This window comes from Staurois parvus, unplaced genomic scaffold (assembly GCF_062004578.1).
Source record: "Staurois parvus isolate SC_StPar_1 unplaced genomic scaffold, SC_StPar_1.0 ptg000226l, whole genome shotgun sequence".
Classification (NCBI taxonomy): domain Eukaryota; kingdom Metazoa; phylum Chordata; class Amphibia; order Anura; family Ranidae; genus Staurois; species Staurois parvus.
In genome coordinates, this window is record NW_028318022.1 from 4,755,370 (window position 1) to 4,827,458 (window position 72,089).

A 72,089-nucleotide genomic window follows, 5' to 3' on the forward strand; every position below is an offset into this window, starting at 1 on the left:
GGGGGCCCCATGAGTTGTCAGTCCACCCCTGGTATGCACCAACTAGGTGACATTTGACACCACATTCCTTGTAATCGTTCAAAAAATGAAAATGAGTTACAGATCATTAGGATGAAATTCTGCATATGGGTTGTACAGAATCCATCAGGTGATTGTATTTTATGTTCTTTTCTTAATCACTGTTTCAACCTTATCAAAAACCTTGCATGTTCAGGAATAAGGCATTACCTCCCTGCCATCCACTGTGCCTCCGCACTCATTCACCAGACCCAGGCACTGCCACATGGGTGTTCCAAGCCCCATGAAAATACCAATTTAAGAAAGATGCAACTTAGATAGGATTTTAGGGGTATTGAAGTTGAAGGAAGTATTGTAAATTTAAGGGGTAAGAGACTGTGGTTGAGTTGAACAAGAATGTCATGCTGTCTATGTGCCTGTATGTCAAGTTGCTTCTATGGTATGTCAGTTAAAGTGACCATTTCCATTATCCAAGAAATTATACATGCCAGCATAAACATATTAATAAACATTTTTCAGCTGTTTCAGATACACTCCTCCTGTGCAGAAAAAGTAGACTCAACAGTGATTTAACTGATAAGCAGATTTCAAGTTTTTATCAAAGGTCAGCAGCTGAGCCCTTATCTCCATCTCTGGAGTACTTTGCTTGATTAATCAGGCAAAGGGTAATGCCTCTCTAGCTAGCCCATAGTACTTTGTAATGTATTATACTCATTTGTAGAACAAAGATTGTATCTGTGTCTATATATAGTAGACAGCATGCACTATGAAGCTAATTCACCAAGGGAGTTGAGAATGTTCACATAATACATTTGGTTAATATTCCTTCAATTATCTAATCACTTGAAAAGCAAATCCCTGTTTACTTATTATATCTGCATATAACTGAATAATTTAAGTGAATATTCACACAATTGTGTGAACATTCTCAACTCCTTTAGTAAATCAGCTTTGTGTGTGTGTGTAGATAGATATAAATAAAAAAAAATTGTAGTTTACTAATTAATACCCATCACAAAAACAATTTTTTAACTAAATTGTGACAACTTGTCACATATTTGATAGGAGACTGAAAGTTGACCAGTTTTTTATCTTCAACCCAAGCACCACTGGAAGTGTGACAAGGGGCTGGAGGAACACAAGTGATAGTAGATGTTGATGACAAAACCTTGGGTTGGAGCTGGTACAATCAGAATTCAAGATCAGGTCGGGGGCCATCCAGGTCAGCATCAGGAATCATATACAGGACACAATCAGGGCACAGGATACAGCTGAAGACCAGTCAGTACTGACACTGTGTTAAAGAAGCCGCCTGGCACAAATGTCAATTCTGGCTGTACATGCACGTATATGCACATGCTATGATAAATGTGCACAACCGCTGTTTTTCCAGAAGTATGCATAAGCACATTTCTCCACACCAGCTGGCTAATGAATTCTCTGATACAACTACTTAACATTATTTTGTATTTTGTATCTGGACTGTTCTGCTAGAACTGACTGCAAAAGCTACTGCAGTGTGAGGAAATCTTAGAGTTTTAAATGCTTATGCACAAAAGTAAGGTCAGAATCATGTTGCCTCTATTAAGATCAGAAATGTATTTTAAAACGTGTATTGATTTTTGTACTGTTGTTTAATATGTGTCTTGGTTTGCTATTTATATAGAAAGTGTTTTTGCATAGAAATGTTTAATACAGGGTTCACATGAGTTTACACAGGTTTCCCAGAGCATTATGGGATTGATTTACTAAAAAATCCAGTCCAAAATCTGGTGCAGCTCTGCATAAAAACCAGCTTCCAGTTCTTTGATTTTTTTTTGCCAAAGCTTAATTGAAAAAGCTGAAGTTAGAACCGGATTGGTTACCATAGACAGCTTCACCAGATTTTGCACTCTCCAGTTTTAGTAAATCAAATGCTTTAAAAGCATAATGTGTTTATGAATAAAGCTGGCCATAGATGTTTTGAATATCTGCCAGCTCAGCAGAGACTGCCCAGGATTCGAACCACCTATGGGCAGTTGATTGTACCCAATTTAATTGTGGTACAACTTGGGTACAACCAGCCTCTCAGAATTTTTATGTGACTATTGCCAGCGGCTATAGCTGTTAGCAATAATCACTGTGTTCTCCCAGCAAGGACAGATCCCTGCGTATTCTCGCTGGGAAAACACAATAGCTCTGCAGGAGGGATTCCCCCATCAACACTGACTGTGTTGATAGGGGAATCAAACAATTTTCTTTCCTGAAATATATGGTTGCAAGAATGAAAATCGCATCATCTATGACCTGGCCAAGAGAGCATACATTAACCGCCTCCCGCCTGCCATATAAAGTAATGACGGGCACAAGGCGGTTCTCTCATTCTGGAAGGAAGTCATATGACATCCTCCCACTCTAACCGCGCATGCATGGCTCCGGGAGCACACAGCACAGCAATCAGTGGTGCGCTGTGTCCCTCGGACACAGCGGATCACCGATCAACGGAAAGAGCCAAAGATGTCGGTTCGGTCATGTAATCAGCTGTGTCCAATCACAGCTGATCGCATGTAAATAGGGAAATGCTTGTTATCAGCATTTCTCTCCTCACGAGATGTCACGCTGACAGCTCATGAGGAGAGGAGAGCAGGTAATCAGCATTCCTCGGAGGGGACATGTACACTGATCATCAGGGCAATGATGATCAGTGTGCCCTGATGATCAGTGTAGCCCCAGCAGTGCCACCTGTCAGTTTCCATCAATGCCAGCTGTCAGTGCTCGACAATGCCACCTGCCAGTACCCATCAGTGCCACATCAATGCCACATATTATTGCCTACCAGTGCACATCAATGCCACATATCAGTGCCCATCTGAGCTGCATTTCATTGCCACCTATCAATGCCAGTCAGTGCCACCTATCAGTGTTGCCAAATAGTGCCACCTATCAGTGCCAGTCAGTGCCGCCTATCAGTGCCAGTCAGTGCCACATATCAGTGCGCACCAGTGCCGCCTATCAGTGCCAGTCAGTGCCACCTATCAATGCCAGTCAGTGACGCCTATCAGTGCCAGTTAGTGCCACCTATCACTGCCTTTCAGTGTCCATCAGTGATGCCTGTCAATGCCCATCAGTGCCACCTACTAGTGCCTCCTCATTAGTGCTGCCCATCAGTATCACCTATCAGTGCCCATCAGTACAGCCTATCAGTGCCCATCACTGCAGCCTCATTAGCGCACATCAGTGAAGGAGAAAAATCACTTATTTACAAAATTTTATAACAAAAACTAAGAAAAAACTTTTTTTTCAAAATTTTCTGTGGTTTTTGGTTTGTTTAGCAAAAAATGAAAAACCCAGAGGTGATTAAATACCACCAAAAGAAGGCTCTATCTGTCTCAAAAAAATGTAAAAAATTTCATATGGGTACAGTGTTTCATGACCGCGCAATTGTTATTCAAAGTGCGACACAGCTGAAAGCTGAAACCTGGCCTGGGCTGATGTTTCTTTCTGCTTTTTTTTTCTCATCTCCCACATCTCTTCTAACATTCTGCTAAAACATTGTAATAGTACTGCTTGGACCTTGAAGAAGGGACATACCCTGAAAGATTGTCCTTAAAATTGTTTGTTAGTGCAAATAAAAAAAAGTATCACGGATGTTACTCAATTGTTTCTGTCGCAAATGCACTAATACGGCTACAATCACCTCAAGCGAAACCATTTAAAAAAAGTGTGTTAAATGGGTAGTGAAGTTTGAAAAAAAAAAACTTTTTAGCTGCACGTTAAGAGCGTAATGTGCTAGTGTGCTCTGCATAATAGCATATTATGAAAGACTTACCCTAAAACAAAGCCTTCCAAATCTTTAACATGCTCATATTTTAATCTTCAATGGTCAACATGTTTTGCATTTAGCTTCTTCAGGACTGTACATTTGAGAAGACAGAGAATTAGTACTGTAGAAAACATAATATACATAAATTTTTGATCAATAAATTATATTTCCACATGTAATAAAAAACAATGAAGAAAACTGTGGTGGTTTATGTAAGGATTTATTCTACGTGTAAAGGGTGGTGTCCCTTTCCCTTAGATGAAATATTACAGTTCCTCCAGCCGTCAAAATACGGCAAATATTTAGTAAACCAATAATTTGGACACCTTGATAATTTGATCACCACTTATTATTAGACCTTGAATTCTTTTAGCCAGTATGATTTCGTACCATACACACAAAATTTGCCTTATAATAGATAAATATAAAAATTTATTTATGTACAAAAATTATATATATATTAACACAAAACGCAAAAGACTGGTGATGAATGAATACTGGTACACAAAATCAAAGATATACCCTACCAATATCATACATAATATAATGTTTCTAAATAATGAAATCAATATAACAATTTTCTAGATGATGATGATGATTATTAAAAATTAAATTTAGTAATAACTAATAATTTAGAGTATCTCAGAGGTTATTTTCTCACAAAACGTGGCCATAGGATTGGAAGAAGATATTCTCTGATAAATTATACTCTAATTACTAATATTTAATAATTTATGAAATATGAAAAATTTGTAATATGACACCAACAATATCTAACAGTAATACGGGATCTCTCTATATATATAAACACCCAATACAGCTGTTCTCACTCTAAGGTAATTTTTGTTACTCTACACACAGAGAAAATATACAATACAAAATTAAATGGACAGTCTCACCACACCCAGATCTAGGAATATGACACCTCCCAGTGGATCCAGCTGGCAATGGAACGCCTTCAGAATGATGACCACAGGGGGAAGTGAGATATAGTTAAATAGTGTAGGAGAATGTAGGAAGTTAGAAGTACAGAGATTTAGAAATTTAGTAAAGTTTTAGAAGTTTGAAAGGATGGAAGAGTTGATAGACAGCAGAGATGGATTTCAGCTTCTTCAGATATCTTCAGTCCGTTTTCAGTCAGGTTCTTCAGTCAGTTGTTCCTTTTTCAATGAGGTTTTCTTCTTTAAATGAGGTGTATGGGTTTTTATACCATCTAAACTATTGTTCTAAGATACCTTCCTACCAGGCTTTTTTGATTGGCTGGTTGAGAAATGTATGTACATAAGCTATTTCTCACCTGTCCGCCAGATGGCAGTCATGTACCATAGAACAATTTGAGTATTGATGATGACTCACACCTCAGGTGGAACTCAGGGTGATTTTAGGTATTAAATATACGTCTCATCCAGATATATCTATTTGATTTCACCTATAATGTCCTAGATAAGAACTATGGAAGATATATGTATATTCAGTTATTCATCTTCCTGAGATACAAAAATGTGTGAAAGCATTTGTTTCCTGGTAAGATATACAACTGCTGCTAATTCACAATATATCTTACTTTTTCTCATCTCAATACTCAATTTAGTGATATACAATCCCCATTCTGCTGAATATTTTGTGGTGTGTGAAACATATTCTTTATAACATCCATTGATACCATGCTTTTTGGTAATATCTCTGTGGGTAGATATATCCAATCTTAGCCTTATATGTCCTGAATTTAACCTTTTTGTTTTAGAACCAAACATTCCCATGGGTAGGAAAGACCCTCTGTTTACCTGGCTATTGTGTTGGAGTCAGAGTAAACAGCCATTTATACTTTCAACCTTAGTGGATAATAGTATATTGTGATAGTTCGAGAGGTTTGTTGGTTCATCACCCTCTGCAAGGTTCTGGGCAAACTTTCAACCAGTTGATTTTCCGTCTCATTATTGTTCATGTGTTATGACTTAATATTTGAAGGTCGAAGTCCTATTTGGCTGTCTATTTAACTTTTGTAGACGTCTTCCACTCAACCCCAATATATAAACAGTATTTGTTGACATCCCACACTTTAGCTATTTTCACAGTCTCCAATTTAAACCTTACAATTGTCCGGTCTTAAACTACCTGTTGACAGTCAAACAGTCTATTGTCTTGGAAAAAGCTCACTTCACCCATTATTTACATTTCTTAACTGGAGGGTCCTTTGAATTTTCAACCAAGACAAGTTAACCCTTAACGGGCAGCTAGACTGGGTTGTTGTTGAAATAACGTCATGTTTTTGATACATAATTTCAAAAGTCACTACAAAACTCACATAGGTTGGGTGAATTGCCGATGGATCCAGATAAAATGTTACACGCAAACATAGGGAAACCACAGGAGACTCCCAATCACTGAGGAGGCAGATGTCAATACTGGGGCCCAACAACAACACTATAGAGATATAAATGATAAACCAAAGGTTTTTCAGCATATATTACTCTTGAAAAGCCAAGTATTTCATTCATATTGTGAATGCTGTGCACCTGGAGACAATTTATGAGAGAGGAAATTACTTATAATGATTACCCTTATACCTTCTACTCCCAGTTCCCCACATAATTGGGTGAATGACTTTTGTTCTAACTGGATGCTCCCAAATGCTGGCATAATCAGCATCCCCAGAAGTTGGTGCTTTGTGCCCAGATAATGTAGTTGTTAATTCCTTATAAACCAACGTATCTCTCAATTAATGGATAATCCCATCTACTGTATGTCTGATATGTGCCTAATTTTATTATAATGTTTGAATAAAATACATACATTATTATTACACTTTATGTGTGGTCTCATATGGTGCCTATAAAGTCCACTTCATACCCTCTAAAATATTTTTGGAAGGGTTTTTTGGTTCTACATGCTAAATCTGGATGTGGCACATTAAAAGATTTTATGGTTTATTTAAATAATAACATGCTATTATATTTTTACTCCTCCAATATAGAATGAGTTTTGAAATTCTAGAGAAATGCTTAAATAATGCATTACAGTTAACTAAACCCATTAGAATTTAGTCAACTAAAATGTACTGGAGATTTTAGTTGACTAAGATACGATTAAAAGTAAAACAATTCAGATAACTAAAATATGACTATACCTAAAATGGCATTTTAGTCAAAAGACTATGACTCAAACTAAATAGAAATTTGAAGTGAAAATTAAAGTGTCACTAAACCCACAACAGTAAAATCAGTCTGTATATGCAGTAAAACATACTTGTTATACTCACTGTGAAACCTAAGGGATTATTCCTCAGCATTGTGTAAAAAAGGCTGTTTGATCCTGACTTCTCTGCTTCTCTTTTTCTCCTACTGTCCCTAAGCCATCTGCACATGCAGTTTGTTGTGTAGTGCTAGAGAGTATTTTTTTCTTTGGGAGGGTACATGTGATCAGCACAGGGCCAATCAGCACTGTCTAGACAGAGGGTCAGAGGTTATGCAGCCTCATAGGACAGTCAAAGCAGAATGAAAACTCCTCCTACCAGCTTTAACCAGTGCTTGGCCAGACACTGATAGAAGTCACAAGACTGCTATATACTGCTGATGAAAAAAGGTATTTAGCCGTTTATATTTGCAAATATAATTGCATTTCCATGTTGTGTGTACTGTGCGAGACCAGATATAGTGAATGTAGAGTCATGGGTTTAGTAACACTTTAATACTGGTAACTTGCTAGATGCCACTTTTGCATATTGCATATAATACCACTGTTTCATAGAGTAAGTCAATGAAGTGCATAGTACAACCTAACCAAGGGCTAAGCACTTGAAATTCAGAACAGCTAACTGTGTGAAAGGCAAAATGTGATATTTTGGCAAACAGATATAAAATTGCTAATTACTGTGTGTGCTATTTCAGCTTTAAGTGTGCTACTACCCCAAATTTGAGCACCTTTGAAAAAAGTATACACTGAACTACCTTGGCATTGGGAACACCTGTTAAAAACTGGAAGACAGGCAGGGGTTTATTTATTAAGCTGGAGAGTGCAAAATCAGGCTCACTTCTGCATAGAAACCAATCAGTTGTCAGGTTTTATTTCTGGAGCTTAATTGAACAAGCTGAGGTTAGAAGCTGATTGGTTTCTATGCGGAAGTGAGACCCAGTAAGTCTTGTGATTTGTGGTTCAATGTTGCCTAATAATCTTTCAGTTCTAAAGGATTTTGTTTCTTTGCAGAGGAAGCCTGTATATTCCCATGCATTACATACTGTATATACAGTACAATCAGGTAGAAAGTAATTTTATGAAAGTGTTTTTACTGTAATTACATTTCTGATCTTAATAGGTAAGAACATAACCAACATTTATGTATTTCTGAAGGACACTATACTTGTCATATTGGGCATGGAGCTATTTCTTGCAGGACCTTGCAGCAGCTGATGTTTTCCACATTCTTTTCTGATCCTCTGTGCATTCTATATTCATACCACTTGTTCCTGAGTTGTAATGATGTCAAGTGACATCAATGAACAGTGACCCTGTACAAAAGGTTTATTTTATAATGACTAGCTGGATTATCTGGATCTTGGTGCTATGATGAAACTGTCTGTTCTCAAGCTAACATGCTGGTTTGTCCTGTATTTGCTACAAACAATGTATTCAATGTCTCTTTTACAGTTTATTTATTAACTACATTTTGTGATTTTTGTAAAATCTTTTGTTTCTTACCGCTTACTAAATTTGTAAAACTTCAGTTGCTTTTTCAAGAGCATCTAATACCATTTGACAATGTACCTACCTATGGAAATTACTATGTTTACAATGCAATTGTGATTCCAGATAACAATAAGGCTAACAAGTATATTAATTGCATCAACCTCTAAAACAAAAATATAATACATTGCACTTTGCTAGTCCCTAAAATTGGTGGCTGCGTTTGTTTTCTTTTTTATAGGCTTGTTTCCTTTTATTTTTACCAGGTGCTCCTTCCTGTAACAAAATTCCTGTCCATGATGTCACCCAAGGCTGACTGAGCCTTATTCGGATCACAGAACACATCTGCATTTTCCTCAGCTCCATAACATAGGGAAAGTGTTCTGGAATTCATAAAGGAATTCTGAGCGGAGTTGATTACTACTTAAAATATCAGCGAAGCACAGGAAGAATCCACAGGAAGTTGGGTTCAAAAGGTAATTTGTTGTACTTATCAAAGAAAACACCTTTAATTGTATATACAGTCATGGCCGAAATTGTTGGCACCCTTGATATTTTTCCTGAAAATCAAGTATTTCACACAAAAAAGGTATTGCATTAACACATGTTTTGCTATACACATGTTTATTCCCTTTGTATGTATTGGAACAAATATAAAACAGAGGCAGAAAAGCAAATATGACATAATGTCACACAAAACCCCAAAAATGGGCTGGACAAAAGTATTGGCACCCTTAACTTAATATTTGGTTGCACACCCTTTGGAAAACATAACTGAAATCAGTCGCTTCCTATAACCATCAATAAGCTTCTGACACCTCTCACCCGGAATTTTGGACCACTCTTCCTTTGCAAACAGCTCCAGGTCTCTCTTATTGGAAGGACACCTTTTCCCAACAGCAATTTTAAGATCTCTCCACAGGTGTTCAATGGGATTTAGATCTGGGCTCATTGCTGGCCACTTCAGAACTCTCCAGCGCTTCTTTGCCATCCATTTCTGAGTGCTTTTTGACGTATGTTTGGGGTCATTGTCCTGCTGGAAGACCCAGGATCTTGGACGCAAACCCAGCTTTCTGACACTGGGCCCTACAGTGCGACCCAAAATCCTTTGGTAATCCTCAGATTTCATGATGCCTTGCACACAGTCAAGGCACCCAGTGCCAGAGGCAGCAAAACAACCCCAAAACATCATTGAACCTCCACCATATTTTACCGTAGGTACTGTGTTTTGTTCTTTGTAGGCCTCATTCCGTTTTCGGTAAACAGTAGAATGATGTGCTTTACCGAAAAGCTCTATCTTGGTCTCATCTGTCCACAAGACGTTTTCCCAGAAGGCTTTTGGCTTACTCAAGTACATTTTGGCAAACTGTAGTCTTGCTTTTTTATGTCTCTGTGTCAGCAGTGGGGTCCTCCTGGGTCTCCTGCCATAGCGTTTCATTTCATTTAAATGTCGACGGATAGTTCGCGCTGACACTGATGCTCCCTGAGCCTGCAGGACAGCTTGAATGTCTTTGGAACATGTTTGGGGCTGCTTATCCACCATCCGGACTATTCTGCGTTGCAATCTTTCATCAATTTTCCTCATCCGTCCACGACCAGGGAGATTAGCTACAGTGCCATGGGTTGCAAACTTCTTGATAATGTTGCGCACTGTGGACAAAGGCAAATCTAGTTCTCTGGAGATGGACTTGTAACCTTGAGATTGTTGATATTTTGCCACAATTTTGGTTCTCAGGTCCTCAGACAGTTCTCGTCTCCTCTTTCTGTTGTCCATGCTTAGTGTGGCACAGACAGACACACAATGCAAAGGTTAAGTGAACGTCTCTCCTTTTTATCTGCTTTCAGGTGTGATTTCTATATTGCCCACACCTGTTACTTGCCCCAGGTGAGTTTACAGGAGCATCACATGCTTGTAACATTCTTATTTATCCGCAGTTGTGAAAGGGTGCCAATACTTTTGTCCAGCCCATTTTTGGAGGTTTGTGTGACATTATGTCGAATTTGCTTTCTTTCCTCCCTTTTTTTGTTTTGTCCCAATACACACAAAGGGAATAAACATGTGTATAGCAAAACATGTGTTAATGCAATACGTTTCGTGAGAAATACATGATTTCCTGGAGAAATATCAAGGGTGCCAACAATTTTGGCCATGACTGTAGGAGTTACATACACTTTGAATGAATCATTAATAAGTGCATTTCAAGAATTTTATTGATTTTACTTGTCTACAGTGCCTTCAGCACTTCAAGGGAAGGTTCCCAGTAAGGGACCACATACTGTAGAGAACATGATAGGTGCTCTAATGTATAGATTTTATATCAGATTTGATCCAACAGATCATCACATTTTACCCCTGTAGTGTTTTCAGTTTACCGGTTTAGATGTAAATTTAATGTATTGTTCAGATAGACCCTCAAGGTGTACATAGTCACAATAGGGAAATCAGAGGTGCAGAAACACATACAGCATATCTTCCATTGCACCACCAATCTAAACACAGCCCAACAACAATGGTGTCCCCTTAGCACTTCCATTGCTGACTAGATATTAATGCTCATTAAATGCTGAAAATAATAGAACAGATTATACATTTTGTTTCCTTCCAGCCAACTCCCAATAATACATTATTATTTTATTTATTTAACATAAAAGCAAAATATTTCTTTTTAATCAGAGCCACTGGAAAAATGCTTATTTTATACCTTTTTATGAATTTTTAACAAAATTGATATAACAGAAATAATTCAAATACACGAATAACCCCATTATAATTACAATATAGATTACAGTATAAGGAAAAACAAGACGGATTTTCAGTCAAACACAGAAGATAAAGTCAGTTAAAAAAAAAAAACTAAAGTGGTTCTTAAGTCACAAGGGCTTTTTCTATCTTAATGCTTTACCCCAATTATAGTGGTTCTAAAGGCTCAAGGTTTTTTACCTTCATACATTCTATGCATGAAGGCAAAAAACCTGTGTGCAGCAGCCCCCCAGCTCCCCAATACTCACCTAAGCCCCCTCTCATTGGCTGAGACAAACTGAAAGAGCAAAAGATCCACTCCAGGTGAGTGCCGAATCTGCATAACCCCTCCACAGACACGCTGTCGGGGTGCTGGCCTGATCTGTGATCACAGATGCAATGGAAAACCAGAATTGTTAGCCGCAGCAATGTGGTGGATGAAATCCTTTAATGGAATCCTTTACATGCAATTTGATAAGAACATGACAGCTCCAAGACAGGACAGAGGAACAGTAGACGCGTTTCACATGAACATGTGCTTGCTCATTGGCTGAGACAGAAGCGGGAGCCATTGGCTCCCATTGCTGTCAATCACAGCCAGTGAGCCAATGAGAAGAGAGAAGGGGTGTGGCCGAGCCACAGCTCCGTGTGTGATAGGACACATGGAGCAGTGGGTGCCCCCATAGCAAGTTGCTTGCTGTGGGGGCACCCGACAGGAGGGAGAGGCCAGGAGATGCTGCAAGGGACCCAAGAAGAGGAGGATCCAGACTGCTCTGTGCAAAACCACTGAACAAGCAGGTAAGTATAGACATGTTTGTTATTTTTTCTTTAAAAAATAAACCTTTAGAATTGCTTTAAGGTAAAACACCTTACATTAACTGTCTGCTCCCCCCTTTCTAAATACTTGACCCAGCATTGTGCCCATCTGCAGCAGCGCTGCTTTTTCTTCCTGGTCTCACAGGGCAGATTGATAGCAGTAGCAGCCATTGGCTCCCACTGCTGCCATTAAAATTTAGTGAGGAGGAAGCAAGGGTTAGACTGAGCCATGCTGAGTGTTTCTATAGATGCACACAGTATGTCTTGGGAGCAAGCCCACAGGTGTGCCCCCATAGTTAGAACACCGAGAACAGGAGGAGCCCAGAAAAGGATATTTGGAGCTGCTTTGTGCAAAATCATTGCACAGTGCAAGTAAGTATAATATGTTTATTATTTTAAAAGAAAAATGTAAGCATTTACAATCACTTTAATATGTATTTAAAAGCAAATCTAAACTTTTTACTGCCACAGATGCAGGAATGGACCCATATGTCTCCTCCCATAGCAAGCCATAGCAGACACAAAAGAGATCACACTTTATTTGATGCAGCACACATAAAGTAATCATATAGGAGGTTGCGCTGCACTTTATTATTGGATTGGATCAGTTGATGTGGGAATACATAACAGTGTCACAGCTGCAACAGGGAGCACCATATATTTGCATTTTTTAACACTGTTTGCACAGTTGGTGAGCACAGCGGAGACACTCTTTTAACAAAAGAGGAAGAGCCAAGAACGCAGATGGGGATCAAGAGGAGGTTTGGGGCCACACTGTGCAATATCAGTGCACAGGGCAGGTAAGTTTAAATCTCTTTTTCTTTTTTTTTTAGCTAAAACACTGGAGCAATCACATTAAGGGCATAATAGCTAGGGGACAAAAAATCTCTGTGGAATTGTCCTCCCTCCCTTTCTTGGTGCCTGAAAGCGACATTAAACCTTCATTTTATTTTACTAAAATAACAAACATGATATACTTACCTGCTCTGTGCAATAGTATTGCACAGAGCAGCCTGGATCCTCCTCTTGTGGGGTTCCCCCACAGCACTCCAGGCATCAACTGTTCAGCAGGTGCCCCAATGGAAAGCTACTTTTCATGGAGGCACCCATGTAGGCTCTCTCCCAAACCACCCTGTCTGCTGGCTCGATACAGAATTTGATTGACACTGCTGCTATCAATCTGCCAAGGGAGGAGGGAGACAGCAACAGAAGCCACTGCTCTTGTGCACATCGCTGGATTAGATCCAGCTTAGGTAAGTATACTGGGGGGGGGGGGGCATTTTTCTACTTAATGCATAGAATGCATTGAGGTGAAAAAAACTTAAGGCTTCAGAGCCACTTTAACCATGTGTGTATTTTGTTTAATGGTGAATCCATAGCTGGCTCCTTTGCTAAACTTATGAGGATATACTGTAATTTTTCTCATGGGATAATTGTATACAGTATTTCTATCAAATCATTTCTCAACTTTATTTCTGTGTTTTTCTGCAGTTTAATTTCCACATCTCTTTGGTGTACTTTAACTTTTAAAGTTATGCTGGAACTGGAAAAAAAAATGAGACAATAAAATTAGGTGAAGTGAAGCAACCTTTTACAAACGTTTTTATAAACAGGCCTCTACTGTTTTCTTAAAATTTTAATTGTATTATTTTATGTACTTATTTGCCATTTAGTAACAAAAAATTAAGCATCAACCAAAATGTTGTTTTTTTTATATATGTTGCAGTTTTTTCCCTCCTTTGAAGATTTACCTTTTCTTCCAGTGCTAGTGACAACAGGTACAACAGAAAATCAGTTGACAGCTATCAAATATGAAATTCCCCCTACCTCTGGGGGCCAATGTGAACTCAAGACAATTTTTTTCATAGGTTAGAGCTTGTGTCAATATTTTATTATTGTCTTTGGCCCTGTTATAAAGCATTTACTTCACCCCCCAAATCTATCCAATGGGGAAATAGACACAATTTAATTTGTAAGAGAGTCTTGGCGCTATTGCCTTCCTGTAATGTAAAATGTACCTGCGTGGGAACCCTACCCAAAAGAGTGTACCTAGTTTAAATGTTGCAGTTAGACTGTAGTGAGCATGAGCAACTGTTATAGTTCTGCTTTCAATGGATTTTCCCTATGCTCAGATTACTGTTTGCTTCTGCCTGCCTGTCGGGGAGCTTCTCTGGCAATAGAGAAAGAAGATACATTAATTAGGTGTTATGTCTTCCTGGGCAACCATCAGGAGCTTTATTGCAAGTGTTGCATGCTTGGGAAGGATAACCTTGCAAGAGCTCTCTTGCCTCCTGGGTTGCTGCCAAGAGAGGAGGCAGTTTGATTTTGAGGTCAGGGCCTTCCAGGCTTACTGTCTGGGAAGAGTTATTGCCAGAAGAGAAGCCGGGGACAGAGCCCTAACAATTCTAGTTTACCTGAATTGGAGAAGCAGGATTAAAAACTTTGCAGTTGAAGAGTGCCCTGGAGAATTGTGTAAAAGCTACTGTCGTTGAACATTGCCAGAAGTTCTGATAGATCAGGGGGTGCGTGTACTGTCTAAAAGCTGTTATACAGTCTGAAGAATACAGATTGCTAGTTAAAGGACATTTCTTCTGTATTGACTGTAAGTAGCTTTTTGGTAGCTTTTTTGGGTATCCTGTGCCTAAACCCTCTTTCCTTGAATTTGTTATGCTTAATAAACTCTGTCAAACTTCCTAAATGTCCGCCTCACAAAAAGTCAAAACTTCCACCTAGAGGTTTGAAATGCTAGCCTCCTGGAGGTCCTTTACTGCCTCTCGGGTGTTAGGGGATGCTACATATATAAAGATGGGTTGGACTCACAACTTAGGAACATAGATATTCCAACTTAATGTAGGCATGTATTTTGTCCAGAGATGGACTTTAACCACTGCCGTCCCTAGTTGCACATACACACCCTCTCTTTTTCTTCTACTCCCCATCTCGGTTCAGCTGCTGAAAAATATATAAAAAGTACTTATTAGTATGAATCATGTGACACCACTGGGGCCCTGCACTGTTACAACTTGGCTTTCTCTCTTTGCTCTCAGCCTCCAAACAGAGTGATGGAGGGGCCAATGGAAAGTGAGCATGTGCAGCTGGAGAAGACAGCAGTTAACGTAACTTTGCTTTTATGACAGTGATCTTTAAAAGGTTTCCTCTCCCAGAACCCCCCCCCCCCCCCAGTGTTATACTTAATTGTTCCTGACAATTAAGTATAATTGTGACCTTCTGCACAACTGCTATTTGCATGCATGATGGAAAAAAACAAATTAATAGCTGTGGAGAAGCCGTCAAACATTATAATGCACAATATATGGTCTTTTCATAGGTCCTCATGTTTGGTTTCTCACGGGCAAAATGCGGTTTATGACCCAAAGAAGTGTCTGCATGCATGCAAAAAATGAAATATGAAATTCTGGCATGTAAAAAAATAAATGGAAATTCTTTAATCTGCCTAGGTAATTGTACCAATCTGAGGTCCCTATCTCATATGCACTTATACATGCACACTCATACTTGGAAAAATGTGGGTATGAACCAATTAACTTACCACCATGTCTTTGGGGTGTGGAAGGAAACTGGAGAATGCAGATTAAACCTTTGCAAGCACAGAGAAAACATGAATACTCCATGCAGATAGTGTCCTGACTGTGATTCTAATTGTGGACCCCAGTGCTGCAAATCAGAAGTACCAACCACAAAGTTTTTCTAAAGTTTTGAATTAAGACAAGTTTAAAGCACTGCATTTTTTGTACTTTTTTAAAAAATCTATTTCATAGTAGTTGCAAAAATAAAAAGCAGCGTTCACTGCAATATTTATCTCCTCTCCAGGACTGTACCCCAAAGAATCACCTCTCCCAGTCTTGGCCACAGTTTGCCTTCCAGGCAGTCATCTAAGACACTTTCTGTGAACTCAGACTGTCAATGACATACCCCCTTGGGGAGTTCACTTTACTGAGCAATGCCTACACATTGAATATTACTGTGTGATTGCTAGGTAGTCCAGGATAAATCCTATGGCCATTGCTCTCTCCAAAAAAGAAAAGGAAAGACATGTGGCATCTGAAGACTACAGACTTCTTTTTAAGTTACATATCTTTTGTGGTTTTTGATCTTGATTCAATAAAACTTCAAAAAAAATTGAAACCTATATTCATTCTACATTTTGTATCCATGTATCTTTACAAGCTAGCAGATGGGATGACATAGGGCCAGAATTCTAAGACAAGGTGTCCTAAGAGAATGAACATCTTTTCTCTTCTGTGAAAAGCAAACCCTTTTCACTTAGATTTGTTTTCCTTTTTAATCAAGATATTTTTTACATCAATCAAGATTCTGTGTTAGTTGCAGAGCTATTAATGCTCATTTTTCAGCCTTCTGCCTAATCCTCAGTGTCTCTTTAGAGGCTGTGCCCAGACCCTGACATATAAATGCAGGACCTGCCTACAATGTGACCTTTAGGCACTGGGGTCTGCTTGTGGCACTTTACTGAGGTCTATTTAAAAAAAAATATTCCTTTTGAATTTCTTATCATATGTGTTGAATGTCTATCATGTGTGTAATAGTTTCTTTGTTGCCTTTAGCTGAGTGAATGTAACATTCCCTATTGTTCAATCTTAATAGAAAAATAGCCATAGGAACATTTGATATGAGAGTTAACATTCACCAATAGAGAAAAAAACTAATACCATAGGATAAGAACAGTTGATTAGCAGGGGAAACAATATGAAAGAGACCTCAGCACTGTGTACAGTTTATGGAGAATCCTGTACAAGCAGTTGAATGAATGGGTGTTCGGCTGAGCAAACCTTCAGCTGCAATCAGGGGCGGACTGACCATATGGAAACTCGGGCACTGCCCGAGGGCCCGGAGTCAGTAGGGGGCCCCATGATATGCCCCTGGTGCCTTTTTCATAGGCTTTTTTGAGTTTGGGCAAGGACACAGAGGCCCCATGATCCCCTATTGCCCGGGGGCCCCATGAGTTGTCAGTCCGCCCCTGGCTGCAATGTGAAGTGAGAAATGTACAGCACTGGGGTACAAGGCACATGAGGAGACAGAATTATGGGAATATCGTACAGATGTTAGAAGTTGAGCTTACAAGAACACAGGCATAATGGTATGTATCAGGAATATGAAGGTGCACAGGGGACCAAGGGAATGCATAAGCATAGGATACAGTCTGGGTGCTTGAGGAGTCTAAAACAGGAAGAATAGCTATTGGTACCAACAGGGGAAAAACTAGCTGCCCGCATGCACGTCAAAGGTAAGGGCCAAAGCACAGAGTCTAAGGAACTGTCTTGTTCAGAGCCCCTGAAGGTGTAGATGTGTTGCGCTGCAGACAATTCCCAAGCTGCAGTTCTCTGACTCACCTGAGCAGGCAACTACTGAGAATTAATTGCAGATAAGCAGGTAAAATTACCTAACAGTGCTAAGACGAAGGGATCGCAGGTCAGTAGGTGCTAAAGCCAAGTTGGCAGGTATGCACTTAAACACACGGACACCATGAACAAGTAGTGCACAGAGAAACAGAACCAATAGGAGTGAGTACCAATGCACAGAGACAATCAGGAATCACTAGGAGCAGGAAACAGACTAGGAATACACAGAGAGACAAGCAGACTGCAAACACAAAGTGCTGCTAATGAACGATAACCTGAAACTCCCAGGGGCTGACAGAACTGCAGAAAGGCTGCAAGCTGGCAAAGGTACACAAGGAAAGCAGAGGCACAAAGACAATGAAATGCTCAGAGGACACAACAGGTGGAAGGAGACAGGTTGCAAACAGGAACACACAGAGAATCACTGGGGACAGGCTGGAAGACATGGAAACACTGGGTTATCGGAGATCACACTGGAAGGCACTGGGAGACACTTGCAAGCAATCACTCAGAACAAAGTGGTCCAGTTACAGGAACACTAGAAATCTCAGGGTCACTAGAAAGCAGGGGCAGACTGACCATTTGGAAACTCGGGAACTGCCCAAGGGCCCGGGGTCAGTAGGGGGCCCCATGAGATGCCCCTGGTACCTTTTTCATAGGCTTTTTTGAGTTTGGGCAAGGGGGCCCCATGATCCCCTATTGCCCGGGGGCCCCATGAGTTGTCAGTCCGCCCCTGCTAGAAAGGTTTAAGAATGTTGAACACTAAAAGTCTACTTGGAAAGTCAAGGACTCTAAGAAGCATGGGAGGGTAACTTGAAATCTTTTCCACTAGAAAACACTAGGGAACACTAGGATTCTTCTCCACAAGGAATCACTGGGAAACACTAAGAATCTTCTTAGAAATATCAAGCAGGGGCGGACTGACAACTCATGGGGCCCCTAGGCAATAGGAGATCATGGGGCCCCCTGTGTCCCTGCCCACTCAAGCCGTACCCACACAAAGCCCCACCTACATATTACACTGCCCGCAATACATGCATTTGTCACAGAATTTCTCTACAGTATGTTCAAAATAAATGTTTATTACACAAAATAAAGAAAAAAAAACACATTAAAGAGAGCGCAACAATGGTACATTTCAAAATGAAGGTTTTATTGGATTTTTCCTATTCCTTCCACTGACACCAATGATAGGGCACTATTCTTCTCACTGACACCAATGATAGGGCACTATTCCTCCCACTGACACCAATGATGTGGCACTATTCTTCCCACTCACACCAATGATAGGACATTATTCCTTTCACTGACATGAATGATAAGGCATCATTCCTCCCACTGATACTAACGATGGGGCGCTATTCCTCCCATTGACACCAAAGGTGGGATGCTATTCCTCCCCCTAATACTAAAGATGCATGGTTTACTCCCACTGATGCCAGGACAATTTCTGATCCCAAAGATCACAGTCCGGCCCCCAAAAACCTGAAGGACAGTAAACTGGCCCTTTGATCTAAATTTGGGGTCACCGAACTTTCTAAACAAAGCATATTCATGTGTTAGAATGGCCCAGTCATAGTCCAGACCGAAATCCAATGGAGAATCTGTGGCCAGACCTGAAAATTGCTGTTCACAGACGCTCTCCATCCAATAACAGAGCTTGAGTGATTCTGCAAAGAAGAATGGGCAGAAAAGTCCCTCTCTAGATGTGCAAAGTTGGGAGAGACAACCCCAAAAAGACTTGCAGATGGAATTGCAGCCAAAGGGGGTCCTACAAAATACTGACTCCAGGGGGCCGAATACAAATGCCGCCACACTTTTCACAGATTTATTGGTCATAGATGTTGGAATCATTTCTCATTTTCCTTCCACTTCACAATTATGTGCCACTTTGTGTTGGTCTATCAATCCAATCCCAATAAATACACTGTAACATGACAACATGGGGGACATTTCAGGAGGGGATACATTGTAACATGACAACATGGGGGACATTTCAGTCGTGAGGAAGACTTTTTCAAGCCATTGTATGTATCACTGATATCTGTACACTGAGTGCTATTCCTTATATATAACACTGATATCTGTACACTGGGTGCCACTCAGTGTACAGATATCACTGTTTTATATAGGGAATATAGAATAGAAGACTACTATTAACCCCTTGCCTACCTGGCACTTATACCCCCTTCCTGCCCAGGCCAATTTTCAGCTTTCAGCGCTGTCTTACTTTGAATGACAAATGCGCGGTCATGCAACACTGTCCCAGTATGAAATTTTTATAATTTTTTTTAGACCGATAGAGCTGTTTTTGGTGGTATTTAATCCCCTCAGGGTTTTTATTTTTTGCTAAATTAACCAAAAAACAACAGAAAATTTTGAAAAAAGGTTTTTTCTTAGTTTCTGTTATAAAATTTTGGGCATTCATAGGCGGCACTGATGGGCACTGATGAGGACGCACTGGTAGGTGGCACTGATGGGCATTGACAGACATCACCGATGGGCACTGAAAGGCAGTACTCATATATGGCACTGATAGGCGGCACTGATAGGCAGCACAGACTGCCACTGTTAGGTGGCACTGACTAGCACTGATAGGCAGCTCAGATGGGCACTGATATGTGGCATTTATGTGCACTGGTAGGCACTGACAGGTGGCATTGACAGACACTGACAGGGGACATTAATGGACACTAACAGGTGGCACTGATGGGGTTACACTGATCATCAGGGCACTGATCAGTGCCCTGATGATCAGTGTAGATGTCCCCTCTGAGGAATGCTGATTACCAGCTCTCCTCTCCTCACCAGCTGTCAGCATGACAGCCAGTGAGGAGAGGAATGCCGATAACCGACATTTCCTTATTTACATGCGATCAGCTGTGATTGGACACAGCTGATCACATGACCGAGCTGACGTCTTTGGCTCTTTCCGCTGATCAATGATCCGCTGTGTCCCAGGGACACAGTGCACCACTGATTGTTGGAATGGGAGGATGTCATGTGATGTCCTCCCAGAACAAGAGAACTTCCGCTCGCCTGTCATTTCCTTATAAGGTGGGCAGGAGGCGGTTAAGCTGCAGTGCTGTCAGTGTCACCAGGGTCAGGGGATTACACACTGACCTGCTGCAGGATACAGGGCAGGTCAGCACAACGATGACTCCGCTCTCTTCTCTGGCCGCCCGTCCTGTGGCAGGGATGTGGGACCCGACCCTCTGAGGAAACTCCGAGGAGAGGTGTCCGAAGTGCCTGCGGCAGCGCTGCCCCGTTACACCACTTCTTTTTTTCCTCTTTTCAGCAGCGGCATAACCAAAGGATGGACTGAGCCTCTCATGGGGCCCTCTAGTGACCCCGGGCCCTCGGACAGTGCCCAAGTGCCCGAATGGTCAGTCCGCCCCTGATATTAAGTCACTTGGGGTGACCTGGCACTAGGAACACTAGCTGTTGCTCGGGCAATGTCTGGCTGGTGGATGTGGGGCTCTGTAGATGTGGGGGGTTATTGGTGTCTGGAAGACCCTTTTAAAGATAAGTGAGACCCCAGATACCACCCTCACCATACGTGAATGAGGAAGTGTTACTCATTCACAAAAAATATCTATAGAAAATAAACATACAGTGTACTATGATAGTTAGCTAGAGAACAATTTACAAGTTCACCACCATGATACACCTGCTGGCTTAATTCTGTCCTTGAAGACTGTATATGCTGTATATTACTAGGGTTTTGCCTTTATGGAGCCTGGCATAGGTTAACTCTATCTCGTGATCACTCCCATGTGAGGTAAACACCCTGAAAATATAGTGCTGCATCATACGTGAATGTGTTGTCTTATTTCACTATTTCTAGGTGGTACAGGGAGCGCAACATTCAAGCCTATAGGCATAAGAATAACATTTCATCTTTTCTTTTCAAGGTTCAGTCCACTAAATCAGCTCGCTCAAACTTTTCAGCATGAGCCCTATGTTTCCCAGATTTGCAAGGCTGCCACATGATCTTCTGTTCACATGTTCTCTAAGTTTTACCAGGTATATATTCAAATCTCAGCTGATGTCAACTTTGCATGTAAGGTCTTTCAGACAGCTCTTTGAGCTGAAGGCAGCCCCCAGTGATCACCAGCCTATTTTGCTTGGTAGTGTTTTGTTTGCTGTGTTTCCACACTTTAGACTACTTTGGAATGTCCCAGCTGTCCTAGAATTACTTCTAACCCTGTACCCTTAACTAATAATTAAGAAAACAAAAAAAAGAAAAACTTTTGACTTATATACATATATTGAACTAGTAAAGGGGCTCAGGTTACTCTAGCTTAAAAACAAGAGAATTATCATTTAATGTTTTCTAACCTCCAATTTGCCCAGCATATAAAAAATTATTAAAGGGGTGATTACACTTTGGATAAAAAAGCTTTGGGCCCACCAATATTGTAATTGGGAAAAAATCTTTGGGTGAAGAAATACAAAAGGGTTGATTTACTAAAACTAGAGGGTGCAAAATCTGGTGCAGCTCACCCACACATATTCACGTTTGCCAGGCTTTGACGCTATTCTAATTTAGTGATAAACTAAGCGCCTTCTCTTTACATGCAAAAAAAGTGATATATTCTGCCTTACACAAACAGTGTATATTCTATGCTTTAAAATATAAATAATTACTCAACCACTTAGTGTGCCAATAAAAATAAAAATAATACAAAAAATGTTAGCTGCCCCTTGGAGTGGAAAATCACTTGTGACCATATAATAAAATAAGGTATGGCGCTAAACATACATATTAGATGAGCAATATTCTAACTGTGATAGAAATATGTAAAAACCTAGTGATTTTGTTCTTGACTTTGGACTCATTAATATATAACAAAAAAAACAAAACTCCCACACCAGGTTGTAGATCAAAATCAATGGTGCATATTCTTGTGGTCCAAATAAATTGCTCCATGCAGATCCTTTGTGCTCCACCACCATAAGACAATATATTGCACTCACCAACCATCCATGACCTCTTAATTAAAAGAATGTCTAATGTGCTTTGTGTCCCCAAGAGTTTGGAACATCAGTGTATATCTTCTCAATGATCTCCCAATTTACTCCATAGACAAGGTTAGCAAGAATCAGAAGCAGAAATGTCTCATAGTATAGTAGGTTTATTAAAAAAATGAATAAAATCAACCAAATATGCACTCACATTAGTTGGTGCCCAATCCTCGGCACTAATACACTCAGCTCAAGATGCTAGCACCGCCAAAGTCGGCGTGCGTTCCATAAACCGGAAGCGGATATGATGTCACCGGAGCTGGATATGGCTGGATGCAATTCTACCTCCACATGTTTCGACTGCCAGGCATCTTCAGGAAGCTAGCTATTCTGTTTTTCTATCAGAGCCCTGAGTCCTATCTATGTGCAAGCTCTATGTTGGTTAGTGGCAGAACTTACACAGGGTTAATGATCTTCTCCACTCTTGTTTAGGCCTGCTGATTCACTACACTGCCTCTTTGGAGGAAGAGGTCACATACTCCCCCTACACATAAACACCATGGTATAAATAAAATATACTGTATACAAAAATACAATGCATTCCTTGAAGTGATTATTTGTACTTAATAATTTGTTCATGCCCTAGAACTTCGGAAACACTTTATAGGCATCTGAAAATCATCTGGAGTGCCACACTTTTTAGGTACAGGTCTTCACCAGGTGACAAAACAATAACCTTGGGATTAGCTATCTGCATTCTGTTTCTTTATGGAAATTCCATTTCTTCTGTACATACTAAATTATAAATAATAATTCTAACTAGTAACTGCATGTAAAAGTATTTCATTGTGCCCCTATAATTCAAAATATATTTCCAGCAAGATATACCTAATTTGGTCACTATAGCATTATGGTAGGTATCACCTTAACTGTTAGATTCTTTATAGATATTTAGATCAAGAAGTCATAAATGCATTTCTCTAAACCTTGAGAACAGCATAATTTATTGAGTAATAATTTAGTTTAGCATTTACTTTTGTGAGTAGCAGTCAAACACTTAAAAAATTGAATTTTACAGGATAATCAGGTGATTTAATCATAGATGTTGAAGACGAAAAATGGATTGCATAAAGGAAGCACAGTCCCTATTCACATTTTCTTATTTAGGCTGTAAAATTTGTTTACAACAATCATATTCTCAGTGTACAAGCAGATTAATCTTATCCTCCCTATTTCTAAAAAGTGGTTTGATCTTAAAGGTTTCTTGAAGTCCAAACAACTAAGTTTTATGCTAAAACTAAAGTATGCTAACTATTTACTGCATAGATGTAGATACAAATAGAAAATAATGTCTTAATATTGATGCTATAATTTGTTTCTTATGATTGTGCATTATATTTATATAAAACATACAAATCATTGGTCTAGGAAATAAGCTTTCTGCATGCTGCCAATATTTTTCTTGGTACAAAAGCACACATATGAGGTCTTATATATCAATATTTTTACAATTAGTATCACAATTGGCAAGGGGGTTTTAAAGGATAACTATACTGTTATGAAACCTAATCTTAACTGCCTACTTCACTTTCCCAATTCTAGATCAGTGGGTGACCTGGACCAGGAGTTGGGGCCTATGCTAAGAGGTGCTACAGCCCTGTTCTTAGCACATGAGTCAAGTGATACTGCACATATGTCACATTTCTCCCTAGGTCACAATGCCACCCTCATTTCCCCAAAAGCTGGTAACAAGGCAGTCAGCTCAAAGTCTCCTGTCTGTGCTAGAAAATCATGGTAGGTGACACATTTGACAAAAAACAGTCCAGTTAGAAGAAATGCAGAGAATGTTACAGTCAAATTGGGATAACACCTACTTTACATTTTTGTATGTTGCTATGGACATAGCATAACTTAACATGACAACCTGTAATTTTTAAATATTTTCAAGTGCTTCCTACTTAAAGTGTCATTAAACTCCCGTCATTGAAAACAATTAAACAAATGCTGTATTATACGCTGTTCATACTCACACAATCACTATGGGATTTGTTTTCTATATTCTGAAAAAAAAAAACTGGTTGATTCTGCTGTTCTCTTTCTCCCTTGACTGTCAGTGTCCACCCTGCAGTTGAGGATTTTGCAGAGTAGTGTTCAGCACACATCAGGGCAGGGGCGGACTGACAACTCATGGGGCCCCCAGGCAATAGGGGATCATGGGGCCCCTGTGTCCTTGCCCAAACTCAAAAAAGCCTATGAAAAAGGTACCAGGGGCATCTCATGGGGCCCCCTACTGACCCTGGGCCCTCAGGAAGTGCCCGAGTTTCCAAATGGTCAGTCCGTCCTTTTTAGGCTTTTTTGGGTGTGCTTTGAGTGTCAGAAAGGACACAGGGGCCCCATGATCCCCTATTGCCCCAGGGGCCCCATGAGTTATCAGTCCTCCCCTGGTACACATGCTCAGTTTTCAATGTATTTTCTACCCTTATCATTTTCTCTCTATCACTTCTGAGCAGCCCATGTAACTATAAAGTCACACACGTGGGCATATACACTCTGGTAAATGACAGCCCACTCTCTTCACCCTCCTCTTTCATGCCCACTAACTAGCTAAACACAATGAGGGGTGGGATATTATTATTATATTATTTCTTGATTGATAGAGGCTTCACCTCCATGTTTTTCTAAGACACAGACTGGAGAGGCGTTACACAGCCTGTGACTGGCAGAAATCTGCACACACCATGTTATGTTAAAAAATAATAAAGATTTAATTTCAAATATATATTTCTATGACAAATTAAAACAGTTTATTAATATTAATTATTTGCCCAGTAGCAGAGGACCATAAGCTACTCCTGCCACTTTTTCCCTACAGACAGGCTGGGAAATAGCTGGGTCATGTGACAGCTGTATATCAATTAGGAAAAAGGTAATTAGATTATTTTTTTTATTGAAATAATTACAGTGCCATCATCCACATACAGAAATATAAGGGGTAGTGTAAATCAAGCTGCGTGTTTAATACCCCTTTAAAGTCTTTCCACGCTATCCCCGCTTTATTATGTTTAGAAGGGTGCTGTGCAGTAATGTTTAACATAATTACTGTACTTTATGGCAGCTATTCACTATCAATTGTAAATTAGATTTGAACACTGTCTGTCCTAACAAAGGGTTAAACATTTAGAAGCTGGCCTCCTGCATTGTATGTTCAGTAAGTCCTTAGTCTGTGTGGGGACAAAGACATCTAGAAATGCTATCTGCCATGAAGTCTTCACCACAGAAACTTGTAAAAATATGTACAGTAAGTGGTGTGAATGGGAACACATAACCAACCTATAGTGGTGTTTTCTCAAATTTGACTGCAAAAGTCAAAATATACAGATAAAACCAGTGCTTAATTAGTCAATTGACACTTGATACTTGCAGACATGCAGGTGCTTATAGCAGTTTCAAACGCTCACCACACTGTTCCAACCCAGCATATATATAAGGGTCTAATAACACTTTCCCAAACAGATGTGTGGTGCCTTCTTTCTTCTCAAATATTCACCTTCAAAGCTCCAGGATAGTGTTCCGCAAAAAAAACATATAAAAAACATATAGTGTAGTATATCCAAAACACAATATAATCAATATCACTTATAATAATGTGCTCACATATACTGTATGCTCAAGTTTATACTGTGCATCACCCAGTGTTCTCCACAGTGTTGCATCCACATGCCAAAATACCCTTAATGTACTAATAATCCTTCTGAGCTTTCATCAATACATTTCAATAAATTTCACTCTTCCTCAATTCCCCCCAAACATTCTCCTAATTCTCCAATCCTCCTAAGTATTAGTCAAAAACAAAATATATATAAAAAAAATAGTTTATTCCCATTACACCAAATAAACAAACATAAAAATAAATGTGCTCACATATACAAAATGTGCTTCAGTGTGTTAAAATATATCATCACATGCACTCCCATCTCCATGCGTCAATCCTCATGGCAATATACCTTACCCAGAGTCAATGCCCACGTCATTGGACTTTGCTTTTGCTAATATCAATCTCCTGCTCCATTTCCACACATGTGAAAGTGGAGAAGGAGATGAAATGGTCATCATCCCAGAGAAATTACTTGCTTTCACAAGAGTTAGGGGAACCCACTCAATTGTACCCCATTGTTGGGATTTCATTAATTGGGAGTGGGAAACAGGGAGTAGGATGAGAGAGGTTGGAGCCTAGAGTGGAATTTCCACATGGTGCTGCTAGGCCCAGTTCTTATACTATGCACCTTCTGATGACACTCAGGATTCACCTGCTGCACCCAATGACTCAAAGTACTGTGTCAAGATGTGGATGTGACATCTGTGAAACTTGAGTATAGAAAGAGGGAGAGAAGTAAGTTGGAAGTGCAAAGTTCTTATATCAAAGGAATAACCAACTTGCATGCACATATACCCAGTACATGTGTGATGCAGCCAAATACTGTTGGCCCTGTGTTACCTGCCAGCTGGTTGGAAAGACAGGAGATGTCCAAAGGGCTCCATTATAATCATTGCCTGTAACTGAAAAATCCTTAAAGGATGGATGTGGATATCATTGGACCACAAGACATCTCAGCAGTTCATGCAAATTTACCTTGACAGTAGTGTATTCAGCCCCCGACACCAAGAGGCTCTGGCACGATCCTTTTTCACGGTGGTCAAGGTCATTGATGCTTTGTATCAAATCTTTATGAGATGTGAGTATCCTGTTATATTATGTGTATCTAGGAAAGAATCCAGGCCTTTTTCAAAGCAATCAACTGAGCTAGCCAGAACCAACTCTTGAAAGAGTCTATTTCACATTTTCACAGCTCTTACTGTGAAGAAACCGTTACATATTTGAAGCTTAAATCTCTTTTCCTCCAATTGTAAAGAGTGCCTCCTTGTCCTCTGTGATGACCTCAGGGTGAATAACTCTACACCGAGTTCACTATATGAACCACTGCTGCATTTATAGATGTTGATCATATCCCCCTTAATCTCCTCTTCTCAAGAGAGAATAAATTCATTTTCCTTTAATCTTTCCTCATAGCTGAGCTCCTCCATGCCTCTACACATGCTCCACATGAGGTCTTACTAATGATTTGTACAGGGGTAAAAAGATATCTTTCTCCCTGGAGTCTGTACCTCTATCAATACAAGAGAGGATATTGCTCACAGCTTGGCATTGCATGCCATTATTAAGCATATGATCTAACAGAAATCCCAGATCCTTCTCCACCATTGATTCCCCCAGTTGCACCCCCCCTAGTATGTATGATGCATGCATATTCTTAGCCCCCAAGTGCCTAACCTTACATTTATCAACATTAAACCTCATTTGCCACATAGTTGCTTAATTAAACAGTGCATTGAGGTCGGCTTGTAAATTGGAGACATCCTGTAAGGACGTTATTCCACTGCACAGCTTGGTGTCATCTGCAAAGACTGAAATTATATTTTTAATCCCAGACCCTATATCGTTTATAAATATATTAAAAAGTAAGGGTCCCAACACTGAACCTTGGTGTACACTACTAACAACCCTAGACCATTCAGAGTATGAATCATTAACCACTACTCTCTGAATATGATCTTTTAGTTTTCTAACTATTTACATACGGATTTTTCCAAGCCAGTAGACTTTACCTTACACATTAGCCGTGTGTGGGGAACGGTGTCAAACGCTTTTGCAAAATCCAAGTATACCACATCCACTACCACCCCTCTGACAAAGGTTTTGCTCACCTCCTCATAAAAAGAAATCAGATTTGTTGGACAACTTCTGTCTTTCATGAATCCACGCTGTCTGTTGCTTAAAATATTTTTTCCAGCAAGAACTCATCTATGTGGTCTTTTATTAAACTCTCCAGTATTTTCCCAACTATAAAAGTTATACTAACAGGTTTATAATTACTTGGTAAAGAGTTTGACCCCTTTTTAAATATAGGCACCACATTGGCCTTACATCAATCCAGTGGTGCTATGCCAGTCATTATAGAGTCCTTAAAAATTAGAAACAATGGCTTTGAAATGTTGTGCTCCTTTTACACTATATGGATTGCATGAATTTTTAAACATCATTCTGGCAAAGCAGCATCCTATGAAATGGCATGAAGAGACTTTTGGTAAGCTCGCATTCTATTCACTATTACTGGTGACAAGCGGCACTAGTGATATTGGAATGTTTGAAAATAACTTCAGGAGTCCATATTGGATTGGAGCACTTTTATTTTGCAATCATGTTACATTCTTTTTAAATAGGACCTTTTTTTTATAATAACTTCACTTCTTTTATATTTTATTTCATATTTTTCAGTATAATTTATTTGTTCATTCATTTTTCACTGTATGTTTATATGTCACTGTGGATTTCAGTATGTTTAATATTATTTAATTCCACAATTTGATATATGTGGCTATAGCCAACACTTTTTATTCATTTGGTATATATTGGAGGGAATATCCTCTTTTGTGTTTGCTTCTTACGTTGATTTATTATTGCACATTTTTGCACAGTTTTTTATTTTAAGGATTTTCAAATGACCTAGCACACCAATGGACACAAGAAAGAAAAAAAATTACATGGCATTTCTGGCAATCATGAATCGATAGGTATGGTCAAACTGTGCTGTTAGTGGGAGTGGCTTAGTATACAGATAAATAGAACCTGAGTCTAATCACTTTAAACATACAGTACACTGTATGCTACAGTCTTTGTACCCACAGGTTATGCTATACCTACTGTACCACATGTGAGAGGTTTACAGAAACATATAAACCTCAGCATAATCATGTTTGAATATATTTTTTTTTAAATTAACAAACATACTTACCTGCTCTGTGCAATGTTTTTGCACAGAGCAATGGTTTTGCACAGAGCAGTCTTGATTGTCCTCTCTCGGGTCTCCCACTGGCGCTAATGGCTTCTCCCCCTGCTGACTGCCCTCAAAGCAAGTTAAGTGCTATGAGACACAGTGTGTGGCTCAGCCTAACCCCCCCCCCATCCCTCCTTACTCGCTGTGATTGACAGCACTTGGAGCCAATGGCTCCCACTGCTGTGTCTCAGCCAATCAAGAGGGACATACCCGGGAGGGCTGCTGCTCTCATGCACATCGCTGGATTGAGCCTGGGCTCTGGTAAGTATTGGGAGGACTGAGAGGGTAGCTGCACACTGATTTTTTTTACCTTCATGTATAGAATGCATGAAGGTAAAATTCTTCAGCCTTTATAATCACTTTAAGTCTACCTTAAAGAAGAATGTTATTTAAAAAAAAGTCAGGGCTATTTAGCACCCAGCAACTGTTGAGGTAATGAATGTTTTGATTATGAGCATGTAACTTCTATTAGCAGTCCAGCAGAAAGAGTGTAGAGTCCATAAATATGTAATAAAGAACATTATAACAGTACTATTAGGTGGAGGTACAGCCCATAATATTGCAGTCAAGAGTATGTAATGGACATTGTACATTATATAATATTAATTTCTGCACCCTGTAGGCCATGTCATAATTTAACTGACCCCTACACTTTTTACACTGGACTGTACATTGCTTACTCCTGACCATTTTCACTCTGTATTCTGAACCGTACATCACATACTCCCGATTGCTGAATACTGCATGCTGTACTGCACATTGCACACTACTGATTGCTGCATTCCCAGAAGGATTATGTAACATTTGGCCCACCATTAGAATGCCAAGATTGGTCAGGAGTATCCAACATATAATCCAGTCTACAGATGTCAGGAATATGTAAAGTACGGTCCAGTTAACAAAGTGCAGTGCTCAGAAGTATTTTATATACTGTACAATCAAGAGTATAGAGATCAGCATTAATAAATGTGTAACAGGAAGCAATAAGACTTATGTAACAAACAGCACAGCATACAGAGTATGTCATTCAAAAGTATGAAATGTGCATGGTACAATACTTACTTTTGACTGCCATTTCATACATCTAACTGCTCCACTCCCAACATAGAGTGCAGAGACCAGGAACACTTTACTCACATGAAGTACTTACATTTATCACCTCATCACAGACTATCCCCGCTTCAGTCTATCCTGAACTCAGCGGCCAGACTCATCCACCTCACCAACTGCTCCGCTTCTGCCACCCCCCTCTGTCATTCCCTCCATTGGCTTCCGATTGCCCAACGCATTAAATTCAAACTACCTCACCGACCTGATACTCAAATACCACCCTACCCGTAATCTTCGCTCCTCACAAGACCTCCTACTTTCTAGCTGCCTGGTCTCCACCTCCCACGCCCGACTTCAGGACTTCTCTGGGACTTCCCCCATCCTCTGGAACTCACTACCTCAATCCATCAGACTGTCACCTTCCCTCCTCACCTTTAGGCGCACCCTGCAAACCCATCTCTTCTGGAAAGCCTACCCCACCCTGACCTAACAGCTGATCTACATTCTACACTTCTCCTACCACTCCATCCCCCTCAGCCACTTCCTCCTGTACCACTATCCCCTCCCTCCTAGATTGTAAGCTCGAAAGAGCAGGGCCCTCGAACCCCTCGTGTATTGTAATTTTACTGTATTGTCTCATGTACTGTCCCCCACTATAATGTACAGCGCTGAGCAAACCTTTTGGCACTATACAAATAATGTATAATAATATTTTAGGCACATATTTTTCATTAGCAAAAATATTAACCCTCCTTCAAACAAAAATACCCCCCCAAGAAAACCCCCTAATAACAATCTCCCCAGTACACAGTTTCCCCCAGCACAGAAAAAAAATGTACCAGATCTCAGATATAGAGTGGCAGAGACATTCTATATCTGAGGTTAGAAAACTTCCCTCGGCTCTGAGCTGCAATGCATCTGAGGTCAGTATTGACACTTTTTAGCTATCCAAAGTCCCTGCATAGCTGCAAAGTGCAGTGTATCACTGACCGTAGGCATGAAAGACCCATGGCATGTGCATCCAGTGATGGAGATGCATCCAATGAATATACTGCTGCAGAACAGAATATACTGTCAGAGCTGTTACCAATTATATTACCTTGCTCTTCCGGTCATAGACTAGTCTGATTTAAATCCTAGGAGAAATCAGATGCTAAATGTGTACATGTTTTGTTTTATAAATGAATAGGTAATACATGATAAAAGAACCCCAGAGGACTATGGCTTAGTTAAAGAAACAGCATAGCACTTTTTCTCAAATAAAGGACTTTTTCTAAAGTGTGGGTGTCTTTATTGACTATTTGACATGTTTTATGAAAAATAAATATTTTCATGGGTGGTGGCTACTAGAGATGAGCGAATAATTCAAAAATTCGATTCGGCTGATTCGCCGAATTTTCGGAATAAATTCGATTCGATGCGAATTTATTCGCTGCGAATTTAACTTATTAAAAGGGTTTCTAGGCTTCAGAGAGCCTTTATATTAGTGCAGAACACTGTACCTTTAATTTAAATGCCCTTGGAGTCTGCTGGGGAAGAGAAATAATACTGTCAGTCAGTATGACATGCAGATGAGTGCCGTCGATCTTAGAATCACCACACACTTCACTCATTTGGGCAGTCACGGGGCACGACGAAGAAGATGAAGAAGAAGAAGAAGAAGAAGAAGCAGAAGACGAAGAAGAAGAAGAAGAATGAAAAGAAGAAGAAGAAGAATGAAAAGAAGAATGAAAAGAAGAAGGAGAAGAAGAATGAAAAGAAGAAGAAGAAGAATGAAAAGAAGAAGAAGAAGAATGAAAAGAAGAATGAAAAGAAGAAGAAGAAGAATGAAAAGAAGAATGAAAAGAAGAAGAAGAATGAAAAGAAGAAGAAGAAGAATGAAAAGAAGAAGAAGAAAAAGAAGAATGAAAAGAAGAAGAAGAAGAATGAAAAGAAGAAGAAGAAGAATGAAAAGAAGAAGAAGAAGAATGAAAAGAAGAATGAAAAGAAGAATGAAAAGAAGAAGAAGAAGAATGAAAAGAAGAAGAAAAAGAATAAAAAGAAGAAGAAGAATGAAAAGAAGAATGAAAAGAAGAAGAAGAAGAATGAAAAGAAGAAGAAGAAGAATGAAAAGAAGAAGAAGAATGAAAAGAAGAAGAAGAAGAATGAAAAGAAAAATGAAAAGAAGAAGAAGAAGAATGAAAAGAAGAAGAAGAAGAATGAGAAGAAGAAGAAGAAGAATGAAAAGAAGAAGAAGAAGAAGAATGAAAAGAAGAAGAAGAAGAATGAAAAGAAGAATGAAAAGAAGAAGAAGAAGAATGAAAAGAAGAATGAAAAGAAGAAGAATGAAAAGAAGAATGAAAAGAAGAAGAAGAATGAAAAGAAGAAGAAGAAGAATGAAAAGAAGAAGAATGAAAAGAAGAATGAAAAGAAGAAGAAGAAGAAGAATGAAAAGAAGAAGAAGAAGAATGAAAAGAAGAATGAAAAGAAGAAGAAGAAGAATGAAAAGAAGAATGAAAAGAAGAAGAAGAAGAATGTAAAGAAGAAGAAGAAGAATGAAAAGAAGAATGAAAAGAAGAAGAAGAATGAAAAGAAGAATGAAAAGAAGAAGAAGAAGAATGAAAAGAAGAAGAAGAAGAAGAATGAAAAGAAGAAGAATGAAAAGAAGAAGAAGAATGAAAAGAAGAAGAAGAAGAAGAAGAGGAAGTAGGATGAGGATGAAGAAGAAGAAGAAGAAGTAGAAGAAGAAGAAGAAGAAGAAGAAGAAGTAGGATGAGGATGAAGAAGAAGAAGAAGAAGTAGGATGAGGATGAAGAAGAAGAAGAAGAAGAAGAAGAAGAAGTAGGATGAGGATGAAGAAGAAGAAGAAGAAGAAGTTGGATGAGGATGAAGAAGAAGAAGAAGAATGAGGATGAAGAAGAAGAAGAAGAAGTAGGATGAGGATGAAGAAGAAGAAGAAGAAGAAGAAGTAGGATGAGGATGAAGAAGAAGAAGAAGAAGAAGTAGGATGAGGATGAAGAAGAAGAAGAAGAAGTAGGATGAGGATGAAGAAGAAGAAGAAGAAGGATGAGGATGAAGAAGAAGAAGAAGAAGAAGAAGTAGGATGAGGATGAAGAAGAAGAAGAAGAAGAAGAAGAAGAGGTAGGATGAGGATGAAGAAGAATTCCATTCCAGCAAAAAGTGTATCTGCAGAGAGCTCCGCTATTTCTGACAGTTCTCTGACAGTTCCTTCACATTTACAGCGGTTGAAACATTGTATCTATTTGTTTCCGAATAAAAACATCTGTATCCTAAATGGAAACAAATAGATACAATGTTTCAACTGCTGTAAATGTGAAGGAACTGTCAGAGAACTGTCAGAAATAGCGGAGCTCTCTGCAGGGACACTTTTTGCCGGCGGATCGGGGAAAATTCGATTCGTGCATCCGAAGTTTGCTAATATTCGGATTCGACGCGAATCAAATTTTTCCTAATATTCGAAACTAATTCCACTTCGCCAGGTTCGATTCGCTCATCTCTAGTGGCTACCTAGGGACCCCCTTATTTTAAAGCATAGTAAACTCTGCTTGGTCACGTGTACCTACAGGGAAGCTTATAATAAAGCTTACATGTAGGGCAAATTAATATCTCCTACACGTGCACTGTTTACAAGATATTCACATGTTTTGCAGCCAGTGATGTCACCGGTTCATGTGCACTGCACTCTGAATATAGGTCACAGTGAATGTGTAGTCAATCCAGAGCTCTGTGCCGTGGCCAAGACTCTTGTTCACATGCATTGGAGTGACGTCATTGCGGCTCAGCCATTCAAATGGCAGGAGCCTGCGAACCCAAAGAAAGACCGCATAAAGATGGAAGCCCTGTCATTGGTGACAGAGCATCACCAGAGGGCTTTGTTTTACAGTTAAGTCTTTCACAATGTGCTAGGATTAAATTAATACTAGAACATTATGCCATTGACTTGCAGTAGGGATGTTTTCTCTAAATTTACTAGGCTAGGACTGTGGGGTGAGGCACTAATCCCCAGCATGCAAGGTATTCTCTCCATGTTGAGGTGGTCTGGTATTGTTCGGTTATGGTGGCACATGCTTGCTGCCACTCCCTTTCCTGGCCAGCTAGGCAGCATGCCTTGAGTGTCTGCTATGGATATCGGGGGGTCTAGTATGGATAAAAAAGAGGAACCCAGACAAAATGCAAAAAAAGTGCTTGAATTAACCCCAAAATCCACACCAGACGCTTATCCATGAATGCAGCCTAGCTGACTAGGAAATGGAAGGGCAAAAAAGTGACAACCCCCCTATCTTGAAATATACCAGGTCACATACTCACGGCACTTTTCAGGGTACCTTTTCGAGAAGAGGTGGTGAAGCCTCTCCATGGGCAAGGCACCTTGTCCCCATGCAGATGAGTACAAGGACCTCATCCCTACATCCCCGACTAAGTGGATGTGGAGATCTGCAGGGGAAAACTTATTAGAATCTGCAATTGCCCTTTAAAATAAAGGGACCCCCAGATATTCACCTCTTCAGGTGAATGAATAGTGGGTACATAGTGCCTCTTGTTACTCATTCACAAAAAAGGTTGAATAAGTTTTAAACATAGAGAAATCATAGTAAAATACCCCCATGTAAATCCAACGTCAATTACATTGTCCATTGATTTGATGACTTGTGACACGACGATTTTCTGCCACCGGACTCCCATCAGAAATTACGGCTCCTCAACTGTCTGCAGAGTGTCAATAAACTGGCATGTCATACTGACAGGAAAGGTGACATTCTGCAGTTAACATGGTATTAATAAGTTCATGGTGTGGCTTTTTGTACCGTTCATCATGATTGATGTTGGATTTACCTAACTGGATAATGTGATTGATATTGGATTAAATATGCTGGAACCTTTTCTTAAACACGGGTGCTTTGCTTTCTTTTTTGAGGGAGGTGTGGATATCTAGAGCCCCGTATTTTAATGGCATATATCTATATCTGATAAGTTACCCCTGTAGACCCATACATTCACTGACCAGGAATGTGGGGATGATGCCCTTGTCCCCAGTTTCCTCCCTGCAAGATATTCTCCCCATGTTGAGGGTATGTAGTCTGGTATGGTTTAGGGGGAGGCTGCTTGCATGGATAAGGCTCTGATGTAGATTTTGGGCAGGTCCCCATCCCTTTCTTTTTAATGGCACAGTACACATTTTTGTTGACAATATGTACTATCCCTTTTATAAAAAAAGGACAGGGAGTCCCACTCAAAAACCACACAGCTGACAATGGTCTGGTATGGTTATAGAAGGGGACCCCATACAAAAAAAAAATGACTTGGAGTCCCCACAAAATTCACAGCAAACCCTTTTCCAGGCATGCAGACCCCCTTCCTTCCCCATCCTGAACCATACCAGGCCATATAACCTCAACATTGTCAAAGTACTTTCCGGGGTGGGGGGGGGGGAGAAGATGAAGCCTCCCCTTAGCAAGGCACCTTGTCTTTGTAAATGGAGAATGTGGGGGTCTTCAGGCAGAGACTTATTGGAACCTGGAATCCAGCTTTAAAATAAGTGAACCCACAGATATCTCCCCCTCCACACGTGAATGAGTAAGGGGTGCATAGTTCCCCCTTGCTACTCATTCAAAAAAATCAGTTAAATAATAAATAAACACACACACATCATAATAAACATCCTTTTTATCCATAATAAACATTAACCAGTTGCCCTCCACCCTATAGCAGAAATACTACTATAGGGCACCAGGGCTGCGCAAAATCATGCATATATACATGATTTTGCATTTCCGGGTAGGGAGCACGCACTACGTTGGTGGCTACAGATGACGATCACTGGGTCCCAGCCAGAGACTCCCCATCAGCACTCAGCGTTTGCTGAGAAACAGTGACAGGGGAGTGACCTGTGTGTAAACAATACAGGTCTCTCTCCTGCCAGCAATAAACATGCTGCTGTGCTCTGTACAGCAGAGAAATACACAGCAGCATGTTTCCCTAGTAAAACACACACAGCACATACAGTAAAATAGCACACAGTTAACCCTTTCATCGTCCCATATGTGAACCCCTTCCTGCCCAGTGTCATTAGTACAGTGTCAGTGCTTTTTATTAGCACTGATCACTGTATTAGTGTCATTGGGATTTCAGTGGCAGTTAGTCAGTTCCCATCCAGTGTCAGAATGCCTGCCGCAGTCCCGCTATAAGTCGCTGATCGCCACCATTACTAGTATAAAAAATATAAAAATATAAATTCAAGTATATATATTGGCATTTGTAGACGCTATAACTTTCACGTAAACCAATTAATTTACATGTACTGGGATTTGTTTTTAGTAAAGACAAGTAGCAGAATACATTTTGGCCTAAATTTATGAAGACATTTGATTTTTGAAATTTTTTTTACTGGATATGGTTTATAGCAAAAAGTCAAAAATATAGGTTTTTTTCAAAGTTGTCAGTCTTTTTTTATTTATAGCACAAAAAATAAAAAAAATTAAAAATGCAGAGGTGATAAAATACCACCAAAAGAAAGCTCTATTTGTGGGGAAAAAAAGGACATACATTTCTTTTATCTACAGCATTGCATGACCGCGCAATTGTCAGTTAAAGTAACGCAGTGTCATATGGCAAAAAATAGCCTGGTCAGGAAGGGGGGTGGGGGGTAAATCCTCTGGAGGGCAAATGTTTAATAAATAAATTAATGTAAATAAATATTGTTCCTCCATGTGAATTCAATGTATGTCACATTGATGAGATGATTTCATATATCCTAAAATTTAAAGAGTCTTCTGACTTTTTTCAACATCCTTTGTATCTACTTCCCCTATAGTTCTCTTCCTAATATTAGGCACAAATTCCCCAAGCTGATTTAAAGAAGGAAACACAATATGAAACAATGGCTTTTGGGAGTTTTTTTCTTTGTGTTCTGAGTTTTTTAATTTTTTTGTGCATTTTGATATTTTTCGAGTTTTCTATACAACAGGAAAAAAGTATGAGTAGCAAATTAAATAATGCAAACAGGGCACACAACTACTTTTTCAGCTTTTTTTTCTTTAATCTTTTATGGTATTTAATTGTTATTTGATGCTTTTAAACATATAAGACTAACATAAACTAAAAAAAAAATAAAGAAAATACAAAAACATGTATATTAAATTCTATATGTTCAGTATTAAAGCTGAATTACAGGCAAAAAAATTACAGTTATAATACAAATTCGCTGTCTTACCTGAAATCATGCATAGTTTTGCAAGTATATTTTTTCATTCTGTTTTATCTGCATCATTTCAATGCTAAATTGGCCACCTTGCTCTCCTGTATTCTTTCTGATGAACTTTCTCATCTGACTCATTAGTAGTAGCAAATGACTGGCCCATATCAGCCCCTTTGTGGTGGTGAAAAGAAAGTGTGATTGCGAGCCATCAGGTTTATGGTGGCCATACATGCTCCAATAAATGATCAATTTCTTTTTCCGTAACCTCACAATCTGATCAATCGAAATACAATTCTTTTCATAAACAAAATATCTCAGTGCTGCAGATCAATGTAAAATGATCCATAATTTTTCAGTCTTGCTGATCAACTCAGTTTGATTGAATCCAATGGAAACTGATGTACAGAAAAGAAATAACTTGATACCGTAGCACTAGAAAATCCCAGAGAAGCTAAACAACATTTTTCAAGTGAAAATAACCACTTGTAAAATACGGACTGGATAATGTAGATGATGCTGCCTTTTTGATTCAGGGAATCTTCAAACAAATAAAACAAAGGGTGCAAATACCTAGTACAATATCCACAGCACTGTAATAAAAGATAAAAATAAAAATGTATATATATATATAAGGTGTATACTGTATATATATATATATTTATATATATATAAATACTCATGAAGGAATTGGTTTGAATAACAGCGTAGTAATAAACTCAGAAACCCAAAGGCCAGTCGAACGATGGACCTCCTTTGTTTCAAATAGAAGTCCTAAAACCAGCTGATGCATTTTAGGGGAAATGCCTCCTTCCTTTATTAATAGATAAAAATGAAGGTATACAGGTATATACTCACAAAGTGCTGTGCATAATGCACTAGGCTTTTATGCCAATCAAAATTGTGTCTAAATCAATCAGAATGGAGTTTATGGCTATTTCATTATTTGCAAATTTGATTGCTTTGATTGAATCACGCATCAATCAGATAAAAAAAAAATCACAGTATGTGTAGCCATCATTACTTTGCTTCTAAGTGACATCCCCATTAGTGCTTGTGTACTCATACATGCTTAAAGTAGATGTAAACACTCACCTTGTAAAACAACCCATTCAGTTTAACCACTTCCATACCGGGCACTTTTACCCCCTTCCTCCCCAGGCCATTTTTCAGGTTTCAGCGCTCTGACACTTTGAATGACAATTGCGCGGTCATACAACATTGTACCCAAACTTAAATTTTATCATTTTCTTCACACAACTAGAGCTTTCGTTTGGTGGTATTTAATCACCACTGGGGTTTTTATTTTTTGCTAAATTAACAAAAGAAGACCGAAAGGTTTGAAAAAAAAAACACGTTTTTCTTTGTTTCTGTTATAAAAGTTTGCAAATAAATAATTGTTCTTCATAAATTTAGGCCAAGATGTATTCTGCTACATGTCTTTGGTGAAAATAACCCAAATTAGGATGTATTTTTTAGTTTGTAGGAAAGTTATAGAGTTCACAAACTATGGGATATATCTGAATATTGATCAATCTAATTTCTTGAGGTCCCAGAATGTCAGAACAGTACAGATATCCCCCAAATGACCCCTTTTTGCAAAGTAGACAGTCCGACGTACTTCATAAGAGGCATGGCGAGTTTTTTAAAGTTGTATTTTTTTTGTCATCATTTTTTGGAAAATTAAAAAATTAAAAAAATTATTTTCACTATTTTTTTTTACATACTGTCACCAGTGCAGTACAGCGTCATCATGTAACTGGCATAGCGGTGATCAGGGACACTGACTGGTGACAGTATGAGAAAAAAAAAGTATATATTTTTTTTTTATTATTTTTAAATATTTTTAATTTTTTATTACATCTTTATTTTTTTTTAAGATTTTTTTTTATATTTCACTATGACCAAAGTAGTACAATGTTACCATAGTAACATTGTACTACTTTGAGAAAGTGATCAGTATTTTTTTTTTTTACACAATTTGCTTATAGCAAAGAATTACTTTGCTATAAGCAAGCATTTACCTGAATGACATCGATTCATTCAGGGTTTTTTTTTTTTTTTTGTGCTTAGCTGTGATTTGACAATGACTAATCACGTGACACAGCTAGGCTGTGATTGGCCCAGCTTGTGCATGTGATCGCTGTGACCATTCATAGCTAGACACTAGTATACAATGGATGGCATGAATGAAGCCATCCATTGTATATAACTGTCATGTGACCTGCTGTGATTGGTCACAGCAGGTCATATGGTTCTGGCAACCGGGCCAGTACTCAGATCTGTCGTGGGCCATGTCCGAGATACATGGCCGGTGACAGATCGCGCCGCCGCGTGGCTCTGCAGGCGCACAAACTTCGCATGCCCAGGAGGACGCCATATTGCGTCCACTCGGAACGCTGAGGGATTTTGCCGGCTGCCAAACGGCCATTGGCCGGGCGGCAAGAGGTTAAAATATCAATAAAAGATAACACATTTGTGTATACATATAAAAACAGTATAAATGCCCTTTTTTCCCCTTTTTTATAAGTGGACGCATACCCATTGTTTTCAGCTGCAGCAGGATCTTAGAGAGCTGGGAAAGGAGAAGCAACAGAACACTGATCTTCCCAGTGAATGGCTGTGCAAGGGGGGGGGGCTTGTCAGAAAAAAAGTTTGATCATTGGAGAAGAGCAGGCTGAGTTCTCAGTACAGTTGGAGAACTGACCATGCTGTGCTCTCATGCCTAGTGTGGTCAATTTTTAATAGGAAAGTAGAGAAATTGGCAGGAACACCAAGGAGAACAGAATACGTTATCATGAAAGTACATGGTACAGCAGGCACATATCAGTAATATGACATTTTGGGTTGACATAGTCTTTAAATATACTTACACTTTTAATAATCATTTATAGAAGACTTCATGGATGACTTACCCTTCTCAGCAGTTGTCTCTACAGTGCTCTGCACTAAAGCAATTTGCAGCAATGCCTGAATATCTTGTTCTAATGGGTAACTTGGATCCACCACAAAGCTTAGGTGTGCTCATTTTTTTCCTGTTCTATTTTCATTTACATATCAGAGTAAGATAACCATGATAGATCAGTACATCACAGTATATTTGCTCATGTAGAATTTAAATACCAGCAGCATTGCACTGGTCAGATTTTAGGTCCTGCCTGTCAATAAATTACACATCCTGAGAATCCAGACTTTATATATCAACTTTACAAATTATTCTTTTGTGATAGTTCATCGGTAGAATATAAATGATGTTGGAATAGCTTCTGTATTATCATTTTAAACCATATCTGATAACATAATTGTGTTTTATGCACTGAGAATATATTTGTTTATCAGCATTCCTATTTTTTTTTTTTGGTATCCATAACCTGAAGCTAGAATGTTTATCTTTTAATTACAAATTCAGCCTCGAGAGTTTGCATGTATTGTCTTCAGAGTTCCTGCTCAATGTCAGGCCAAAATGATCAAATGACAAAAATATACTTACATTAATGCAATGGTTAGGTGTTTTGTTTGAATACAAAGTTAGAGTGTGCTTATTCCAGGGTGACTGAAATGTCAAATGTTGTTGCAGCTTTAACCACATGCCCTCCTGAGGATTTACCCCTCTTCCTGACCAGGCCATTTTTTGTGTTACGGCGGTGTGTTACTTTAACTGACAATTGCACAGTCATGCAACGCTGCACCCAAATTAACTTTATGTCCTTTTTTCCTCACGAATAGAGCTTTTTTCTGACGGTATTTGATTGCCTGTGGGTTATTAATTTTTTGCTCTATAAAAAATAAACGACAATTTTGAAAAAAAAAAATTATATTTTTGACTTTTTGCTATTAAACATGTCCAGTAAAAAAAAATTAAAAATCAAATTTCATCATAAATTTAGGCCAAAATGTATTTTACTACATGTCTTTGATAAAGAAAAATCCTAATATGTGCAAATTAATTGGTTTACATGAAAGGTATAGCGTTTACAAATGGTGGTATATATACTGGGATTTTTAAAAAAATATATTTACTAGTAATGATCAGCAACTTATAGCGGGACTGTGGGACTGCAGCGGGCATTTGGACACTGGGGGGAACTGACTTGGTGTCACTGACATCCCCAGTGACACCAATACAGTGATCAGTGCTAATGAAAAACACTGACACTACTAATGGCACTGGGCAGGAAGGGGTTAACATGTGGGGCAATCAAATGGTTAACTGTGTGCAGTGTGCTGTTTTACAGTGTGCTGTGTATGTGTGCTTCACTGTAAGCACACTGCTATGCATGGCTCTTCTATGCAAAGCCATGCATAGCAGTGTGCAGGAGCTGACAGGGGAGAGAACTGTTTTGTTGCCTTACAGTTCTCTCCCTCCGTCAGTAATCCTACTCGATCATCGGGTGCAGGCGAGTAATCACTGGCCGGGATCCGGTGATTGACAGCCGAGGCAACGAATAGCATCATGGGTAGGGCGCACGTGCAGCCCAAGCGCGCCCCCTACCCGGAAATGCACAATCACGTATATATATATGTGATTTTGCGCACTCCCTGTACCAGTATATCTGCTATAGGGTGACAGGAAAGCGGTTAACAAACTGAATATATATATGAAGAAATGAAAGCCAGTACCCAGGTAATTGTTTAAAAGATTTTATTAAACATGCCACTTTATAAAGTTGAACTGAGGAAGTCCCAGTCAATGGAAGTTTTACATTTAACTATATGTGAACCTTGTATTTCACAATACTGCAGGTTCTAGTGAAGGCATACAAAAGTAATAATGAAAACAATCAATTCAGTGCTACTTTCACTTGATATTTTCAGCGATTCAGTCCCTGTAGGCCAGAACTGTAGAAGGGGAAAAGCTGCTTAAGGTTGCCAGAGAAATCACTGAAGTGGGAAGTCACAATCTTGACAGCTAAATGATCAGGGCAGCCAATCATCCAGCAGGTGTTAACTAGAGCAGATTGGAAGCTTCCTGTAGATCACATGGGAAGGTGGCACTGGCAACGCTTCTGCAGTGTTATCAGCTGGTAGGAGAGGGTTGTCATACTATTCAAGGATGGACCCAGAGAAAGTAGAACCTGGTAAGATCAAAGGATATTTATTACGTTGGTGCTATTCACACAACCTAAAGTAGAACTTTACCCATAACAGCTTAAAAAAGTGAATGTTCTTTAGCAAGAAATATACATTTCACATTAATAATTATTCTACCAAAATTAGTGTGTGCTGTAAATTGCTTCCAGTGTTGTTCCTGTTTCTTCTTGCTGGAGGCTTACATTTTGCTGAAACCCAGAGCCCTTGAGTAGCATTACATTTTTAGGCTGTCAGCAGATCGGCTTCTACAAATTTTAAGGTGTGGGGTCTTGTGAGTTACTATGGTGTATGCTAAGTGTTAATAAATATTTAAATATTGTCAATAACAAAATTGTGGTAAAATCAATACATAATGAAAGTAAAATTATAATAAAAATTGTGTACAAAAAAACGGTGAAAATTAGTGGTTCACTTACACTCTACACATACTCATACCATTGTGTCATAGAGAATAAAATAAAATCACAAATGGTGTCGCGCTCCACTACCAATTGCAAAAATGTGAATAAATAAATATTAAATAAATAACAGTCCAGCTTCGAAAGAGTGCATATCAATATCTCTGCAATTATATTACTGCTGCAAACATGTCCTTATTAAGTCTGTGACCTTGAAATGTCTTCTAGTGCTGTGATCTGAAGTAATAACCGTGCAGTTCACCAATCATAAAAATATTATGCACCTTCACCGGTTGTGCTCTCACCTGGTGTACATGACCAGACCGTTAAGTGAGGCCATAAAAGGCTTTTTCCCCTTTAATAGGGCTTAGTGGAAAATGGATGGGATTATCCCTCTCTCCCTGGGATGGATGGATGGACGGAGTGTTCCCTCTTTCCAGCAGAGGGTCTCCCCGCTTTCTTATGGATTTTCCTGGAGCCGGATGGATGGACGGGAATGTCCCTCTTCCCGCTAAGGGGTCTCCTTGCTTCCTTAGGGATTTTTCTCCATAGGTGTAATGGCCATGGAATGTAATAAAAGAATATAGTGCCTTAGCCTCTTTAAAACATAATTTATTAAATATAGTAGTGTACTCACATGTATTACAAGTTAAAAACACATTCAAATGTTGAGATTTGAATCCACAGTAAAGTTTTCCAATATAGTTGAATACTTGCTGTATGTTGCTTTAAGCGTTGTGACATCAGAGCCTCTCCCCTACACATTACGCCACCGGGTCACGTGGCTTCACCAGGGGGCCTCTACAAATTTGTAGCAGTGCCTAAAAATAAAGAACAACTGAACATATGCAGAGCAAAGTGAGACAGTGTATTACTGGATTTTAAACAGTATAGGCACTTAGTTTTAATGTTTTACAAAACTATACCTGCAAAAGGAGCCAGCCTAAAGTGATTTAGCAGGACTTCATTTCTGACTAAAGTTCCACTTTAAACTGTTACTAAACCCACAACAGTAAAATCAGTAAAGCATGCTTGTTATACTCATTGTGGAACCTAAGGGGTTAAACAACTGTATTGTGTAAAAAGGCTGTTTGATCCAGTCATCTCTGATCCTCCCCTTCTTCCACTGTCCCCAATCCATCTGCTGATAGTACAGAGCTCCAGGAGTCACTCTGCACTTGCTCAATTTATTGCTAGAGAGTTTTTTTTTCTTTGGGAGGGTGCATGTGATCAGCACAGGGCCAATCAGCACTATCCAGACAGAGGATCAGGGGTTATGCAGCCTCATAGGACAGTCAGAGCAGATGATAACTCCTCCTACAGGCTTAAACTAGTGCTCAGCTAGACACTGATAGAACTCACAAGACTGCTATATACTGCTGATGAGAAAAGGTATTTAGCAGTTTATATTTACTAAAATAACAAAAAATTTTAATTGTTACTAAAAGTATCTCACAAAAATCGAAACCCCTGTTGTAGAGGATGACAAAAATCTGACTTGTATCTTAGTGCAGACTTCTGGGACAATCAGTCAGCCAATTACACAAGCATGAAATTACATTTCTGGAGGCATTCTGTATACCAACAACGTACAAAATACCTCCAGGTTGCCATATTTCATTGGATTTTACAGAAAGTTACAGTGCATGCAAATAGAGAAAAAAGTTATTTTTAATAACAATAAAGTCCAAAATGGCTTGTGTAGTAATTGCACAGGCTAGATTAGTATTTTTTTATTATTTGCTATAAAGCTACACATTATGGCTCCAGTGTTTTATAGATGCTTATTATTCACTTATTTTTCTACAGTCAGCCTGGGTTCACACTGATGTGGTGTGGAATTTGCAGCTTTTTCTGTGCGAATTCTGCACCGCATCATGATCGCACCCCGTTCATGTGTACTGCTGCGGGTGAGTATGTTAGGTTAACAACACCCCAAAATTGGTCTGCAAAACACGGTGCGATGTGCAGAATCGCATTGCATGGGTGTCAAATCACATCGCATAGAATTCACATGTGATTTGCAGAGGAATGTGGTGCGGTTCCTGTGCGAATCACATCCGACATACTGCAACGCATATGTGTGAACCCAGGCTTAAAATGGTTCTGAAGCTAAAATGTTTTTTAACTTAATGCATCCACTGCTGTGCCTATGGGTGCACACAGCACGGGCTCAGGAACATGCAAGCACATATGCCACCATATCACATGGCTTGCCATGGGGGTACATGCAGGTTGGGAGGAGCAGAGAGTTATGGCAGGGACCGCAGAAGAGAAGGTATGGGACCACTGTGTGCAATACCATTGCACAGAGCAGGTAAGTATAACATGGTTAGTACGTTAATTTAATAAAAATAGCCTTTAGGACAGCTTTATTATTGTGTGTCCTTTTGATCCCCTTCCTCCTTTTTGTACTACAACTTGTCTTTAACGTTTGGTATTTCCCTGTGTATGGTAAAATCTAAAGTGTGCAGAATGGGGCAAGGTTTGATTTTCTACTGTGTCTTTAGTGTTCTGTTTAAATCCAGATCAAGCATGCTTGCAGCATTTCTAGTTTATAGAAGTTCACTACTGCATGGACAAATGAGTGATGCTGATCCTGGTGACTACTCGTGGAGCGCCATGGTAGTTCATTGAGTCTACCTGTCAGTAAGTATACCTTGTATGAGCAATTAGATACACTGACAGGTCTGCAGACCTGCATTACACCAGTGATCTGCTGGTACAATGCTTTACAAACTCCAGAAACAAAAAATAATAAATGCACTTTTTTTTAATCTGCAAAAAAATGTGCATTTGGTATTTTTTGTTAAAAGGTGAATTTATCCTTTAAGGCAACCTTTTCATTTTTTAGATAATGCATATTTGCTATCATACAGAAAACAAGTGCATAAAATTCTATTCATTACTGAAATAAAATATTCATTTATTGTTTTAGTATATCCACTCTTTCAAAAACAAACTTTGCTGAACAGCAGCACTTAGATATAAGATAAACTGTCCACAACACTGCAAAAATATAAGAAATTGATTTCCCAGTAAACAAATTAAATAGGATTGATAGTTTAAATAATTTAAAATGACAAAGCAACTTACATTCAATGTAGATGCTGTTTAAAATGCAGTAATGTCAAACTGTTTTATCTTCAGTAGCTGTTTGAGTAGTAGATTATTCAGTCTAATAGACCTTGTAAAGTCATAGCTTATTTACTACGGCTGTTTATGCATTCTGTAACACTGGTGGTTGTATGTAATGCAGAAAATGTCTCAGTCAAATGACTTGACCCTGTGTGACGCCTGCAAGGCTGAAACTTGTAAATTGCATGTGATAGCTTTTTTTTTTTGTTACAGTCCAGTATCTATTTGGTCTCAGAATTCAATTTGAACTTGGTAATCCCTACTGATGTACAGCAGAGGCTACATGAAATTTCAGAGATAATTCAATTCTGTTCATCAGAGGGGACACTTTAACCCCTTGTCAAACAATAAATCAGACAAATACATCTATAGACCCTGCAGAGTCCCTTTCCTTATCTGACAGCCACGGATTTGAAGCCAGGAGGCTGGGTGCACACTTTCTAGAAAGTTGTTGCCTTCCTAAAATCCAGGGAGTGTACACTGTTACTTCTAATAACAATTCTGTTTAAATTATATCTATATCCACAAAAATGAAAAAAAAAATGTGATATATTGCAGCTTACTCATTATGTGGTAGCTGAGTGTTTTTTCTTTTTCTTTTTTGAAGATTTTTTCCTTTATGATTACCAAGTAACCTAGCCAGTAACACCCATCTGTCCTAGTGTGACACTATTTATTTAGCATATGTATTCACTGGAGACTGTTCTGCTTTGGACTACAAACATCTCCTCCTCTCTTTATCTATATCGCATTCAGGGACATTGCTTTGTAGGTCAGAGAGAATATCTGAGAAAGCATTGTTTGAGATTTCATTTTAGTCCAGAGGAAGTTACAGATAAGAAGGACACAAATAAAACCTATGCTGTCACCACATCTAAAAATATATTAAGTTGCAGTATATTATTTTTTTGTTCACAGGGTTAGATATAGTTATCTAAAGGATAAAGGAATTTTAAACACAAAACCTTCCCAACTCCCCATGCTTTCATGTGCTCCTTCTTTTGTTGAACAGGGCAAAGATAGTCAGGCACATGAGCCACATCAGTAAGAACAGGGAACATCCAACGAAAATAATGAACTAACATTATTCTCTATGGCAGTTCTACAATACCTTCCTGGTTCATATGCTGGCATGAATGAACACAGTTCAGATCAATCTGCCATTTCCAAACACCAAAGGAAAGGAGTCCTTTTATCTTGCTAGTGGCAAAGGGGTGAAGATGTTTAGCTGCAGAATAGAGACATTGCTTTGCCACCTTGCTTGAAGTAACCCAGTCAGCACAAAGTCATTTATATGTAAAAGCATGCAAAAAAAAGTGTGAGGAAGAATTCACAAAGATTCATCAAAAATTATGCTTTTTTGCAAAATTTGCATATAATTAGACATTTAGGTATAGACCCCAGTTAGCCATCACCACAAGATGAGACAATACCAAAAGAAACAACCTAAAACAAAAAAAATAAAAGAAGGACGCCATGACTGGCCATTTATGTAGTTATGCTGTGAAGACAACGACACAAGGTCTTACGTATAAACAGCACAGGCACATGGGAAACACCACCATGTTGGGGATGTACACAATAAATATTAAAGTATAGGACTGTGCATCAAAAATGTAAAGACATTACACTTCTACCAATTAGATATATGGACTGAGGAGTCCTACTAGACAATGCTAGAGATCTGGTAAAAAATTCAACTCTAGGCATGAATCAAACAAAAATGCATGAAGAGCATGAATATAAACTAAACTGCTGGTATGTGCGTCAATAGAAGATATAGTGACTAATAATGTCATTACTTAAAGACACAATCATCAGGATTGAAGTACTCTAAAGCACTGTACTTCTAAAAATCCAGGCCCTGTACAAGTCCCATCCCAACATTCAATCATAGATTCTTCTTTACACCAGAGTATTATAGGATAAATATGAGACTAAATACCCAAAACTGAAGCATGTAGCAGGAGAACATTCCTAATCAAATGAGCAAATGTCTACAGCAGGCTAAAAAAAAGAATAATTTTGTTTCCAAATCCCCGATCTCTAATTTATTGAGAGCTGTCCATAAATAATTTCACACAATGATGAATTATCTAAAGCATTATTATAAGAAGAAGTAGGCCAAATTGTTCCTGTAGGATGTAACAGAAGATCGTATTTTGCATGCATACATATCCAGTAGCAGTTAACATTATACTGTTGAACTTTAGCTGAAGCAAGAAAACTAAAGTAGCAGTGAAAATTGTAACTAAGGATTACATAAAAATATGCTCACTGACAATTTAAACTTTGTAACTTTTCTTAATTAGCCAAAGATATGTTTTCATACCAAATTATTTTTGTCCTGCATGATGTATAGGAAATGTAAACGTACTTCTCCTTCCTCATTATTTGCCTTTTGTTTTGGCATGTCCAGGGGCGGACTGACAACTCATGGGGCCCCCGGGCAATAGGGGATCATGGGGCCCCTGTGTCCTTGCCCAAACTCAAAAAAGCCTGTGAAAAAGGTACCAGGGGCATCTCATGGGGCCCCCTACTGACCCCGGGCCCTCGGGCAGTGCCCGAGTTTCCAAATGGTCAGTCCGCCCCTGGGCATGTCTCTAACTGCCAATGGGTAAGTATACATATAAACACCTCAAAGGCAGCACTAGACGGTGATGTATTTGCAGCCTTGTAAGATGGAAGCTTACAAAATGAATTCTGATTGTTTGCTATTGGTGTAGCACAGTGCATTTGCTCCCTCTGTTATTTTATTACATAATCCTACATATGTGAAAAGCTCTGAAAAATAATTTGAATCTTACAGTAAAATGATTTCGGAACCTGCAGGTTGGGGATTATGTAAATATAGTGGCATATTTACCAATTTACCATTTAACAATGTGTTGCTGTCTGTGCTGTTCATATATCTGGCCTATTGATTTGTACACATGATACATACAGTATTTGTTGCTTCCTACACTCTACCAAGTTAATTCCAGTTCCTGGTACTGTTTTATAGATGATTTCACTTTTTAAAATCACTCCATAACTGCCCTCAGACCACAGGACATAACAAGGTTGACAGGACTTGCAGTGGCACAGCCATAGGGCTTCACGTCTTAAGGATGCTCCAACCCCCCATACGGATGACATTGTAAGTTGAATTTAACAATATTCAGCCAGGAGAAATTGAAGCTAAAAGGGAACAGATTTAACTGCATACACCATGATTCACAGAAGATCTGCCCCCAGCCATCTAAAGGTGGACCTAATGGGAACTCAGTGCCTTAATAAATGCAGTAAGTAAAAGCTCCACCTCCCAGATACCAACATAGTGGGCCTGACAGGGAACTTAATGCCCCAAGCCAGACTCACAGCCAAAGCTCCATGCACCTCAACCTCTGCAATGGCACAACTGGAAACACAATGGGGTTTATTTACTAAAGCTGGAGGGTGAAAAATCAGGCTGACTTCTGCATAGAAACCAATCAGCTTCCAAGTTTTTTTTGCCAAAGCTTAATTGAAGAAGCTGAGGTTAGAAGCTAATTGGTTTCTATGCAGAAGTCAGCCTGAGTTTTCACTCTGTATCTTTAGTAAATAAACCCCAAAAGCTCTACAGAAGTGCAATAGCCTAAAGAAGAGATATCTTAGTATTCAAAGCACTCAACTTAGAGAGTAATTTTTTTATTCATAATTAACACTTTAAAACAATAAAGACAAAAAATATATATCAAATCAAAACCAAAAATAAACAGTAACTTGAAGAAAAGGAAAAGTGCACCAAAAAAGAGAAAATAAACATAAACAAAGGGACAAAGATATCTCCTATACAGTACAATGACAAGACTCTACAAAATTCAACAGATGAAAACACAACATGCCCTCCTTTTTAAACAAAGAATGGAATAGGAGAAAAAAAAGGGGGGGAACGAAAAGAAAAAAAAACAATATTTTATATCAAAGAGAAATGACTCATATTACAGTAATTCACAGTGATTATATCAGGTTATACAGTATTCCCTATTGTGGCCATGGGATGTCATCTTCTTAATCCATGCAGCCTTCTTTTTCAATAGCAATTTTAAGATCACCCCAAGTCTCAAAGGGGGAACACAATCCAAAGCCTAAAGAAGTCTTATGGTACTGCTCTCATGCATAGTAAATCTGAAGGTGGAGGGGTGCAGTTTGGAATCTACATCCTGGCTACTAGATGACCTTGTCCTGGCATAGGAGTGTGGCTCAACACAGCAGTATGCTGCATGCCCTGCAAAAATTGCATAGTGACGGGGAAACCCAAAACTCATGGGTTTCAGTAACATTTTGACTGCTGAAACCAGATTGAAAAGTAGATGTTTATTATACAAGAATGTAGCTAGAACTACATACAGGAAGAGCAAAACAAATACATAGTGTGGATTCAAAGTAATGCTCTAAACTGCCTTGGAAAGCTAATACACTGTATATGTCCTAAGATGGGTGGGAATCTAGCTATCTGGCTGCTTTAAAGTTACATTTTGGTTCTGGTGGAGATTCACACAAGAATGTTACTTCCACTAGTTCCTTTAGATAGTAATCTTCCCAGCTGGAGGTGTAAATCACATTCTAACAAAAGAAATACAGCTGTTACACAATAAGACTTCTAATAACAAAATATACATTCAATACATATCCACTTAATCAAAACTAAATGTTTGACACATAAAATGGCTGTTCCATTTTCCCTCACACATAGTAATGTAAATGCAAGAAAATGTGACGATTTAAAAAAATCTTCTACTGTTAGGTTTCATAAGTTATTACCTTGGAGTTTGCTGTAGTAAGTGTAGATAAATATGATACTTCCATTCCAGGTAAACTTTAGTTCACTGTAATAATTGCTAGTGCTACTTCTACTAACAAGGGCTACTCTTGGGGCAGGGCTCTGTCATGCTCTGTGTCTTATGGACACTCAGAGGTGGCTCGTGAGCCTGCACGCACAAGTGCCCCCAGCTTGCTCTGGGGCACTCAGCAGGGAAAAGGAGCCAGGAGCACCAGCAAGGGAAATGAGAAGAGTTGGTAGGCATAACATGTTTGTTATTAATATAAAAATCGGAACCTTTAGAATCACTTTACATTGTATTGATGATAAACATTTAAAACAATATATTTCCACATTGTACTTAAACTGGTTTAAACCCAAAAAAAATCAAAATTGAAACGACCAGTCTACCTCACACAGCAAAACAGCAGAAGTAATTTGCCTGTAGTTTGGCCAAGAAAGAACAGCCAGTCATCTGAAATTCTCTTTGCTTTATTACGGTAAAAAAACCCGACACATGAAAAAAAATTGTGTTACTGCTACCTGGCTGATTCCAACATTTACCTGCCTGACCACCCGATGTCTTGTTGGAGCTCATACTGGATTGTAAAAAAATAACTATTGTTTGTATTACAATTACAATGCTGATGTTATAAAATGAAAGTGTATGCTGAGACCATAGAACTCATTTAAGAAAGTACTAGAAAAAGCTTGTCTTGCATACCCAGTACAATTACAGTTACAGGACATGCTACAAAGCCAAATTCAGAAAGTAAATCGAGCCATGTTTTATTACCTTACTACAGGATTAGCAATGACCTGTCCTTGAATGATGACTACATTTTCCATGGATCTCATTGCTTACTAGAACTAGAGGCCATGAAGAGAGAGTTTAATACAGCTTCTACATGAGAGTCACCATGGAATTTTAAGAACAAAGCAAAGACTACAAGAACTATGTTGACAGCCAGGCATTATTGCCCAAGTACTGGCGGCCATTCAATCTTGAGTTACTTGTCAGAGTCATGACAAATCTGATTTCACAAACACATAAACACACTCCACCACTCTACCTAGTGTCATTGTCTAATGCTGCTTAGGATAAGCTTGCTATGAATATATTAGGTCCTTTCACAGAGGTATCTGTGGACTATTGATTTGCTACATTAATTGGTTATTACAATAAATGACCAGAAATCTGCTACTGTAATTACACAGTCTTCAGCAGAGAAGGTAACCCAAACTGATGTGACAATGGACCACAATTTGTTCATTTGAATTTGAATCCTTCCCGAGAGAGAGAAATTATGTGTATTAAAAAAATCCTGCGTTTTTTTACCTCCAAGCAAATGGTGAGATTGAGGGATTGAACAGTAGCTCTTCAAACTGCAAATCTTACAGGAGAATCTTGATATATTTTACTACAGAGTCTTTACATGTCTACAAATTAACACCCAACTATACAAGCATCACCAGCAAAACCTCTATATGGCAAATAAATGCTCTCTAAACTACATGTTGTTTATATACAGTACAACTCCCACAGTATCTTAAATCATCAATTTCTGCGATTAAAAAAATCAACAAGATAAAAGGTAGTAAGGGATTTTGTATCCTGATTGGAAGTACAGTGCAAGAGAAGTATACATTGAGTTAAGAAACTTGGTGTACAGAAACAGGGATGGCAGATATTTTCCAATCCACTTAGGGATCTTCAAACTTTCTTAAAAAAAGGGCCAGTTTACTGTCCTTCAGAGAGGGGGCCGGGCTGTGGCCATTGGGTGTAGAAATTGTCCTGCCATCAGTGGGAGTAAGCATCGCCACTTTGGCATTAGGGGAAGGAATAGTGCCCCATCGTTGGAGTCAGTGGGAGGAATAGTGCCCCATCGGTGGTGTCTGTGGGAGGAAAAGTGTCCCAATGACCGGATAAAGGCAAGCAGAGGGCCACATCTCCCCCCTGGGGGGAGTAAGACCACTGACTTAGAGTGACAAGTCAATGAGTATCTTACATCTATGATATGTCTGATGTACACATATGGAATGCCTGAAGTCTTGCATCTTTTAGGCAGGACTTTTCAGAAGTTTAATTTGACAAATTATATACTCTTATTCCTACTGGAGACCAGGAAACCAAACCACCTCAACACATTCAAAGAATCAGAAGCCATTCTTTGTGGGCCAGGGATTATGCAACATAATTAAAATGAATAGAGCTGTTTTGTGATATAATGTAATGCTTTGCATTACCGTTGTCTGTATTTTTTAATATTAAGGACAAAGACTCTTTTGTAAGTGACACTTATACCTCTGGTCTGCATATGTGACTATTTGTTATATGTATAATACTTTCTGTCATATACTTAGTTGTCAGCACCTGGGGTAGTGAGCCCTTGTAGATACTCAACTTGGGGTTCCCCAGGGTGCGGAGTCTAAGCCCCATCCTGCTTCTTCACCAGAGCCCCTAATGTTGGGGATGAACTTGCAGCAAGCTGAGACCAGGTCGTGGCCCCAGGTACGCCCAGCTGAGGATGAGGAGACTGCTCACGGGAGCAGAGTACAATGGGAGGAGACAAACGGAAATCCGATAGACTAGCCAAGGTCAGGACAGGCGGAAAACAAGCACAGTCAGAGAACGAAGCCGGGGTCGGTACACAAGTAGTTAATGCAGGATACAGGCAATAGCAACACACAGGAGCTCAGACAGCTAGGAAGTTGCTCAGGCAAAGTGGCCTACACTGAGCATGTCTTATATAGGCAGGAGGGCCAGGAAGTTATGGAAGGGAAGGAAATAAAACCCAGAGAATAGCAGACAATGCCTATAGGTGAGTACAGACAAACACACATGAGAAGGGATCAGGAACAGCATTGCAACAAGGAGGTAAGAATACACAAACAAGAAACTGCAGGCTACCTTGTGACATTAGTTCCTATTCCTCTTCCTTGTTACTATAACTACTTCACCTCCCAGACTACAGGGCACAACACTGTCATAATTCAAACATTTCAAAGTGTAATAATGATCATGTACAAACAGCAGCAGAATTTAACACTAAGGCTGGTCATTGTCCTACAGAGGCTAGGAAAGCAAAAATTCTGACTGGTTGTTTTGGGCTACTGTTATTTAAAGTGGTTGTAAAGTACAATTATTTTTTTTAATAACAAACATGTTGCACATAGCACCCTGATCCTCCTCTTCTGGGGTCCCCTGCAAGCATTCCAGCTATTCTTGGTGTGCCACCATAGGAAACTGTTTCCTGTTCACACCTGCAGAATTGATACTGAGCAGCACTGCCTGCGTCCATAGACACAGACAGATTGTCTTCTCTCCATCCCTCACTCCTTTATCAAAGGATTTGACTGAGAGCAGTGTGAACTAATGAGTGGGGAAAGCTACTACAGACAGGCACAGCACTGGATCAAGTGAGGGCTCAGGAACGTATAAGGGGGGTAAGGGGCAATGCTAATAACTATTAATTTTTTACCCTAATGCAGGGAATGCAATAAAAAATGTTTAGGTTTTAGAACCACTTTAAATCACAAATACTGAGAAGTTGAAATGATACAGTGACATAAATGTACATGCAGGAACAATAGACAAGTTCCTAGGTTTGTAGAATTTTTTGGAAAATAAAAAAAAATGTGAAATCTTTTAAAAGAATAAGGAATTTTTTTTAATATATGTTAAGATACCACCCTTGTCTGGAGAGATTGTAAAGAAACAAGTAGATATTGATGTATTATCAAACAGGAAATTATCTAGGGATGCCAATGGGTACAGCTGCTATACTTTGAGGATTACTATTTCACAATGATGTTGAACATGCAGGAAAGTAAAATGTAATGAAAGGAGCTGAGAAGCTGAAAAAAATCTATAATAAATATATAGATAGTGTTGCATATCCTGAATCATGCAGCTAAGAAGAATATTGCCTGGAGAAATAATTGCCATCCATCACACAATCTTGACTTATCTACAGAGGCTTACTGCATAAGTGCTGTACTGAGATTGCCACTAAGATAATGCCATTCCTGACATTCACTGATTAAAATAGTCAGTGATTAGTTTTAATTACTGTTTAACTTTACATACTTTATGGACATGAACATCCATTATTGAGAAGTGTCAGTTTATTTCTTCCTAAGGCTATATACATTCATTAATGTACATTGAGAGAACAGCTCGTGTAACTGTAAAATGGTTTACATTATTTTCTTTAATGGTGCATAATTTTTTAAAATAAAAATGAATCCTGACAAGCCATTACAATGCTTGCAAGACATCATTAGCAGCACAGTTTTATAAATTAAAACAGCAATGCAAAACCATTGTTTAAGGGATATATATATATATATATATATATATATATATATACAGTATATATGATATTATAACATTAAAAAATTAAATATGGCAAACACAATTGCACGAGGATGGACACAACATCTCTGCCGTTTATCCCATGCCTGTGCGGGCAAACACAACCCTCGCACTGGTGTCTGCTTAAGTATTACCATGTGGACAAGGTCTAACAGTAACACACAGACATACAGTGAAGGAAATAAGTATTTGATCCCCTGCTGATTTTGAATGTTTGCCCACTCACAAAGAAATAATCAGTCTAAAAATCGAATGGTAGGTGTATTGTAACACTGAGAGACAGATTAGCAACAAAACATTCAAAAGAAATGCATGTCTAACAAATTATGTACTGATTTGTATGTTCATGAGGGAAATAAGTATTTGATCCCCTTCACAAAACATGACTTTGTACTTGGTGGCAAATCCCTTGTTGGCAATCACAGAGGTCGGACGTTTCCTGTAGTTGGCCATCCGGTTTGCACACATCTCAGGAGGGATTTTGGCCTACTCCTCTTGGCAGATCATCTCCAAGTCCTTAAGGTTTGGTGGCTGATGTTTAGCAACTCAAACATTCAGCTCTGTCCACAGATTTTCAATCAGGTTTAGGTCTGTAGACTGACTAGGTTACTCCAGGACCTTAATGTGCTTCTTCTTCAGCCACTCCTTTGTTGCCTTGGCCGTGTGTTTTGGGTCATTGTCATGTTGGAACACCCATCCACGACCCATTTTCAATGCCCTGGCTGGTTCTCACCCAAGATTTGACGGTACATTGCCCCGTCCATCGTCCCTATGATGCGGGGCAGTTGTCCTGCCCCTTAGAAGAAAAACACCCCCAAAGCAGAATGTTTCCACCGCCATGTTTGACAGTTGGATGGTGTTCTTGGGGTTATAGGAAAAATTAATAATAGCGCCTATGGTCAAAATTATATAACTTACTAATAGTGTACCAGCTGCAAAAAATCACCATATATAAAGTGTACCAATAAATAAATAATTTGCGCTAGTAAATGTGTATAAATATATAAATGTATATAAAGAAATCATCAAATCATAAGTCCAGAAAAAAATATATATATGCCAATACCACAAAAAAAATATAAAAAAACTTTTAAGTGCAAAAAACTTTTGTGCAAAAAAAGTGTCTAAATATGAAAAATTTCACCAAAAAACCTTGATAATATAATGGCAGATCATCCATAAATATATCTTCAGAAACGGAAACTCTGCAACACACCGATCCTCATCGATCGAAATAACAGGATGAAAAACTTTGTAGTTAATCGAAAATCCACTTCTCCAATAGATAAAGGACCACCTTCAAACGTATCCATGGGGGGAAATGCCAAGCACTCGAGAGAAACAGAAAGACTTCATGGTGCAATATTATAAAAACCAATTCCTTTATTAGGTACTCATTGCACTTACTCAAGAGGTGTCCCAGCCGACACCAGCATCAACAGCATAACAGCAATCACATAAACGAGCCTGGCTACTCAGCACATGCGCAGTAGCTGGCAGCCAAAAACGTAATGACGTCACATCAATCAAGCTCCTCTTGAGTAAGTGCAATGAGTACCTAATAAAGGAATTGGTTTTTTATAATATTGCACCATGAAGTCTTTCTGTTTCTCTCGAGTGCTTGGCATTTCCCCCCATGGATACGTTTGAAGGTGGTCCTTTATTGGAGAAGTGGATTTTCGATTAACTACAAAGTTTTTCATCCTGTTATTTCGATCAATGAGGATCGGTGTGTTGCAGAGTTTCCGTTTCTGAAGATATATTTATGGATGATCTGCCATTATATTATCAAGGTTTTTTGGTGAAATTTTTCATATTTAGACACTTTTTTTGCACAAAAGTTTTTTGCACTTAAAAGTTTTTTTATATTTTTTTTGTGGTATTGGCATATATATATTTTTTTCTGGACTTATGATTTGATGATTTCTTTATATACATTTATATATTTATACACATTTACTAGCGCAAATTATTTATTTCTTGGGGTTATAGGCAGCATTCCTCCTCCTCCGAACACGGCGAATTGAGTTGATGCCAAAGAGCTCGATATTGGTCTCATCTGACCACAGCACTTTCAACCAGTTCTCCTCTGTATCATTCAGATGTTCAGTGGCAAACTTCCGACGGGCCTGGACATGTGCTTTCTTGAGCTGAGGGACCTTGCAGGCACTGCAGGATTTCAAATCTTGTCGACGTAGTGTGTTACCAATTGTTTTCTTGATGACTGTGGTCCCAGCTGCCTGGAGATCATTGACAAGATCCTCATGTGTAGTTCTCGGATGATTCCTCACTGTTCTCATGATAATTGACACTCCATGAGGTGAGATCTTGCATGGTGCACCAGACCTAGATGAGACTGACAGTTGTTTTGTGTTTCTTCCATTTGCGAATGATTGCACCAACTGTTCTCACCTTCTCACCAAGCTGCTTGGTGGTAGTTTTATAGCCCAGTCCAGCCTTGTGTAGGTCTACAATCTTGTCCCTGACATCCTTGGGCAGCTCTTTTGTTTTTGCCATGGTGGAGAGTTTGGAATCTGATTGTTTAATTGCTCTTGTGGACAGGTGTCTTTTATGCAGGTAACAAAATGAGTTTAGCAGAACTCCCTTTGAGAGACTGCTTCTAATCTCAGCTTGTTACCTGTATGAAAGACACCTGGTAGCCAGAAATTCTGCTAAATGATAGAGGAACAAATACTTATTTCCCTCATGAACATGCATATCAGTGCATAATTTGTTAGACTTGCATTTCTTTTGAATTTTTTGTTGCTATTCTGTCTCTCAGTGTTACAATACACCTACCATTCGATTTTTAGAATGATCATTTCTTTGTGAGTGGGCAAAATTCTAAATTATTGGGGGATAAATACTTATTTCCTTCACTGCACATACACACACACGCATATAAATATAGATATGCACACACATACATACATATGTACGTACAAACACACATACATGCATACGTTAACTCACACACATACAGTATATACACACTCACATATATTCATGCATGCATACACACTCACGTAAACTTACAGACATACATAGAATTATACACACTTACATAGATAGATAGCCTTTTCAAAAACCATAGCTTACTGTACCTGGCTGATTGGCATTTGGCACCTGCACCACTGAGTAAGATGTGTGTACTGCACTGCATGGAAGGAAGGTGGGACAGGTCGGGAAGATGTGTGTACTGCATGGAAGGAAGGTGGGACACGTTGGAAAGATGTGTGTATTGCATGGAAGGAAGGTGGGACAAGTCGAGAAGATGTGTGTACTGCATAGAAGGATCATGGGACAGGTGGGGAATATGTGTGTACTGCATGGAAGGAAGGTGGGACAGTTTAGGAAGTTTAGGAAGATTTGTGTACTGCATGGAAGGAAGGAGGGACAGGTCAGCATTCAGGAAGCAGAAGCCTTGTCCATTACTGCCCATTCAGTGTTCAAAGACAGTTAGCTGTCGAGGGTGAACTAGAATACTACAAAAAATAGTGGCTGCCTTCCTCTGCCTAGTTGCACTTTTTAATACTAGGCAGTGCTGCTGTGCTTCTCCTTCACCCTGCTAACAGGAGTAGTTAGCGACTCTGCTTTCACATCTCCTGTCAGTCTATAGTGGTGAAGCCTAATACAAGGTTGTCATGGGACCCATGCTTTAAGACAGTCCTGGGTGGCACACCAAGAAGAAGAGGAGCCAGGAGAGCCAACAGGGCACCTGAGAAGAGGAGGATCAGGGCTGTACTGTGCAAAATCATTGCACAGAGCAGGTAAGTATAAACCTGATTTTAATTTTTTTTTTAATTTAGCCTTTACAACCACTTTAAGTTCTGCTTTAAAGGGTATCAGAGAGACCAGTCACCTAAGTATTTAATTACCCAGAAAACAGTCATTACACTCGAGCAGGAATGGCTACACATAGATCGAAATTTCCATACCTGGGCTTGCTGGTTACATTTTAAACAGACCCCAGCATACATCTAAACAATGCTTACCACTTCAACCTCTAGCTACGCAACCTATGATATTATAGGTGAATGACTTTTTCACAATTGTTTTGCTTTGTGCCCCAGGATCGTCTGATATGTACCCAGAAAATCCCCCTTCCCTAACAAATATAAGCTCCTTTCTACCTCCTTACCTTTTTTTCTCTCTTCTTTCTCAGTTTGTCCCATCCCACTTCCCCATACTCGCACTCTCTCCCTCCATACCTTTGTAAACCCTACCTGAACCCTCCAAACTAAGCAAACTTCAACCAATATATTTGTACTTTGAGGTACTAACCTAGTCCTTGAGGTGCACTGAAAACCAAAGTAGGAAACACTAAATGACCTACTCCTCAAATACCCACATAACAACTACATGTTCCATCTCCTGGCGACTTAGAGCCTCCTGCCTCTTATATACAACTATCTGACAAGTACAACATATGCATATCTTTTAGCCCCACACATGGCACCATCATCCAGCTGCAAAATTCTACAGGTAATCATCCTTAATTTACAACTCCAGACCACATCTTGCATTTTCTTCCTTGCCTTTATTGTATGACTTTTATTTATTGCATTACATTGTATAAAAAAATTGCTGAGAGCCTCTTTTGGTCTGTTTGTTTTGAACCACTTGTACGCAACACTCAAAAATGTCAAGAAGTGTATGTATATATATATATATATATATATATATATATACACAGTATATATACACACACACACAGGTATATATACACTTCTGCTATACCTTATCCTAGAAAGCAAAAAACATTTTACTTAAAAGAACAGTAGAACCTCTTTTACATGCCAGAGAAAAAAAATCATAACTTGTTTGAGAGCATTTCAAATTTTAGTGTCTGAAATCAGTTCAGAAAACACTTTGATTAAAATTTGCTAAACCTTAAGCTGGCTTTACACTGGCTGGTTCCTGGTGAGCTGGCCAAATTCTGCTTAGTAGTTGGCCTTGCCAGTCTCCTTAAAACCAACATCAGTTCAATTGAAAAATTGAAAGAGCCAAGTGGAAAATTGGCAGATGAACATCGGCTGCATCCAAACAGAGGCAGCTGAAGTTTTGGTATTTTGACACAGTATTTTTGGTGGGAGATACTTCCATCCGCATTTGTGAATGAAGGACTCTCCATTTTATTTTGTTCTGCATACAGGCTAAACAAGCAATAAAATCTATATGTGTATGGCCAGTTTTAGGAATAGGAGTTGGGAAGTATAAACAAATATTTTCATTAATACTGAACAGGATGCTATAAAACATGCATTATTTCCTTCCATTTAAAGCTCTCACCCAAAATAGATCTATAATGTGGTTGGTGATGAGATATGCACAATTTGATCTGTATCTATTTCTATTTGTATAGCTTTTTACAGTTTAAAAAAAACCACCCTTTTGCCTTCAGCAAAAAAGGTTCTTTTGGGTTACTAGTTTACTCCCATAATCCTGTAGCTCATTGTTGGCTTCCCAGCATCCTTATTTTTGGAGTTTCTTTGTCAATATTTTAACTAGGGAATACCAGATATTTTTCTTGCTTTCTCTCTGAAAATCTGAATGCAAATTGACCAGGGCACTGTGATACAAGTCCACAGACCTTACCAATTTACTTATAACATCAGAGGCTTAAGTTGATTTGTTCACCTGGGAGATCAGGCAAAATTCTGGATTTTAGCAATTTTAGCAATTGTGCCTAAACCTGCTCTGATGGTTACTTTTTTTGTAGGGTGGAATGCAGGGCTCAGTCCATTTAGCTTGCATTTGATGCTGTGATTACTCAATGCTACTAAAAGTAAAGCCAGCCATACATTTATGGAAACTTGGCTAGCTCTGCAGGGACAGGATAAATTTGATCCATATATAGGCAGGGAGATTGTACAGAAGTCGATATTTCGATCAACTTCTGTAAAAGAGCTTTGTTGGATTTTCCCCACTCGATCAACGCTTCAAGCTATAGCCTGCAATGCTGATCAGTGTATTCTGACAGCAGAGAAGTCTTCCCGCTGTCAGAATACAAAGACACAGCAGAAGCATTGCTCCATCCACATCAAGTGTGTGGATGAGAGAATCAGGTCAGTGTTTTTTGTTTTTTTTTTCAACTGGCTGGATGCAAAAACTAATCTGTCTATGGACAAAGCTGGCTATACACATAAAGAATTTCATTTGAGAATTTTAATTTCAAGAATATTCATTTGCTTTTTAAATCATTGGTAGGGTCAAATAAATGATGGGAAAATGTAAAGGGACAGAAAAAACAACATTTCTCGATCAAATGAATTTTCACCCAGTGTATGTGATAATCATTATGAAATTACATTCATTTTAAAATTGAATGTTAAAAGCAAAAGACAATTTTTGAACAACATACGTCGAATGTGCAAAGAATTTTCATACAACTTTTCTTACAAATATTCTTGTCCAAATATCTACACGTTTATGGCCAGCTTAAGTCAATTGAAGCAAAAAGTGAGCACAACAAAATCTATATATTCATATATTCTAACAATTCTCTATAATATGCATCATTTTAGCTGTACAATAGGAATATACAATACAATATATTTGCATGCTTTATTTTTTAATTTGTGCATAATTTTTTCCATAATTTTTAGGTTCCATTATTTGGACTTATTATATATGTTTGTAGTGTTGTATCACTGTTTATAGGATGTAGATGCTTTGCAGTTCTTTTCAATTTCCATGATTAAGTATATATTGATTTCTGGACATTTTTTTCTTTGATTCCATACTTTTATATTAGCCTGAAAAAAATTACAACAAAAAAGTAATTAATCAGTGTTTAAGAGCATGCACTATACCAGGGGCGGACTGACCATTTGGAACCTCGGGCACTGCCCAAGGGCCCAGGGTTAGTAGGGGGCCCCATGAGATGCCCCTGGTACCTTTTTCATAGGCTTTTTTGACACAGGGGCCCCATGATCCCCTATTGCCCGGGGCCCCATGAGTTGTCAGTCCGCCCCTGCTCTATACAGTACAGTATATTAACAGGACTACTGAAAAATAGCCTCAGACTATAAAGCCTAAAGTGTGTTGGTGTTTATTCAATAAGCTACTGTAAGGGAACATACTCAACTTCTTTAGTAAATAATGTGATAACTTGCTCACCTTATACTGTATACCCAATCATGTGCACAAAAAAATAAAAAAATAGGAATCAACAATCTGTCTGGATACTTCAATGGGGTCATCTATATACATTTTCTGCTCATGATTGATGTGGTCTAGGAAAACAATATGCCACAGATATGACTTTTCATGATAAAAACTTTGTAAAGCCAGAGCATTTTGTTCTGCAGAGAGATACCAATGGTATTTTACTAAGACTAGAGCAGACAGAATCCAGAGCAGCTCTGCATGGAAACCAATTAGCTTCCAGCGTTCATATTAAAATCTCAACTGAGCAAACTGAAGATAGAAGCTGATTGGTTATTATGAACAGTTGGTCCACACCCTGTCTGCTTCAGTTTCAGTACATTTCGCTCACTCTGTGGGAACAGCTTTGACAAGTGCAAACTACAAAACATCTTTTAAATTTGTTTGTTAAAGCCAGAAAGGATAATACTTATGTTTATATGTATTTGCTGCGGACATGCTGCTTTGGTTAAATAATATTGGATAATGGCCATGAAATAAAGCTGTTTGTGGCGATTTTGAAACTTACCTGCTGTGCGGACTCTTACTACATGTACAAATCCTTATTATTATAAATTTACACATGATTGGGTATTCAAATTGAATAGAAATTTTATTTTTATGTAATTGGATAACTGAAGTGAATATAGTGATCACACAATTTATTGAGCAAAGTTTCCAAACTCATCTAGTAAACCAGTCTTAATTTGTAGGATAAAATGGAAAGGAAGCATTATTACAATATTTAGGCAATATTTAGGCAATTCACTACCTATTTTTAGAAAAAAAAAAGACAAAATCAGAAAATTGTAGCACATGAAGATGTTTAATGATTGTTAAGTCATTTTAACAACATACTTGTTAGTTCATTTTCCTTGTGTGGTCTCACTATCATGGTACCTATCTACTAGGACCAGAAAACAGGCAACATTAGGTGTTTATGACAATGTAAGCTAATTCGATTGAGATGTCCAAAGCTTTCCAAAGCTTGCTGCCTCAACCTCCACAACATCTCCAAGATACGCCCCTTCCTAACCAATGACACCAGAAAGCTTGTAACTCAGCTAAAGTTGTCAGCAGCTAAAGTTAAAGACCAAAACCGTTATTACTAGACATGTGCAGAAAGAAAAGTGTTTTGATTCAGAACTATTCGTTAGGTTACTCATTTAGTTTTGTTGCATTTGTAACAAAATTAATTTTGTTTAGTTTTGTTTCACTTTTGACTGGATTCTAACTTTTCCAACGGATTTAACATATTCAGATTGAATTTGAATCAAAAATATAGAATCGATCTGAATTCATTGTGAAGAATAGTTGGTTCTATTCAAATAATGCCTTTATTATTCTTATTTTATTCTATTCTTTTATTTTCTATTCTTTTCAATTATATTCCTTAATTTTCTATTCAGAATTCTAATTTCCAAAGACAGCTACTTTAATTCTATTCCTTTATTCATCACAGGTACTTGTGTAGCACCGTCAATTTACACAGCACTTTAGATATATATTGAATATTCGCATCAGTTCCAAAACCTCAAGGAGCGTATAATCTAAGCCTCCAAACTAACTCACATTCATACACATACTAGGGCCTATTTAGATAAGTTCCGATTAACCTACCAGCATATCTTTAAAATGTGTGAGGAAACTGGAGTACCCGGAGGAAACCCACACAGGCACAGGGAGAATGTGCAACCTCCAGGCAGGTAGTGCCATGGTTGGGATTTGAACTGACAACCCTAGTGCTGTCAGGTATAAGTGCTAACCATTTAGCCACTGTTCTATTCTATTTTATTTTATTCTATTATGTTCTGTTTTACTCTTATCTTTTCTAGTCTATTTTTTTATTTTAAGTTAATCTTTTAAAAATTTTAATTTTGGAAGATATATATTCTATATTCCAACACTAATTTACATAGTCTTTGAAGAAAATCAGCAGTAGTCAGTAATATGTTTATATTTCGATCTTGATTTCCAATTTGTTTAGAATGCTATGCAAACTTCAGATGAAATTTAATTTAGTTATTTTGGATTCATTTAAATTTGTTTCTATTGTAACTCAGAAATTTTGATACATCCAAATCTCTGAATCATGAAAAGTTTGTCCAAATTTCAGTTTCTACATATGCAAAGCCACATTTTTACTTTCTTACTGTCTAGGACAACTGTATTATCTCTCCCCTTCCTACCCCAATGATTGGATAGCTTTAAACTACAAAACAATTCCTGTCTATTTAACAACATTGAGGAAATGATACAGCATTTGTAGTGCAAATCAGGAAAGCAGCTTAGTGTTACTATGCTCCACATATATAGTACAGTAAAGGGAGTCACTCTGGAACAGGATTTGTATGTTACAGGCAAGGTCATCATGTGAAAAAAAGCTAATACAACTACCCCATCTAAAGATTTATTGTTGAAATATATATAACATTTATTTTTGGTTTAGAGTTTAGATATACTCAATGGTTTCACCACAGGCAATGATATTGTGACAGTATGTTATTATTTATTTTAATAACTCACATTGTCCCAACAGTCACCTCCATGATAACATATATAAATCGTGCCTATAATATATTCCTAATTCGAAATTATTCCACTTTATTATTCTTATCACAGTTACTGTTTTCCGACCTACATATACAGCATGTCTGATTTTTATAATGTTGGACTAAAGCTTAGGGTTACAGAATCAAAATTAGCTGAAACCTGCAGTTCTTTGCAAACATTCAAATGCAATATTCTTTTAAAACTCAGGAGGCTGACTTTTCTACAAATAATCATCATTGCAAGTTAAAGTCAATATGAAGGTTTGTTTCCAGCAGACAATCTTCTATTACCTAAGACTGGCTGGTGATAAGTAATAAGATTTGACATGCAGTCTTTTTTCTAGTAAACATATGCCTTGAGCTTAGCAAAATGTATTAACGTAACACATAGTAATATCAGCAGGTAAATAGCAGAAAGTCTTAAGTTTTTAGTTACTATTGGTGTCCTTATTATACGTAAAGAAAAGTTTTGGGCTTTAAAAATTCAATATGACAATGAATTGCCCAAGCAGTCTGGTTTGTGGCACAGATTTTTACACCATAGGCCTTTTTTGTAGTTAAAATGTTTCTTTTCTGACAAACCCTGACAAACAAATGATCCATACTGAGTTTTCCAAATGAAAATATTATAGGAAAATGCATGATTTTTAGAGAGGGTCATAAAGGACAATGTACATGTAGCTATGGGGGCACATGTGCTTACACATGCCTGAGTAAATGGCTCACACTGCTGTCAGTGTAGCCTGTGAATCCAGGAAGAGAGAGCAGTCCTGCTGCAGATGGGCACAACGCTGGATCGAAAGATGGTAAGCGTTTGGAGAAAAGGGGGAACAAGCAGTGGGAGTTTTTTTCACTTAATGCAGGAGTCTCCAAAGTTTCTAAGGAAAGAGCCAGTTTACTGTCCTTCAAACATTAGAGGGGCCGGACTGTGGCCAGTGAGAGTAGAAAATGTCCTGGCTTGGGAGTAAACAATTCCCCATGAATAGTATTAGTGAGAAGAATTGTGCCACCATCATTAGTGTCATTGAGAGGAATAGTGCCCATCATTGGTGTCAGTGGTAGGAATAGTGCTCCATTGCTGGTGTCAATGGGAGAAATAGTGCCCCATCATTGATGTCAGTGGGAGGAATAGTTCCCCATCATTGGTGTCAGTGGGAGGAACAGTGCCCCATCATTGGTATCAGTGGGAGGAATAGTGGCCCATCATTGGTGTCAGTGGTAGGAACAGTGCCCCATCAATGGTGTCTGTGGGAGGAATAGTGCCCCATCATTGGTGTCAGTGAGAGAATCAGTGCCCCATCATTGGTGTCAATGGGAGGAATAGTGCCCCATCACTGGTGTCAGTGTAAGAATAGTGTCCCATCATTGGTATCAGTGGGAGGAATAGTGCACCATCATTGGTGTCAATAGGAGGAATAGTGCCCCATCATTGGTATCAGTAGGAGGAATAGTGCCCCATAATTGGTGTCTGTGGGAGGAATAGTGGCCCATCATTGGTGTCAGTGGTAGGAACAGTGCCCCATCAATGGTGTCTGTGGGAGGAATAGTGCCCCATCATTGGTGTCAGTGAGAGAATCAGTGCCCCATCATTGGTGTCAATGGGAGGAATAGTGCCCCATCACTGGTGTCAGTGTAAGAATAGTGCCCCATCATTGGTATCAGTGGGAGGAATAGTGCCCCTTCATTGGTGTCAATAGGAGGAATAGTGCCCCATCATTGGTATCAGTAGGAGGAATAGTGCCCCATAATTGGTGTCTGTGGGAGGAATAGTGCCCCATTGTTGGTGTTAGTGGCAGGAACACACTGTTGCTGTCAGGAAAGGGGAATAATGCTCCAAGGGCCAAATAAAAGCAAGCAAAGGGCCGCATCTGGCCCCTGGGCCGTAGTTTGGAGACCACTGCCTTAATGCATTGAATTAATTCAAGTAAAGACCTTTAGAGTTTATAACCACTTTAAAATTCAAATGGAATGTAAGTAAAATAATTTGAGAACTATTGGTTTACAGCAGCCATTCTCAACCAGGGGAGTGTGGAACTCTAGGATTCCTCCAGATATTACTAGTGGCTCCTTGAGCTGTGACTGATTGGCTTTCCAATTTAGAATGCCTACATAGTTCTTGAGTCAATGTCACTTGGATGAGCCAGTGGCACAACACCAATAATTGTTTTAGCGATTGGAATTTTGACCACCACTCTAAGCGGGCATTCTTCCCACTAGCCATCAATTAATTGTTTTTAGCAGGGGTTCCCCTAGGCCAGAAATTTGTTTCAAGGGTTTCTTCTCAGGTGAAAAGTGTTATAAAGGCTGGTTTACAGCAATGTGATTGACACAGGGGTGTTTTGCTCAAATAAGTCATATACTTATTTATGCTTTATTTTTCTCTTGTGTGCATAAAAATATCAGGAGAGATTTGAACTTATTATGTACAGTCTGGAGGAAAGAAGGAAAAGGGGAGACATGACTGAAACCTTTAAATACATCAAGAGTGTGAATACGATTGAGGAGGGCAGTATTTTCCATATTAAGCTAACACCAAGAACATGGGGACATGACCTCAAAATAGCAGGAGGAAAGTTCAAAACTAGTCTTAGAAAGTATTATTTACTGATTGAGTAGTTGATGCTTGGAATAAACTTCAAGTAGAGGTAATGAGTTAGTCAACAGTATGTGAATTCAAACATGCTTGGTACATAAATGGATCTATACTTAGGCAAGAAAAAGTTGCCAAAAAAACAAAAGCATAAAAAATGGGGCAGACTCAACAGACCATTTTATCTTTTTTCTGCCATCACTCTTCTGTGTTTCCACAAAAGAAGTGACAAGTCTCATAACAACCACATTGCATATTCGGTACACGTTAAAACCCATATAAATGTAAACTTCTGTGTGCCACCCTTCTCTTTTCTTTACAAAACTGACCTACAGTAAAATACTACTTGTAAAGGTCAGTTCAGCCATGAATAAAAATATTTTGTCAAGAATCCTGCAAGTGTAGATGAATAGAGTAATTGCCAATATGCCATTGATAAGGGGGGTCAAGGAGGTTCATGTATACATAATAACTTATCATTTGCCAGTATGGGTACCTGCCAATTTACAATTCTCTGCAAATCAAAATAATTATGTTTCCCATATTGGCCCTTTTATACACTGTGCATTTATGGTGACATCTGTGTAATAACAAAATATGCTGAGCCTCTGCTAGTTTGAATCGGTAGAATTGTCTCTGTAAATATTAGTTGTGCCTTTACAAGTGCAGTCACAGTTGAAAATTTAATTGGGTATATCGCACAATGAAAGTCTGTTTGGATATTATATTGTTCAACTGCAAAAAACAGTTACATCTAAAGGCGCCAAATTACAGCCTCTCTAGCACATAAAGCAGACAAATGCTGTCTTCTACAATATATCTGCTTTTTGTTTTGGCCATGACGTCTAAGCAATAATGCTCTGCAAGAAGCAGTCAATAACCTCACATGCACAATCCTAATTCAGCATCTATGATGAAAGTGGCAGAATACAAATTGTGCCTCAAACCCCCCAGCATGACCCACTTTATTAAGTACAAAGTGCTCTGCTACTTGTAATTGCTTTTCTGTTTATACTCACCAGACAATAAAGAAAAACTAAACAATTTCTGAGCACCAAAAACTGAAAATGCTGTTTAATCAATTATTAATATTACAAAGCAAACTTACCCATCCACCCATGCATATCTACATGCTTTATTTGTTGAGAAATCACCTTGAAAAACACACACCTAGCATTTATAGCCATGGCCATCTTGAGTAAGGGCAGATGATTCATGTAGCATTTACTTCCTGTAATCCATCTGCCCTTAGATTAGGTATGCAGAAGAGTGTGTTTAGCTGGGAAAGCTCCTCCTCCAAATGAAAGAAAAAAGGCCCATAAAGACCCCTTGGATGTATAACATCAATTTGGCCTAGGCCAGAAAATAGGCAGCAACTGAAAAAATGTAGAAAAAAGCTTCAAACAAGAAAATATAATATACCTTCCTATCTATTTACTAATGCGAACAGCATAGGGATAGTAATAGCTAATGTTGATTGAGAGAGTTTAGTTCTGCTTTAAAGAAAACCCTTCATAAAAATCAATTTTCAAAATTCAGGGGATTGTAAAAAGAAAGGTAGCGAGATAATTGTAAGCTGCAAGGAGTAGAGCCCTCCTAACCCTCTTGTATTAAACTGCATCATTGCTATATTGTCTCCCATTATATTGTAAAGCTCTGAGCAAACTGTTGGCGCTGTATAAATCCTGTATAATAATAATAATAATACCCAATTGCAAAGTGTTTTATACCTACTAAAGATGTTAGATGGTCTGTGCTTGTAGGTCAGCAGACCCACATACTAAGTATACAGATAGGTCAAGCAACCTACATTATTACACTGGCTGCTTGGACTAATGCAAATCTGTCCCATATTACAGAGCAAAAGTAAATAATAGACTTGCATTTTATAAAATAAATGACTGTTAATATTATTTTGAATATTTATAGTCAACAAACGTGCTGAAAATGGTAAAGATACTGTTTATTTACACCAGTCCTTCTCTTCTTCTTCCCTCTATGATGTAAATGTATGATGTATGATGTAACCCCAGTCATTAAGGCTACGTTCACACCTATGCAGTTTGCATTTGATCTGTTTCTGCGTTGCGTTTTCTGGTACGTTTTGCATTTTTGCACATACGTTTTGATATATTTTTGATGCTTTTTGCTTTTTTTTTTTTGTTGTTGCTAGGCAGATTAAAATGCAAAACTCATCAAAAACGCACTTCATGCTTTTCTTCAGTGTCTCCATTGAAGTCTATAGAACCAAAAAAGCAACGTTTTGCATTTAAAAAGTCCCTGACCCTTTCCAAAATGCACCAGGTGAAAACGCAGAGTTGTGAACCCGTCCCATAAGAAATCATGTTAAATGGACTGTACTGCGTTTCTGCAAAATGCAAAAAACTATGAAAAACACATAGATGTGAACCTAGACTTAAGACTTTGTCAACTTTCGAAAAAGCAATGTGTAGCAATGTGAATGAAACATTTGTAAATGTAAACTGTAAATTGTAAATGAAACATGAAACATCAAATAAGAGAATGGAAGATAAATAGAAGATAAATGTTTTTCATACCTTTTTCCACTTTATATTTCACCTTTTCCACAGTTTTCATGTTTTTGTCTTGTCCATGTCGATATTTAACTGGCCTACTGGTTGCAACTACCTGAAAAAAATTTATTATTTTTATCAGTACATGCATTGCATGCTAACATAAAAGTGAACATTTTAGGAGGGTCAGGTATCACACTCCATTCAAATTACAAAATATCAGGGGCCCATGTATGATTAAAACAAATGTGTGTTCTGCTTTGACCTTTAATAAACATTTAGTAAGTAATATTATAACAGTGTGTTTCTTTTTGTATGATCCTTTTAAACACATCTTTTTATTTTCATCTTTTCATTCTTCTGACCTTCTATTCCAAAAGTATACCAAAATATTTTCAACTGAAGCTGTAGTTTTCCGAAGGATTTATACAATGACACCATTATTCTGTCACCTTGTCATCTATATCATGCTTTATGCATGAAAATATCTTATTATTTCCTGCAGCTTCCGTGTGACATTGACAGTAAAGCACAACAGCTGCCTCAATGAGCTTTGAGTCACTCTTTTGAAAGCATTGACCTTATTGTCTCCTGTTCAGCTGTAGGTCTTGTATGTGTTTTATTATGCTTATAAGGTTACAATTGTGCTCATTCTGTAAGCCAAGAACATTTTTACCTAAATCAGAAAGAGTAAAATAAAGCTGACTTCAGATGTGGATGAATGCTCTTTGTTTACATCACCCAGAAGAAACGTATAACATTGGGTTATTTTATCAAGTTAGTCTCTTCCTAAGTTTAAAGCGGAGCTCCACCCAAAAGGGGAAGTTCCATTTTAATGCATTGTCCTCCAATCCCTGTTAAGGATTGGCACCTTTGGGGAGCAGGTACCTGAATTTGACAGGCACCTGCTCCCACGTCCACTGTGATCGCCTAAGGCGATCGGAAGGGGAAGTTTTTCTTCCCCCCCTTCCTCCCCATAGTCTTCTGGGACACGTGACAGGTCCCAGAAGACCATTCACAAAGCGCATCGCTTCTCGTGCATGTGCAGTAGGCACCCAGTTGTGAAGCCGCAAGATGTCACAGCTGGGTGCCCACACTGAAGATGCTGGTGCCAGAGAGAGAAGACCGCTGGTTAAACCAGTCGTGGTGAGGACACCGCTTGACCGAGGGACAGGTAAGTGGCTGTAGTTTAAAAGTCAGCAGCTACAGTTTTTGTAGCTGCTGACTTTATTTTATTTTTAAATCAGCTGGAACTCCACTTTAAAGTGATTCTAAAGGTTATAATTTGAAAATGTATACTTACCTGCTCTGTGAAATGGCCAGCCCTGATCCTCGTCTTTTTGGTTCCCCTGCCTGTGGTCCTGGCTCCTCCTCCCAGCTGTGTGCCCCCAATAGCAAGCCTCTTCGGTATGAGAGTATTCAAGCATGCTCACTACTAATGTTGTCTATTCACACACAAGAGTACGGCTTGTCCCCACCCCCCACTCTCTCCTAATTGGCTCACTGGCTGTGATTGGCAGAAGCAGGAGCCACTGGCTCCTGCTGCTGTGTGAGCCAATGAGGAGAGAGAGACCCGAGAGAGTGGCCACTCTCATTCATATTTATGGATCGATATGGGGCTTAGATAAGTATAAGGGGGGGGGCTGAAGGGGGAGATGCACCCAAAAGGTTTTTTTATTTTAATGCATAGTATGCATCAGGGGCGGACTGACAACTCATGGGGCCCCCGGGCAATAAGGGATCATGGGGCCCATGTGTCCTTGCCCAAACTCAAAAAAGCCTATGAAAAAGGTACCAGGGGCATCTCATGGGGCCCCCTACTGACCCCAGGCCCTCGGGCAGTGCCCGATTTTCCAAATGGTCAGTCCGCCCCTGGTATGCATTAAGGTAAAAACAAGCCTTCTGCCTTCAGAACCACTTTAAATCCTTTGTGTCTATT